Source organism: Diabrotica virgifera, chromosome 3 (genome assembly GCF_917563875.1).
Source record: "Diabrotica virgifera virgifera chromosome 3, PGI_DIABVI_V3a".
Classification (NCBI taxonomy): Eukaryota; Metazoa; Arthropoda; class Insecta; order Coleoptera; family Chrysomelidae; genus Diabrotica; species Diabrotica virgifera.
The window spans coordinates 258357841-258429929 of record NC_065445.1 but is presented as its reverse complement, the minus strand read 5'-3'; the positions used below and the strand labels follow the sequence as shown (position 1 = coordinate 258429929).

The following is a 72089-nucleotide window of genomic DNA, read 5'->3' as shown; positions in this document are numbered from 1 at the left end:
ATAATTTCTAACTCCTTATTTAAACGTCGTAGCACTTCAACATTGGTAATCCTTTGAACCCACTGAATTTTCAATATTCTTCTGTAACACCACATTTCAAACGCTTCTATTCTTCTTATGTGTTGTCTCTTCAATGTCAAAGCTTCCATTCCGTATAGCAATATAGAAAATATGTAGCATCTTAGAGCCCTCAATCTGAGAGGCAACTGAAGGTCTTTGTTTGTAAGCAGTGTCTTCATTTTTATAAATGCTTGCCTTGCAGTTTCAACTCTGACTTTAATTTCTTTGCTTTGGTCATTTTTGTCATCAACCCAGGTTTCCAGATATTTGTATGTCTTAACTTTTTCTATTTGGGTTTGCTCTATTATTAACCTTTCATTTCCATGTTCTGTTTTTGAGACAATCATAAATTTAGTTTTTTTCTTGTTTATTTTCAGTCCGTATCGAATGCAATAATCGTTAATTCTATTTAGCAATTCTTGTAGTGATTCCAGGGTGTCTGCCATTATAACGGTGTCATCAGCGAATCTTATGTTATTTACTATTCTTCCGTTTATAGAGATTCCATCACTTAGCTCCGCTATCGCTTCCTGAAATATGGCTTCACTGTACAGGTTAAACAGTAGCGGCGACAGAACACAACCCTGTCTTACTCCTCTCTTTATATCAATATTCTCGGACTCCTGTTCTTCTATCTTTATATTGGCCTTTTGATTCCAATACAGATTGATGATAATTCGTAAATCTCGTCTGTCTATATCTCTGTTTTTCAATAATTCTATTAGTTTTTCATGTCGGACCCTGTCGAACGCTTTTTCGAAGTCGATGAAACAGGAATAAATATCCAGGTTCATATCTAAGCATCTTTGAGAGAGGACATTAAACGCAAACAATGCCTCTCTTGTTCCAAGTCCTTTGCGGAACCCAAATTGGGTATCATCCATATCACATTCTAGCTTTCTGTATAATTTTCCATGAATCACCTTTAGAAATATTTTGAGGGTATGGCTTATTAGTGATACTGTCCTATAGTCCGAACAATCTTTGGCGTATATTGTTTTTGGTATTGTTACAAAGGTGGACACCAACCATTTCTGAGGGATTTTTCCGGTTTTATATACGTCATTAAACAGATCCAGTAGTACCGGTAGAGTTTCATCGTCTAGACATTTCAGTAATTCCGCAGGTATTTCGTCTGGACCTACAGTTTTTCCGTTTTTTGCGTTTCGTATTGCTTGTTCGATTTCCTCCATTATGATCTCTGGTCCCGTTTCGCTGTCGATTTCTTCCGGTTCTTGTCTATTATCCTCAAACAGATCTGTTATGTATGTCTTCCACTTTTTTAATTTCTCTTTGACTTCTATAATCATTTTTCCATTTATGTCTTTAAGAAGGCCATCTCTCTTTTTTCGCTGTGTATTTGTGATTTCCTTTATTTTCTTGTGCATGTTAAAGCTATCATACTTTTTAGAATATTCTTCTATTTCACTACATTGATTTGCCAGCCAGGTGGATTTGGCCTCTTTTATTTTCTTTCCTATTAATCTCTGGATTTCCTTGTATTTTGCCTTACTCCTGCCTTTATGTTTCCTTCTTTCCTCCATTAGCTCTAGGATTTCTGAAGTCATCCATCTCTGTTTTTTTTTATTATTTTTGTGGGTAATATCTTCTTTCCTGCCTCTACTAACGTTTCTTGTATCACGTTCCATTTGTCATTTACATCTGTTGTTTTTATCACGTCTTGGTATACAGCCAGCTACAGGAAATTTTTCCATGTAGATTATGCTTGAATATCTTTTTCTTGGAGTACTTGAAGACTAACAATGTACCTAAAAAATAAACTTAGTTTGGAACGTTTTACTTGGGCGGTGACCTCCAATACGAAAACAGACGACTCAGGAAATTCTGATGGAAGTTCGACGGAAATCTAAAAATACAAATAACAAATACCATGAAATAAACACACTCGTAAAAAAAGAATGTGTGTGTACTTTGTACGCACGTAAGAAGTTATATTTCTATTATATGATTTCTTAAAAATAAATATACTTTAAACAGTTTGTTTTAATTTTTTTTAAACAATAAACTCATTTTTTGCTTACCGCTTTCAAAAAAAAAAAGTATAGGATTGCACTGGATTCGAACTCAAGACCTTTCGATCTCTGGCCGAATGCTATAACAAATAGGCTACGACGACTGTGTCTGTATCGGTTCGAACGTACCTAATGAGAATTCACGGTAACAAACAGACAAGGTGATGTATAATAAATTATACAATAAAATGTTTTAATAATAAGACACAAAAATTATAATAAATATATTTACTAAAAACACTAATATATTCTTTTCACACCTTTTCTTGCACTGATATATTTATACAAACTAGAAAAATTTAGCAACTAAACGCCATACTGTCTCTGTGCGCATGCGCGCAATATTATGAAATTTTACTCTCAATCGGGCCTAAAGAAGTAAAGCTTCAAAAATCAAATTAAGGAAGCCAAAGAATCCTGGCTCCAGAATTGATGTAAAGAAACAGAAGACCTCCCGAAGAACACGGCAGTTTCAACCTCCACAAGAAACTTAAATATACCTCCGAAAGTAGAAAACTGAAAATGCTCATATACTTAAAAACGCAGATGAAAAAATTAGTGATCACGAACAATAGTGCAAATAATAGGAGAGATTCGACGATGCTTCATGCTTCTGGAGAAAATGCTACACATACTATATGTGACAACCAGTTAGACAGGGGCGCATATGAAATGCCTCCCGAAGAAGGGTTTCTTACCTGTCGCTAAAATGGTCACATACGAATTGCCTCCCAAGCTCTAAATAAATTACATACTTCTAATCTTTATGTGAAGGTGAAACGTTGCCACATCTTCGTCTCTTTGTAAATGTTCGGCAAAATTGGTATTTTGTTATTTATTTTATTTTCAACCTTTATGTATTAAACATTATTGACACTAGGTAGTATTTATAAATTTCAACTAACTTATACATAATATATAATTAGTTTTATAACCATTATTTTTTGTTATTAATAATTTGACAAAAAATACAAAAACATAATAAGTATTTTATAGATTTATTAAAAATGACATCACAAAAACTTACTTGGAAAATGTTACAAAATGTAATTAACTAGTTTTGATGGGAAATAAGCCACAATTTTACTAAAAAAAAAATGATTTTATTAACGTTTTGACGTCGAAACGTTAATAAAATCATTTTTTAGTAAAATTGTGGCTTATTTCCCAGCAAAACTAGTTAATTGCAAAAATGCCACAAGAAAATAGCTTCAGAACAACATTACAAAATGTGTAGAGAAATATAAAATTACAAAATATTTGTCCTAAATGTATAATATGATACTACTTTGACAAATTCTAATCTATTTATTTACATTCTCTTAATTCTAAAGTTTTTTCAATTAGAAAGTTTATTTTTGCTGCACTTTCCGCAACCATTCTTTTTTTGGTGTCTAAACAGAATTCATTTTAATGTATGTAGGTACCTATTTATTTGAAATTGTATGCAATCACCGACGTGAGTTTTTTCTGTCACATGCAATTTAATGCGTTAGAAAGAAATCGAAAAACTGTGACGCACTGAAAGATCCTCATGAGAAAAAGCATAGTCTTACTGAAAAACTACCCATCAAACGTGGAGTACGACAGGGTTATGTTTTGTCACCCAGTTTTAATTCTCTGAATAAATCTTTAAGGGGACTTTGGATGACAGACAAGAGGGTGTAAGACTAGGTGGAGAAAAAAAACATTCAACAATATCAGATACACAGACGATACAACCTTTCTTACCGAAAATGTAAAAGATTTTCAGACATTAGTAAATGCAGTCAGTAAAGAAAGTTATGGCCTTAAAATCAACATTTCAAAGAGAAAATGGATGGCAGTTGGAAAGATTGATATAGATCAAGGACTGATCTCTTAATGGAGAGGAGATAGTACTTGTAAACTGGTATAAACTAGTTAAATGTAAATTGTGACTCCGGTGAAGAAATAATAGCCAGGGTTGAAATATCACTTAGGCTTTTATGACCTGACAACAAATTTTATGTAACAGAAACCTGTCGATGCATATTCGCAAGAAGGTCCTGAAATGTTATGTGTGGTCTATCTTATTTAATAAGATATGGTTGTGAGACCATATGGTTTGTGAGACATATAATATATGATTGTGAGACATGGATATTACAAACAACAATGCTAAACAAATTGGAAGCATTCGAATTGTGGTGTTATGCACGAATCCTAAAGATATCGTGGGTTTCGCATACTCTCAATGAAGATTTTCTTTCAATGATGAATCCAGAACGTCTGCTTATAAACATCGAAAAAAGGAGATAACAATTAGAGGACCTAAATACCATGTAGAGGCCATTAAATTAGAAGACCTAAATACCATGTACTTACTCCATCTTATAATACAAGGAAAATTGAAAGGAAAGAGATGGATTGGTCGAAAGAAACTTTCATGGCTTCATAATACTAGACAATGGTGTGGTTCCACAGTCGAAAAATTATTTTGCACAGCAGCCGATAGAGAAAGGATTCAGAAAATTTTAAACACGGTGACGGCTAACGTCGAAATGAGGACACGGCACCTAAAAAAAAGAAGGACTCCAGTAAACGCCATACACCGCGTATAGCGTTCTAGTATACGTCGGGTATGAGTATTAAGACCCTCTTAAAAATGCAATCCAAGAAGTGATATGACCCCCTCTATGGATCAGTGGTAAGAGCGCCTACCTTTGGATCGAAAGGTCCGAATGGTCGTGAGTTCGAATCTCACCAGGGTCAGGAATTTTTCGTTTATTATAAATTAATAAATAAAGATAGTTTCTGTCCCTGTGGGATCGGTACTCACCGGAGGGACCGCAGACGTGCGGATACAATTAGCGTCTCTTTACAAAGACAATGACGTCGACTTTGTAAAGTAACAAGACACTTACTGAACACACACACTACACATGACACTAAGTACCTCATGTTGTGACTGGCTGAATGACATAAAGTCCATGCCATTAAAAAAAGAATGTGTATGTGTACTTTGTACGGACGTAAGAAGTTATACTTCTATTATATGATTTCAACGAAATAAATATACGAGGAAAACAACGAAAAGCCCCAGATACAAAGTTTACTACTTTTTAAACAATTAGAATAATTGAAATAAAAATATAATAAACAATATTTTAAATCTAAGACTTTTCGCTAATAAACTGCTTTCTGGCTGCATCCCATATCTCCGGATTTTACAATATATAATCACGTAGAGACGACGAAAATAGGAGAAAGCAAATAGAGGACACTTAGGCCACGCATTTACCTTCTCTTCGTCTAGGAAAAGGACCGAAAGACAGTTTCTAAATACTCAAAAACTGAGTAAAATGAAAAAGATTAAAAAGGGTTCAAGGCAGGTTTTGTTTATATTCGATTCAGAGTTGGACTACCATCTCCATATAGCAACTATTTCAGCATCCTTATGCATCATCAGTGAAGTTTATGCAGTCACAACTCTGAAGGGAATACAAACATTCTGCCTCTTTTAAGGCAAACCATCGCGATGCAACGATGCGCCAAAAAATATGGAGAGATATGTTGGAGAACGCTATATATACATGAGGTTGCTTAATCCCAGAGTACAGTTAGATGGTGGAGATATAGGTATGTAAATCAAAACGGGAACTGGTGTATGTTTTTAAAGACTGATAGTGTGTAAATAAATTTATTAAAATCAGCTAAGTACTTTCAGCATTTTTAATGCCATCATCAGAGCTATCCTATAAAAAGACTAAGTTGAAGAATCTTATTCATAAAAAATTATAAAGTGAAACTTACGTCTTATAGTTGTAAATACCTCAAATGAAGAGAGAACTTGAACAAACACATCCTACTATTAAAAATTAACCCAGGGATCTAACCACTGGTCAGGGTAAAAACCCTTGAATGTATAAAATATCACATATAATGTGTTTAAAGTAAAGTTAAATGTGAAAATAATCAAATTATCAAAGTATTATTAAATTATTAAAAAACAAAACAAACAGTCAGTTCTGACCAAATATAGAAGTGAGATAGATGAAAACCAAGGAGATGCATCTATCTCAATTCTATATTTGATCAGAACTGAATGTTTGTTTTGTTTTTTAATAATTTAATAATACTTTGATAATTTGATTATTTTCACATTTAACTTTACTTTAAACTTAACAATTGTTATTTAAATTAAACTTTAGATTTTCATATTAACTTCTAACTTCAAACCAATTAGTAACCTAAATATTACAACTTAGTCATTTTCAAATTTTTAAGTAATTTTAATAACACAGATGCCGCTAGTGTTCATATAATGCCGCTTGAATAAAACTTCAAGTTTTCTCTTCATTTGAGGTATTTACAACTATAAGACGTAAGTTTCACTTTATAATTTTTTATGAATAAGATTCTTCAACTTAGTGTTTTTATAGGATAGCTCTGATGATGGCATTAAAAATGCTGAAAGTACTTAGCTGATTTTAATAAATTTATTTACACCCTATCAGTCTTTGAAAACATACACCAGTTCCCGTTTTGATTTCTATAGAAGTGTGTACAAGTCAAACAGTCTTTTTCTATTCATAATGGTATGGGAGCGTTCAAGTATTACGTAACGCATGTTGGGGGGTGGGTCAAAAATCTTCAAAAATTGCGTTACGCTATAGTTAAACGCCCATTACAGTGCGTTACGTAGGGGGAAGGGGGGTCAAAAATCTTCAAAAATCGCGTTACGTAATACTTGAACGCTCCCTATGTGGCAGCATTTCTTTGGAAGCAAAACAGTGAATGTCGAACATGCGTTAACTTACATGCATTTTATTGGTGAAAATTGTTTCCTAATTCAGGATAATCTCGGCCGCGCATAGCCAGAATAACAATGTAATACTCTACATGTGTTGGTATCCAGTTACTAGCATGGCCTCCTAGAAGTCCAGACATTAACCCGGTAGAGCATTTGTGTGATAACTTGGGAAGAGCAATTAAACAAAATTTTAAACTCTTTTAGTTAGTTTGAAACTCTTTTAGTGTTAGAACAGATGCTAGTAAACGAGTGGCAACAAATACCGTTTAACGAAATTGTTGCTGATCCAGTCTATGCCAGAAAGGATAAGAGCTGTTATTCTAGCTCGAAGAGAAAACATTCGATTTTAGTATCCATATTTTAGAAATTTTATGATTTTAATTTTAAAATTATCTTACTTTACTATATTTTACTAATTTATATAAGTGGTATTTTAAAATTTTGAAATAATAAAAAAACTTATTATGCATTCTCAAATACCAAGAACATTATTAAAATTATTCTTAAACCAATACTGAAAATCCAAACTCCTAAACTAACTTGACCAGAAGAATTTTCCGGGATTTAATAGCAACTTCAAGAAAATTTTAACCAAAAAGTATACAACTTATATTACTTCTTGATTTAGTTTCGTTAAAAACTAATAGAACAAAACTTTACACAAAAAGGAACAAATTGGAGGGATAAGAATGAGCTATTGTTGGAGGTGTTTTAAGCATTTATAGTGAACATTTTTTAGGTACGTTTTAATTTATAATTGACAAAAAAATGTACTATATTTATGTTTTTCAACTTTTTCAACTTATTATACCGGGTGGTGAATTGGAAAACGGGCCATAGGAAACTCAATGTAAAATTCTAAATTGTTGAATTCCTGCTTCCCTAATTATTTTACATCAAAAGTCATGAGAAACTATTTGTAGAGGATTAAGATCTGTATTAAAAACAAAAGTTAAAATTGTTCTACGATTTGAACACATTCCCAAATTTTGAAAAATATATACATTTGCCATAGTGAGTAAAAGCATGTAAAAGTAAGGCCACACGTTACTATTTCTGACAGTACGCAAACTATTGACTGAATAAAACATCTTTATTATTACTACTTTCTCCTCAACTGAGGACATCTTTTCAACTTTGTTGTTTTTTAAACAATAAATGATAAAATAAAAATACTGACAGTTCAAAATATTGTTAATATAATAATTTCATTGTGACCGAACGCAACCTTATACACATTCTTGCACTGTGTGTGGCCTAAATCTGGCAAATACATTCATAAAATTTACTGCATTTTACAAAATTTTGGAATGTGTTTAATTCGTAGAACAATTTTAACAATTATTGTTTTCAATAAAGATTTCAATCCACTACAAATAGTTTCTCATGTCTTTTGATGTAGAATAATTAGGGAAGCAGGAATTCAACAGTTTAGAATTTTACATTGAGTTTCCTATGGCCTGTTTTCCAATTCACCACCCGGTATACAACGTAGTTAGAAAAATTGGAAAAAAAAACACATAACGTCGAAGACTACAGGAATCACATCAAAACAATTAAGCAAAAAGCAACCAAAAATATAAAACTATTAACAAACGAAAAAACAATGGATGACTGATGAAATATGAACACTAATGGAAAACAGACAAAACCATAAAAATGAAAACACTGAAGAATACAACAAAATCAATAAAGAAATCAGAAAGAACGTCCGGTTTGCAAAAGAAAAATGGTAAATAAAACGGCAAATGTCTTGAAATAGAAGAACTGCAGAAAAAGAATGACACATTTACTGTGTACAAAAAGATGCAAAAAATAACTGGATCTTAGACCTATATAGGTTAACTGCAAGTAGTTTACTTGATAAACAAGAAAATATTATAGTTAGTGAACAATATATTGAGAATATATTGAGGAGCTGTTTGACGACGGACGAACAGAAATTAAAATCGAAAATATGTTGACTGATAACTTTCGATGAAACGGAAAGAGCTATAAAAGCATCAAAGAATGGGAGAGCAAAAAGTTCAGATGAAATTTCTAGCGAAATAATCAAACTACTCGACGATTAAGGTAAACTTTCACTTCTAAACATCTTTAATCCCAGAGAACGGGAGTTTACGCCAGTGGCGCACAACCCCCGTACATGCGACACTATATATACACGAAATTTTTGATTTTCTAAAGCTGACTGAATTAAAAATTGGGCCAAATCCCATCATAAAGCATAGGAAAAGAAACGCTCATCCATATGTCAACCATCCATTTTGGTCCAAGGGTGTGGATTTTACGACACTTCCCATTTAGGGTCTGTTTTTCGTTCTCGTCCCCAAAACTCCCAAAAATTTCAAAAATATAAGTCCAACCTTTGCGGCCTCTGATAGTACTGATCTTTACCTTTCCAACGCATGTTTAATTTTGAAAACCGGTTATACCATTCAAAAGTTACCGAGCTCAGAAATTTTATTCAATTTCTATGTATTTAAAAAGGGGATGTTTGTATGTATGTGTGTATGTTTGTATCTATGTGTGTCGAAAAGTTACACCGATCTGAATTTTTTTTTCTGTTTCAAGAGGGGGTCACGGCCGATTCAGAACCGGCATAGTTTGTGAATTTTGACCACCCATAAGCCAGCTATAGGTCTTAGTAGGTACAAAACGGCATATTTTTTGGGGGTATATATCTTAGGTTCAAGGAGAGATAGGAAACCCGGAAATACACTAAATCAATAGCGTTGAGTTAAGCTTTCAAATGGTGCCTAAGCGGTTAGGATCAGACATACACACGGCTCAGTATAGCCGAAAAAGTAGAAAACTAAACTTTGAAAATTTTGGTTTTTCGATAATTATTTAAAATTTCAACCTACGAATTGCGCAATAACTGAACGTTTGAAGGAGGACTCTGGACGCGTCTAACGGTGTATACCTCATTTCTGGAACAATTCGAATTTTTAAGTTATAGGCTTCATAACTATGATCAAATCTATTTCTTATGGGAAAAACGGTTTTTCAAGCTCAATAATTCCTGTAATACCTTCAGTTATCATACTTGACCTTGGATGAATCAGACACTGCTTGTCAATACGTTTCAAACTCATGCTTAATGATCAAAATCGGTTAAGCCGTTCAGAAGTTATCGAGCTCCAAAAGTATAATCCATTTAACCATTATCGCCGAAATGGTTTATGTAGTTGTAGTGGTTACGACGCTAGCTAAGTTTGATCGGGCAATCCGAGTTCATTTACCGGCCATAATTATTATGATGGCTGGGATACGAACTCGGATTGTCTTATCACAAGTCTGGTGTCGTATTTACTAGATCATTTGGGAGAGAATGCGACAAAGGCGACCATTTATAACGCTTAACGTGTAATCGAGAAACATTACATTCAACTTCATACATTAAATTTATAAAAAACTTTGAAAAACTCCTGATACAAGAATAAAAAACCGCTAAATGCCGTAAAAATAAGTGGCGCTGTGGCGCATAAATATTCCAGCTACAAACGAGCTGATATAATTACGTGACGCGAAATTGTATTATCATTTTGATGGAAAATAAAATTCTAGTTTTATTTTGAAAGATTTTTTATACAGTCGAACCCGCTTATTGGAATAGCCTTTGTGCAAGGCAAAAATATTCTTATAACCGGGATATTCTAATAACCGATTATTGGTGGCTAGTCGAAATAAGTGTTACCGAAAATACGTAATAATATTATTTACATAGATACTATGCCAATGTGTAGTTTTACATACTATGCCAATATGTAGTTTTATTACATACTATGCCAATATGTATATCATATATGTACCTACATAATCAGTGTATGTAAATGGTTTTAGGTATTTTTACGTCAATAATACAGTAGTGTAACTACTACTTATCTATGCATGTGTTAAATACCAAGTTACATTACATGTATGTGAATGAATACAGTAGGTAATTAATATTAAGGACCGGTTGTTCGAACGCTAATCAACAATGATCACTATCAAATATTTAATTACTGTCAAAACTGTCAATGTCAACTTTGGTTGGGTTGCTAAAAACATAATTGATTACAATTCTGAGACTATAATCAATTAATATAACAATAATTATTAACATAATTGATAATAAATCTCATAATTTTAATTAATTATGTTTTCAGCAACCCAAACAAAGTTGACATTGACAGTTTGGTGACAGTAATTAAATATTTAATAATGATAATTGTTGATTAGCGTTCGAACAACCGGCCCTAAATGTATGCAATATGTAGATATGTAAATATTTTCTTATTAAAATGCATATATAACAAAATTACTTATTTTTTTCTTGAGAAATTATTGGTAATTATAGCTTTTTCGTTGTTAATCCGTGTGGTCATCCTTAATCCATTGGTTGAATAGAAGTTTTATTGGCGTAAAGGAATGGATTGTTAAATTCTTGTTCTTTTCTGTTCTTTTCGAATTTAACAAAGCCATAATTCACATCTTGCAAACAAGTAGGTACTCTCTGAGTGAATTCTAAATAAACTGCTTCTAACAATTTTATAACAGGCAACAGTGCCTTTGTGTAGACAAATAAAAATTATTTTATGACCCATGCATTTGTCGGCTAAAGATCGAATTGGTACTCGTAACAAAGTAATAAATATTTATTACCCTATTAATATCTAATCCAGCACTACAGGCCGTTGACGACAAACCATAATACCAAACATAATTTAAATTTTTAGTAAATTGTAAAAAAAAATATTCGTTGACCTGCAAAATATGCTAATAAGTGGTATTATCTAGTTAGATCCTATTCCAATAAACGGATAAATTTATTAAGGAGTAAATGGTAACGTTTCGGGAACTTGAATTTATATTCCATAAGCCGGGATATTCCTATAACAGGGATTCTAATAAGCGGGTTCGACTGTATTTGCTAAATTTGAAGTAAAACGCGCCACAAAGGTGCCTCAAAATGCAAACTATCAAAGTTACTATTTTGTGGCGCGTTTTATTTCAAATTTAGCAAATATTATGGAAAAGTCTTTCAAAATAAGACTAGAATTTTATTTTCCATCAAAATGAAAATACATTTTCGCGCCACGTAATATGTTTATCAGCTCTTTTATAGCTGGAATATTGTATGCGCCACTCATTTTTACGACGTTTAGCAGTTTTTGAAGTTATACTTCTTTAGGCGCGATTTCATGGAAGGTGAAATTTTATTAATCTGCGCGCATGCGCACATCGACCGTATGGTATTAGTCGTTATACGGGCTCTGATTGGGTGTTGAAATGATCTGTCAATAATTGTTCAATATGGAGGTTATCGGTAAACAAAAATATTGTATATATTAGTTTTTATTGTTGTGAGGACAGAAATAAAATCAAATTTATAATTATAGTGACTTTTTAAATAGTTTTGAAAAGCCGCAGGTACGTAATTCTAAATGTTTCCGTTGTATTCCAATAAAAAATTATCTTCATACCTATCTATTTGGAAAATGTAAAAAAATAATGTAGTTACTTACCTATTAGTAGGCAATGCTTTAATTTACATAATCTGATTACGAACAAACTTTCTACAAATCTTCATCTAATATATCGTTTTCTTACTCTATATTTTGTTGTATTTTAATTCGACAAAAATCAAACTAATAATTTGATTAAATTCATATAAATAAACAAAATGTCAAAGAGTTTATGGTGTAAACGTTTAGTTTGTGTATATTCCCACATGACGTATACGCGAAGGTGGTGCCGTGGGAAATCGCTTCGACATTCGTACGGCGCGATAGACGTGAAGTGGGTTCAAGCCCCAAGCAAGTTGTTATTTTTTTATTTTTTTTATAGATTTTATGATTGTAAGTATATTATTATATAATTTTGTTCAGAAAATACGTATTTAATTAAAATTGTTGGCAACAATTATTGTTCAGAAATCATTTGTGGCATTTTTCAATGTGTTTGTGTGTGTTTTATTCTTTTATTTTTTTAATTTTTGGTATTGTTTTAATAAAAATTTTTGGAAAGTAGTAGAGAAACTGTTTAAAGTATATTGATTTCGTTGAAATCATATAATAGAAGTATAACTTCTTATGTGCGTACAAAGTACACACATTCTTTTTTTATTCTTGTTTGTAATATACAGAGAAAATAAACGCTAAGCAGTATACCAATCAACAGTCTGATGAGTCAATAACTGAAAATTTTCTTAAGAATACATCACGCGAGAATGTACAGTGACAGTGGTTTACACAGTTTAACAATTAAAAAGCGGCACGCAGTTTGATTTCAGAAACAACCTTGGAACTAGAGAAGCATTACTCAGTTTGCAGGTGATGGTTCAGAGATGTAGGGAAATAGAACAACTGGCATATATGTGTTTTAACTTCGAGAAGGCGTTTAACCTCGTTACCCACGACAAACTGACAGGTGTCTTGCAACAAGTGGAAATTAGTGACCAAGGCTAAGAGAAATAATTTATAAATCTTTCGGAGTCAGTTGGTTTCTTATACCAATCCAAAATGACCTTATCCTCTGACGTTCTTATCACCTTAGTATCTAAGATTATTCTCGAAACTTAACAATAAGACACCATTTCTAAATCATAATCACCTCATTTACCAACTTTCTTGTCTCGAATGTAACGGACAATAGGTACATAGGGCAAACATCGCAGTAGTTACAACAAATCACAAAAATGACTTCAAAACAGAGAAAAATTCTTGTGCTGTAGCACATCATTTCAACACAACAAGCCACACGATTCATAAGATGTCAACATCTTGGATATAGAAAACAACTATAGACAAGGATATTTCTCGAAATGTACCACATCAACAAAAACAAAAAGTCAATTAATTGTAAAGCGGGTACTTGCCTGTTAAGTGACATGTATTGCAATATTTTAACATTCTGATGAACCAAACATATCTAACATCTATGTAGTTCGATAATAAAACGGGATGGCCCTGTTGTCACATGGAAAAAAAGTAGCAAAGTCCATCAAAAACCAGCATGCCTTTGGCCGGCGATAGAATTAGTTTCACAGAATTAAATACATTTCAGAAGTGAGTACCTATATTGTTTGTTGAAGTTGAAGAAAATAAACAATCAACGAAATATCGAACTTTCGTAATAAATGTAGTTTTAATTCAAGCTGCAGACCGCATTCTCGTTATTTTAACACTATTCCGTAGTCCATTGAATTACAGTTACGAGTATACTTGCTCATATGAAAATAGCTTGACAATTTCGTTTTTTTTTTTCTAAATGAAGTTATATAAAAGGCTTAAGTGGTAGTGAGTCATCGGATCAAGAAAAACATCAAGAAAAACAAAACGCCAAAGCTAGCACTAAAGACGTGTCACGGCAAATGCACGTTGCTATTTTAAGTTCGTTTTTCGGTATAAATCAGCGGGAGATGGTTAAAATGCTGCACGTCGATTGGTGTACAGTGTACACCCTCTCCATAAGAAAAGAAAAATGAGTGCCAGTTCGCGAAGCTCCATTTTCATGAATTATTCACATAGTTATGTGTTTCAGGATCCACTATGTTCCACATATTTAAATTCTTACTTCGTAAATAAATTAAACTTTTATAAATCTTTCATACTTTTGTAATGGTAAAAATAAGAAGAGGTTTGAAAATTAAAAATTTCTGCGTGGAATAACACAACATGTTGTTTGACAAAAAAAAATTGTTAAAAACAAGGTTGTCTTGTCTTCATGATGAAGATTATAAATTAAGAAAAATTTAAACAAAAGGAAAAAGAGAAAATTCTCTTTTAGGTCGAATTGCAGGTCCGCCAAAATGGCGGACATGGGAGAATCTACAATATGCATTCGTCACCTGTCTACTTATCAAGATAAAAATCTAACGGCATTCTGCATTCTTAGTACTCAAATATGAGTAAAATAAAATAAGGAAAGACAACTTTAGATTTAATTTGATTCATGTGTCACCACCATCGGTTGACATATGTTTCTTCTATTTAGAGTCTTCAAAACCGTCTGTGGTGTACCCTGAATCGACCTTAATCTGGCTGTCTTACTGAGCAAAATAATATAGAATTATTTGCAGCTGGACGCATTAGCGACATCTATCTAAACAGAAGAGGAAAGAGAATATTCTCTTTTAGATCGTAATGCAGAATCATTGGTAACAATATATTGCCTGAACTTTTTACAATGTACAAAGCAAGCACAGTGCCGGATTAACCATTAGGCGGACTAGGCTGCCGTCTAGGGCCCGGGAACTTGATGGGGCCCGCATCCCACTCAAATGCATTAATTAATATTGAATTATTTAAGAAGTAATTAAAAAAAATTAAAATGTTAAAAAAATCAAATAGGGATAACAGACAAAAAAAAAGAGAATGGTTAATTTATGATTTCAAATCAAACTCAGTTTTTTTATTTGTCTTCTGCAAACCTACTTCAAGACAAATTAAGCAGTTATCTTCAAAGGTATTTTTATATTCCACGTTCTAATCATTCCCTCAATTTGGTAATCAATTTTGCAAGCAAATTTTACTTAGAAACTGGTAATTATTTTGGTACGGTACGTGTTTTTTTTTAATTTCTACCCAACGATGGGCCTTATAGTCCATTCACTCACGGTAAAATTTGGTAAAGGCGTAGTTTGGTATAGGCGTAGCTAACATATCAAAGAAAAAAGTGATATTGTTCCGATGTGTGTTTTTACTCTAAGGTTGAGTCCACCCCTTCGCGGGGGTGAAAAAATATACCGTCAAAATACGTCCGGAAGTGGATAAACTGAATAATTCTAAGCAACTTTTGTTCAATAGAGTTTTTTCATCAAGTCAATATATTTTGAGTTAATTGCAAGTGAATAGGTTCATTTTTCAACAAAAAATAACACGATTTTAGACGGTTTTTCGCAAATAATTCAAAAAGTATTTTATCGAAAAAAATATTTTTAGCCAAAATATAGCTTTTAAAAAATTGAAAAATGATGTGTGCAGTCTGTAGACCCAGTAGAAGCAGAGTTGTAGCTAATGAAAAGTAGGTTCTTATTCGTTAAATTCCAATTCGAATATTTCAACGTAAAATAATCAAAAAATGAAGCACTTTTCATGGAAAACTCATCATAACTTGTTTAAATGTTTAAATAAAAAAGCATTAGGTATTCTTGTTTCTTTAAAAAGTTTCTAGCATAAAAAGTAAGCAAAATACGCTCAGAATAAAGTTGATCCCATTTTTTGGGTAAAAAAACTGGTGAAAATAACCCCTTCATTAACATCGAAAATGAAATTAGTCCTTACCGCTTCACAAGCTACTTTACTTATGTATTGTTTATATGCTCTGTAAGTTTTATCGGTATAAAGTACTTATTTATTAAAGGGCTGTGGTAGAAAGGGCTTGAACAAAGTTACTAATCACGAATGTATGCAATTTTTTTTTATTTAACTTTGACAACTAATAGCCATTGGCATGGTACAGTGAATTTTTCCAGGTACCAAGTGTAATGTGTAGTGTGTGTGTTGAGTAAATGTCTTGTTACTTAGCAAACTTGTCATTGTTTTTGCAGAGACGCTAATTGTATCCGAACGTCTGCGATCTTTCCGGTGAGTACCGACCCCTCAGGGATAGAAACTATTTTCATTTATTAATTTTTAATAAATGAAAAATTCTCTACCCAGGGTATGCAAATATTTAACAGACATATCTTATCAGGTTGGGGGGGGAGGGTGTCAAAAATCTTCAAAAATTGCGTTACGCAATAGTCCATTACAGTGCGTTACGTAGGGGACGAAGGGAAGTCAAAAATCTTCAAAAATCGCGTTACGTAATACTGAAAGCTCCCAAAGGAAAACCTACATTTATTTACTTTTTAAGATTTTTGGTATCATTAATAATTTTTAAGTTATTTTGAAAATAAAAGACTTTTTTTTTCAAAATTTCAAAAAATTTGTTTTACTTTAAAACCCAATGTTTTGAAATATAAGCACTGTGAACCAGTGAAACTTACAGATCATATAAATAATATATTTTTTTATAAAAAATTTCTATATAAGAGTTTTTTTTTAATTTTTATAAATTTTCAAGATTCTTTTGCCAAAAAATGGAATCAACATTATTTTAAGCTTTACTTACTTAATTTTGATACTTGTTAAAAAAACACTAATGATGGTCAGTTTGACCGAAAACATTTTGTACTTCCACTCCCTTGTGGATAAATTTTAAGAATTTTAATAAATTTATATACCTACATACAACAGAAGTGTTTACTTCATTCCACGTTAATATATTTTTATGTTTCAACAATTTTTTCTTTGATTTTGGTAGGATATCCCCCCCCCCTTCTTCCCCGTACATCTGCGTAGATCTGCCACTGTTCCGACCTAAAAGAGAATTTTCTTTTTTTGCTTTTGTTTAGATAGATAAGATAGGATAGGATATTTCTTTGCATCATTTGTCATTTACCGATATGGGGAAATTCATGTTACTTTATATATTCACTTATGATCAAACTATTTTTAAGCTAAATTCTACTGAAAATTTTATAAAAAAATCTCTCACTTTCATTACATTCTATATTACTTCCTAATATTTTCAAATTATAGAATGGTATTAAAAACAGAATAATAACAATTCTTCATACAAACTGCAAGTTTTCCAATATTATAAATTATTTAAGAGATTTCGTATTTCACCTAATATAACTCTTTGATAAAATATCTTAATGTTACGCATCTCATTCAACCCTTGTCAGCACCCTTCATTATATATTTCCTTTTGAAAAAATCCTATTATTATTCTCGTGCAAAAAATCATTATCCCACTTATACCTGAGAAGTCAGTGTCAATTCTAATCCAAATTTAGTTGTTATCCAACCGCAAATACTCCAGATTTAAACAGACAACCGTGAAAAAATGGAATCACTTACAATGTATAACAAAAATCCCTATTACAGCCCTTACGAACACCCCATACCGCCTTTTATTCACCCTAAGGTCTAAAATCGTACAATATATCTCTCATTCAATAAAGCCAACAATAGAGGGTTAGTTATTGTTGCACTAACTACCCCCACCATACGCAAGCACTGCCCCTTTTAGAAATCACAAGAGTATATACCCATGTATAACTTAAACTAGTTTAGTCACCCTTACTAAGCGGAGGGAGTTTATATCCTTCAACAAAATGTTTATTAAAGATTACCCTTACGAAGTCAAACCTAGCAATAAAATATTTAGACCTTGGGATTCTTGTAGTGATTCTAAAGATGTTTCTCAAGATTCGACTATATCTACAACGACTTCTGAAGATAATACGAGTAGTTCAGTTAGTGAAAAAGTGCCTGATGACGATGTTAAAGGTTTTAGACCCATTCCAAACAGTCATAAACCTCATAAGACTAAAGACATTGTTCCAGAATACCCTATCGAATTATATCCCACTATTTATCCAGATTTACTACAATCACAATTGGCGCAGTCAGTAGGATTACCCGCGGATCCCTTGATTATGGAAACCTTATCACAAGGTATAGCGATAGAAGAATACATGAGGGTGTTGAACCAAGAACATCACGAAAAGCTTTTGGCGGCGAAAAAGCAACGACCAAAAAAATACAAGTGCCCGCATTGTGATGTCGGTTTTTCAAATAACGGGCAGCTTAAAGGACATATTAGGATACATACAGGTTAGTACTTTTAGGTTTACTTACATATTCAATATTTTCGCTTGTTTTGTTGACCATTGGGATAGTGGATCATCCTCAGTGTGTATATTTATTATCAGTTATTCCATTTATCTTTAGTATTTTCCAGGTTTTTTTAAGGATAAACGTTGTAGCTTTGTATTTTGTTTCTTCTTGTTTAGCTTTTTGTACTATCTTAGCGTATCTTTACTTTCTCAAACTTTCAGATTCAAGTTGCTAATTGTAGTTTTCCTTTTCGCTCAGTTTTTCAGTTTTAGATACATTTTTTAATTGTTGGTTTTGGTTAAATGTTATTTCTGTTTAAATAGGATTCATGTTCTTCTTTTTGTTTATTCTTTGTTCTTTCTTGACCGCTTTAATGCAATAGGTACATACTATTTTACTATTCTTTTACAAAGTTTGTGGTGGTGATTAACAAGATCATTTTAACAGTTCCTTTATTTTATTTTCGTCTGCGGCTTTACCATTTCTTGCTCCATTTATTTCTTTTTGTATTTATAGTTCGTTTAAACATCATAATGGTTCTTCAGACTCCTCCTGTTCTTCAAAGTGTTTCTCCTCTTCATTCTTATCAGTTATTTTATTTTTTAAATTATTTTCGCTAAAATATTCCTACTGAATTGTTTTTATCTGCATAGTTATACTCAATGATCTCTTCCTTATTGTTCATAAGTATTTCAAACTCTAGATGTCCCTTTATGATGGAATGATTTTACATTTTTATAAATCTGCTTCAATTTGTACTGTTTGTATTACTTCTAATTTTTAATTCAACCATTGTGCTTTTTTCTTTTGTGTATAGACTTTGCACTATTTCTGACTATTTCATATTCTTTTCTGTCCCTCTCGGTTCTTGTTCTTAACCACTACGTTATGGTAGAATTTTTATTGATTCTGGAATGGTTACACTTCTGGAAAAGCTTCTTTTGATGTGTCAATTTCACCATGATTGAATTCGTTGGTGTTATTCGCTGTTCTTAATACTTCCTCATTTCATTTATCATATCCATGATATTCTAAGCATATACGTGTTGTGAAAGAGCTTTCAGAGTACTTGGGCCATTCAGAAGTATTGTTCATATCGTCAAATGCTTTTGTTGTTTTTTTTTTGTTCATAATAGTTCTACTAATACTGTTATTTTTTTTGGGATTTTACGTTGTGACCTGAGATTCCTTCTGTTCCATTTCAGTCTCTTAGTCCTTTTTGTTGGCATGGTGGTTAGTTATATTCTTATATCTTACTTCTTATATTTTTGCCATTTTTGCAAATTTCTATTTTGCATTTTTGTTTATTCTTTCATTTTATTATTATTGAGAAGTATTCCCTCTTTGGAATATCTCTTAATTTGTGTTTCCTTTCTGTTTTTTTTTATTTTCTGCTTTTGCTCTTCATTGGTTAATTCTAGCAGACAATGTCTATGTCTTATTTCGTGTATATTTTCAGACGTAGCTTAGTTGAAAAAAATACACCCTTTTTTGTCCTTTTTACCTTTATATAGCCCGTTGTATACATTTTTAGCCCACTTAATATTATTTTGCGGTAGTCCCACTCCGTAGTTTACCAATGTTTGTTAAATTTGTGATAATAGTCTATTCATATGTTATTAATAACTTCCAAAATTTTGCTAAAACATAATTAAAATATGCAATATTGTTATATTTTGCAATGTGTATATGTTTGTATATGTTTGCAATATTTTGTAACTATTTATTAGTAGTGAATAATTATTAAAATAAATTTGTTTTATATACAATTCAATTTACATTATAATAAATATTATGTTGACAGTTCTATTATATTTTGTGCAATATTCATCTGAAGCTATAATTAAATTATTATTTTAAAAATTATTAATTAATTCTTATTGGAAGTAGATTTGGATGCCGGGACGTACTCGGATTATTTACTCAACATTTTGCTCAACTTACAACATTTTTCACAAAATATTTAGATTGATAGGAAGAACCAGTACCGATTTACATTTTCTAGACAAAGACAAAAGATCGGGATCGCTAGGTAGAAAATATGCCTATGACATTTTTCTATAATTAATTTCGTGAGACATTTTTATGCAGGTTAGAAATAGACGGCAAAATTGTAGAACAAGTAATGAAATGCAATTACCTAGGAGTAGAGATCACTAGTGACAGGAATATAAGAACAGAGACCACAACAAAAGCAGTAAGGGTAAGTGGTTTGCTCCGAGAAATCATACGGAGAAACAAATATCTGACCACGGAAAGCAAAATAAAAGTATACAAGACAACAGTAAGACCTATCCTCACATATGCAGCGGATACAAGGGCCGATACAAAAAAAAACGAAACAACAAATCAACAACATCAAATTGAAAGTACAGTAAAACCTCGATATAACGGACCTCTATTCAACCGACTTCGGATATAACGGACAAAAATCATGTCAAACGCAAAAAAATTAAAAACTTCCTGTTAATACTATTCATACTTAACCCTGCCCATACCAAGATATGTTGCATAACAACGAACGGGATTCCCGTGGACCTGAAGCTGTAGCTTACAAAGAATTTTAATAAACTTTTTATTATAGCATAATGAGGACACATTTCTAAATAGTCTGATTTATTTTAAACCTATTTTTATACAACTGACTTTCGGCTTTAACGAACACCTCGTCCCCCCAATTAGTCCGTTATATCGAGGTTTTACTGTATTAAGATCACTAGCGGGCATATCATTAAGAGACAGACATAGCCCAGTAAATGAACGGGAAATACGGCAATACCCTGTAATTTTCAGGGGCAACTCCGAATTGCATGAAAATTTGGATTTAGGTTCTACTTACCCTCCACTTCAAAGCTGAAATTGTGCCGTTGGTTGCTTTTACTTGGGGGGTGACAGTCACCCCTTCTCGGGGGTGAAAAAACATAGGTTCAAGATAAGACCGGAAATGGATAAATTGACTGATTTTAAGCATTTTTGTTCTATAGAGTTTTTTATGTTAGTCAATACTTTTCGAGTTATTTGCGATTGAAAATGTGTATTTTTCGACAAAAAACTACGTTTTCAGACGGTTTTTCGCAAATAACGCAAAAAGTAAATATCTTATCGAAAAAAATATTCTTAGCAAAAGTATAGCTTATACAAAATCGAAAAAAATGGTGTATCAGTAAAATCTATCAATCGAGTAAAAACAAAGTTGTAGCTCATGAAATATACGTTCTTATTCGTTTAATTCAAAATCGAAGATTTCAAGGTGAAATCACCGAAAAATTAAGCACTTTTCGGGAAAACCCCATTTAAACTTTTTTAAAGTGTTTATAAAATGCTTTATTTTAATTATTCATGACAGTTTCTAGCATTAAAAATAAGCGAGTTACGCTCAAAATAAAGTTGGCCCACTTTCTTTGGTAAAAAAATCATGAAAATCTCCCCGTGGTTAGCTCCACAAATGAAATTAATCGCTACCGCTTTACAAACAGTTTACTTACTTATCTATCTTTTATATATGATCTGTTAGTCTCGCCGGTCTAAAGTGCTTATTTTTGAAATTTTTATAGTTGAAAAAGCTTGAACGGGTCACTATCCACGAGTGTATGCAAATTTTGAACAGCTATATCTTAACCAATTTTTGTCTCACGGAAAAACAAAATGAAACTAGCATATTTATAATAGCAAAACCTACATTTTTTTACTCTTTAAGATTTTTCTTATCACTAATACTTTTTAAGTTATTTTAAAAAAAGGAAATTTTTCAAAAATTTTAAGAAATTTTTTTTTACTATAAAACCAAATTATTTCAAAAATAAGCACTTTAAACCAATCGAACTTACAGATCATATAAACAATACACATACAGTTAAAACAAATGGTAAAGCGGTAACGATTAATTTTATTTAGGGTACTAAATGGAAGGAGGTTTTCACGATTTTTTTTACCAAAAAAAGGGGCAACTTTTTTTTTTTAAGTGTAACTCGTTTATTTTTGAAGCTAGAAATTTTTGTAAAAAACAAATATAAAGCTTTTTTTAGATACTTTAAAAATATAAATAAGCTTTTCCCGAGAAATTCTTAATTTTTCGGTCATTTCGCGTTGAATTATTCGATTTGGAATTAGACGAATAAGAACGTATTTTTCATGAGCTGCAACTTTGCTTTTACTTAATTTATAGACTTTATTGATACACCGTTTTTTTCGTTTTTTATAAACTAAACTTTTGCTAAGAGTATTTTTTTCGATAAAATATTTATTTTTGGAGTTATTGGCGAAAAACAGTCTGAAAACGTAGTTTTTTTTGTCGAAAAATCAATATTTTCAATCGCGAATAACTCAAAAAGTATTAACTTACGTAAAAAACCTTATAAAACGAAAGTTGCTTATAATCTGTCAATTTATCTATTTTCAGGCTTATTTTAAACGGGCGTTTTTCACCCCCCGAGAAGGGGTGACTCTCACCCCCTAAGTAAAAGCAACCAACGGCACAAATTCAACTTTAAAGTGGAGTGTAAGTAGAACCTAAATCCAAATTTTCATGCAATTCGGAGTTGCCCCTGAGAATTACACTCCAAAACGGTCATTTATTGGGCTAACAAAGCAACAGAAGTATACGAGAACGATGCAAAATTCAAAATATTAACAGGTGGATATAAACAAGAAAGAAAAACTGGAAAGAATATGTAAACCGAATGTTGTTCTGAAGCTATTTCCTTGTGGCATTTTTATAATGAACTATTTTAAATGGGAAATAAGCCACAATTTTACCAAAAAAATGAATTTATTAACGTTTCGACGCCAAGTCGGGTGTCGTTGTCAAAATACAAAATAATACTAAATAAACAAAAATGTTGTTGCTTAGTAAAAAATTCTTCTAATAATCTATTTAATCTGACTTATTTATATCGGCAATTCAGGCATGTATTATACATTTTAAAGTAGAAGACTTTAAAATGATATTGCCAATATTGATGAGTTGCGTGGCTTATTTCCCATTTAAAATAGTTCATTGTAAACCGAATGGAACCAGATAGATTAGCGTAAAACCTATCTGTAAAAACAACAAGCTGTATAGCAGAAGACCCGTTGGAAGGCCGCCGAAAAGATGGAAAGACAATGTACAGTCAACAACAACTGAAACAGAATAAGAGGCAGACAAACAGGAGTAATCCTAGTAGCACGAAGAAGAAGAAGAAGAAGTGAGACATCCGAGTTCAAGAAATCACCTATTCGAAAAGTGGTCCTATTTATTTAAACAATATTTTTTAAACAAAATTTAAAAAGCGTCTTGTTCGGCTACGACAAAGTTCTTTATACAGTGTGTCCACGGTTGGGGTGCCCAAGAGGAAAAACTTTTTTATTTTCAATTTTAGCGAAAAATGTCATTCTTGATAAAAAGTTTTGCTGGTTCTAAAACCCATTAAAACGAAATAAAATTCAAGTTTTTCAAATCATGCTTAATTTTGTAGCCAATTTTATGTAAATCCCTATAAATTTTTGCACTAAGTTCGAAATTGTAACAATAATAACTTGGGAAAACAACCATTTCGCTTCTTTGGATTATAAAAACAAACTTTGTCTTTCTCCTTGAAACAGCCAATTATTTAATAATTCAATAATTATTAATCCAATAATTTTAACAATAAAATTGACCACAAGAGGTTTGTTCCAACTCGATACAAAACCGTTCTTGAATGGTTAGTGAACCGCGCTGTAACCAAAAATGTGTTACTGCGCATAATTATTTGTTATTGCGCATGCGCGTAACGATTCAAGAACGGTTTTTTATCGAGTTGGAACAAACCTCATATAAATTATTTTTTGAAAGCTTAACATTGTCAAAAAAAGAATGACAATTCGCAAATTATTTATCGGAGTTGACAGGCTACATTGTAGCTTGGCAACCATAGAGTTATATATTAGCATAGAGAGAGTGTCATTCAGAGCGAATTGACGACACCATCTTTTTTATTTGGATTAGTGCTGTTTCACTCTTACGCATAGTAAAGCTGCTACAGTTGTCCTCCTCTTCCGTGCCTATATTCACACTGAATGTCATCATAGATTTTCGATACAATGTGTTAGAAAGAGATGCAGCAAACCAGTCCATGAGATCTTGTCGTCAGGAAGCGCGGAAGGTAGGGTCCCTCTATGTTAATATATACCTCTATGTTGGCAACACTAGATTATTGTTATGATTTCGAACTTGGTGCAAAAATGTATAGGGATTTACATAAAATTGACTACAAAATTAAGCAGGATTTGTAAAACTTAAATTTTATTTCGTTTTATGGGGTTTTAGAACAAGCAAAACTTTTTATCAAGAATGACATTTTTCGCTAAAATTGAAAATAAAAAAGTTTTTCCTCTTGGGCACCCCAATCGTGGCACACTGTATTTATTAGATAATTCTGAACAAAAACGGTATGTCGCAATGTTTTTCTAAAGTTGATTGTTTTCATGTTTTTCTAAAGTTGATTGTTTATATATAAATAATTTAAAACTGTAACTGTAGTTTCCTGTATTTTTAAAATATAACTAATATTTTTAAAATTTAGTAAACTAATTATTTATTTATTATTTATATTTTTATACAAATTTTATTAGATTAAAATAATTCAATAAATTATTATGTTGACTCCTAATGCCACCTGCTAACGTATCGATCGACAATCGGGCGACCATTCTATGATTCGTCTTATCCACCGTCCATCTTGTGTTCTAGCTAAGTGCCCTGTCCATTCCCACTTAAGCGTCGTGATTCTTTCAATAACGTCTTTAACTCCTGATATTTGTCTGATTTACTGGTTTGTTATGTGGTCTCGAAGGCTCAAGTCCAGCATTTCACGTTCCATGGCTCGCTGTGTAATGTGTAACTCTGAGTTTATTTGCGGATTTTTACGTCAGTGTTACAAGTTTCTGCTCCATAAGTTTGTATTGTCAAAACACATTTGTTATAAATAGGGGCAGGGAGGGCAAGACGGAAGGCTTAACTTTATAATGTGTAAAAAAATAAAACAACGTAATACAAAACTTTCATTTTAATCATTCTTGAAAGAGACCTTATACAGTTACAAAAGTCAGCCATTAAATATTATTAATAATAAGTAGAATTTTTTTATGAGTAATTAAAAAATAATGTCAAAAATTTCATCTTGCCCTTAATACCCTGAGAGCAGGATTGAAAGATTGTTCGGGCAAGATGGAATGTAGAGGAAAGCACTACATTTTACAGTTTACACACATAAAACTGCCATCTTCTGTGTCAGTACACAATTCATGTGCCCAACCATTACATAGAGGACATTGTACCCAGTCCTCTGTGGGCGGTTCCACATAACGTTCACCACATACACAGAGCACATCATTTTGTGAAGGCTGTTCTAAATGTTGTACAATATTTTTAACTTTTTCTGTTTTTGTCCCTTTTCCTTTGCCTTTTCTTTTATTCTCGCAAGTTCCTATTTCCTTGCTTTTATTTTTGCCCAACTATTATCTTCCAACTTGCCCTAAGTTGCAATTTTCCATCTTGCCCATATGCCCCTTACCAATAATAATATCAATATTTTAAAAATGCGTTATTATTTCTATTTAAATATCAATTCAGATAACCTGTACCTAATAGATACTTTGTATAAATGCATAATAATATTATACACCTTGTTTAAATAATCGTATCACAAAAATTCAATAATTGCGTAATATTTAACTGCGAAAATAAGAAGGAAGCGTGTACACTCATTAGCTGACCTGAACTGACTGAGCCGTCGTTTATTAAGGGGAGAGGTTCGCCTGCATCTGTGTGAGTGTGGATCCGGGCGCTTCATTGCGCAGTTCGGGTTTTATAGGTAATTTCCATCTTGCCCTATCCTTCCATCTTGCCCTCCTCACCCCTAAACCTGTCGCTTAAGGCCATCGGTACATAATTCGCAAAAATTTTACGGCTATCCCTACTTTTTCTGTCTTTACACGGCAAATTACGTGTAGTAAAATTCTCACTGGTATGGATATGTAAACTTTACTTGACAATGTCATCATTAGCTTTAAAGATGGCTTTTGAATGTTCTTGGATAACTGTTACTTGTATAATTAATTGCCTTAATTATTAATTCATTTAATTCATATGATTATTTCATTCATAGGAGAGTCTGACCAATAGAAAGCTACAGAAATGCAAATTAAGGTGATAATTTTTGATAATATCCCGTCGTTAAGTATATTACGTCAGATGCCCTTCGTTGCTACGAAAAAATACATTCAGTGACATTAATGACAATTAATGTTTTAGGAATTATAAAAGTGATGACTTTCAATCGTCAAATATTTATAAAAACTGTGTGTTTAATGGTACTAATTTGTAATTACATAAAAAAATTACAATAAAATTTTGGTTTTGAACAGTTTTATTCATGAAATAATCGCAATAAATTGCACACGATCTCTGAAATTAATATAGAATTTTTGCTCTCGTGACACTTTGACATAATTTCACTCGCCTTCGGCTAATGAAATTAAAACTGTCAAAGTGTCACTCGAGAAAAATTCAATAATTTCAGAGCTCTTGTGCAATTACTACTGATTATTTCATTCATAGGAGATTCTGACCAATAAAAGCTACAGAAATGCAAATTAAGGTGATAATTTTTGATAATATCCCGTCGTTAAGTATATTACGTCAGATGCCCTTCGTTGCTACGAAAAATTACATTCAGTGACATTAATGACAATTAATGTTTTAAAAGCTATAAAAGTGATGACTTTCAACCGTAAAATATTTTATAACAACTGTGTGTTTAACAGTACTAATTTGTACTTACATAAATAGATTACAATAAAATTTTGGTTTTGAACAGTTTTATTCATGAAATAATCGCAACAAATTGCACTCGAACTCTAAAATTAATATAGAATTTTAGAGCTCTCGTGCAATTACTACTGATAATTTTTTCACTAACCATGTATTCAGTGATTGTAATAATTTATCTACTGTACAACAAAAAATAATAATCAATTGAGAACAGAGGAAAAGTGATAAAGGGATTTTTTACTAATATATTGTTACTATGAAACGCTTACAATTTTAAACATATTTAACAACAAAATACTTGGATCACAGAATATATCCTGGTGTATTCTCTGCTTGGATCTTCCATAAATAATAAACAATAAATAACTTTTTATTAAGTTCACGTCTTAAATCAATTATGTATAAAATACACTATCAATATTATTTAATCAACAACTCAAAATATTCCCGATGCCATGTCAAATATTTAAAATTGTCACTGTCTGACTGACAATATGCTGACAATATTCTACTCGACTGAGTGCGTTGTATGACAAAGATAGATTTGGAAAATATTACCACCGACATTGTGTTCATTTTTTTCCAATCCTTGAAAAACCAAAAAATAGTTTTGAAAAAATTAAACGCAGAATGAAAGACTAAATTATTACCGGGGGCCGAAAGTCCGAATAAATAAAAAGTTTATTTTGAATGAGATATTTGAAATTAAAAATCACACTAAATTTTCTCTTAGTTTTTCACCCCTGTAACTTATTAAAATAAACATTATAGAAGTTCTCAGGGACTTTTGGCCTCGCTAATAACGTAATTTTTCATTCTGCGTTTAAATTTTTCAAAAATACTTATTAGTTTTCTCAGGATTCGAAAAAAATTAATCCCCTTATGAATAGCATTGGAGCAGAAACTACGTACCCATTCCCTTAAGACACATGAAAATTGAACTTTTTAGAATATGGCTAAGTTTGCTAATGCCTGGTTGCACCAACAAATCTTAAGGTCCAGCTTAACCCAGCTCAGTTTATAGCTAGGGCCGCTTTAAGTCTAACTTACGTTTCGCCATCGTTTTCGATTCCTATCATCTCAATCCATGTGGCCATTGGTTGTGGCAAGCTGAAAATTGATCTAAGACTCAATGGTGCAACGCGTATGTTTCGTAAGCTGAGCTTAAGCCACATCTTAAGCTTAAGATACGTTGTTGCAACCAGGCATAAATGCTGCACATGTCAGGCATATTCGCATTTGTATTTCATGTATTTAATTGTCTCTGCTCATTTTGACCTCGTCTTCCAGATATTTTGTAAGTGTCTGGTTGTTGTATGTAGGTACTCTGGGCTAATTTGCAAAATAGAAGGAAACGTTATTTATCAGCAATTTTCTTGCTGGAATCGAACCTTATGACTGTGTATATTAATAATATAGGTATGCAAAGTCCGTAGATAGTGTGCTACTTTTTTTATAAACATAATTGCGCCCGAAAATCGTCTTTTTTCAATTTTTGCTCTATGACTCCAAAGATTTTAACTTACACCACAAACACCCAAATAAAATGTCACCGTAATTAAATTCTGCAGCCGTGTTTTTCCCGATTTACTTTGACGAAAATTTTCCCCGGAAAATGCGGGTTTTTCCAACAATAGTACATTGTTTACCGGGTAGGAAAAGCTTAACATTCCTGGACGACTGTGAAGATTGCTAAGTCGAGGCGCAAGCCGAGACTTAGCAACACAGAGTCCAGGAATGTGGCTTTTCCTACGAGGTAAACATACTATTTTTCCGCAAATCGTTTAAAATTCGACAGATATTGATTGATTTAAAAAAAAACGCGATAATTTTATTCCCAAATAAATGGTGCTTTGAAATTCCTAATAAAATTACTTGGGTTACTATGGAAACGTATTGAGGTTGAATTGTCAAACTTGACGCTTATAAATTTAATTGCTGGTGTTCTCGAAAGTAAAATGATAAGTGATGATGAAATTTCCATTCCTGGGACTCCTCCAGAGCTGGTTGAGGCAGTGAATACTGCTTCATTAGAATTATTGCCAAAGAAATCAAGAGAAAAGTACGAAAATGCATACAGACGTTTTATGGATTATCGCATGAGTAAAAATACGAGTTCTTTCTCAGAAAATGTTGTAATGGTATACTTCCTAGACCTTTGTTTAAAGATGAAATCTTCAACATTATGGGCCAATTATTCAATGCTGAAGTCAACCCTTGCACTTAAACACAATGTAGATATATCTACATACTCAAAACTTCGTTCTTTATTGAAACGGCAAGCTCAAGGTTATAGGGCAAAGAAATCTAAGATTTTAACGAAGGAAGAAATTGAAAAATTTATCCAGGAAGCTCCAGATAAAGAAAATTTAATGATTAAGGTAATTTACAAGGTTTTAATAGCAATGTGTTTTCTATCATTTATGTAGAACACTAACAACTGTACGGAAATATCATTTCCTTACAGTAAGGAAATGACATTTCCTTACAGTAAGGAAGTCCTGACTTTTTCTTCAAGAAATTTTGACAGGAATGTCAAAATTTCCTGGCGATTTGCGGAAAAATCTTTAATTTTCAACTAAAATTTTAGATAGGTAAGTAATCGTTTATTACTAATTAAATGACTTGGTAATATAAAAGCTCTTTTCGTATAGTATATAATTCCAAAAGCCGATGGAAATTGAATAAACAGTTTAGCAACAATTGAATTGGTAATTAAAAAATTACGGTCGCTATAATAACCACAATAATTATGATACATAAGAATAACTATTATTTTTGTATAAAAAGGCACTGTACCTAAGTAATATACTTTACAGCATTGAAATTGGACTATTTAAGCGGCCTCAGGAATATTTTAAAATTATAAACAATTTTTTGGCTTATAAATAAATAGAATATATCAGGAAATGTTAAATTAAATTAAATAATGAAAACGGTATTGGAAAAAAAGCGGCAGAACGCTTCTTTTAAAAGAAAAAACGTTTAATTGTGATAAGTGGTTCCTGAGATACAACCGGTCAAAGTAGACCGGCATTTATAGCAAATATATAAACAATAGGATTATAATTTTTGAACCATCACCTTTTTATTTTTGTCCTCTTTCTCCACACCAATTTTCATATCTTTAGATTACTCATAACATATATTATTATAATAAAAACTATCGATATTACGAGTGAAAATTTCCAAAAATAGCAAAATTCCAATCAAAAATTAGGTTGGAGAAAATGTAATCTCAAAGGTCAATATCGGTATACGTTAAAAAAATGCATTTTCTCGGCTTCCCATTGAGCAATTTTCTTCATTCTTTCTTTGTTCCCCAGTAACTCGAGTAGAGCCATCTAACTAACGCATTATTAGATGTCAAACTTGCTTTTGTTTTGTTATAATAGATTAATTTATTTATAAGAAAAGAAAACTACATATTTTTTCCAGGTGTAGTCTTTTTTTTATATAAACTTACTCCAAGTGTACCTTTTAACGTTAAAAACACAAATATTCTCATTTGAAAGCTGTATAATTATTTAAAAAATCTTTATTTAATCAAATTAAAAAATTTTGTTATAATAAATATATTAATTTATTGTAACAAAATAAAAGCAACTTTGACATTTAATAATGCGTTAGTTAGACGGCTCCATTCGTGTTACTTGGGAACAAAAAAAGAATGAAGAAAATTGCTCTATGGGAAGTCGAGAAAATGTATTTTTTTAACGCGTACCTATTTTGAACTTTGAGATTACATTTTCTCCAACCTAATTTTTGATTGGAATTTTGCTATTTTTGGCAATTTTCACTCGTAATATCGAGAGTTTTTATTATAATAATATATGTTATGAGTATTTTAAAGTTAATATGAACATTAGTGTGGAGAAAGAAGACCGAAATAAAAAGGTGATGGTTCGAAAATTATGATCCTATTGTTTATATCTTTGCCGTAAATACCGGTCAACTTTGACCGGTTGTGTCTCAGGAACCACTCATCACAATAAAACGTTTTTTCTTTTAAAAGAAGCGCCCTGCCGCTTGTTTCCCAGTACCGTTTTCACGATTTAATTTAATTAAATATTTCCCGAGATATTATATTTGTTTATAAACCAAAAAATTGTTTATAACTTTAAAATATTCCTGAGGCCGCTTAAATAGTCCAATTTCAATTATGTAAAGTACATTAGATAGGTACAGTATCTTTTTATACATAAATCATAGTTATTCTTATGTATCATAATTATTGTGGTTATTATAGCGACCGTAAATTTTTAATTAACAATTCAGTCGTTGCTAAACTGTTCATCCAATTTCCATCGGCTTCTGGAATTATAATCTATACGGAAATAGCTTTTTTTATATCACCAAGTTATTTAATTATTGATAAACCTATCTAAAATTTTAGTCGAAAATTAAAGATTATGTTGAAAAAACCCGCATTTTCCGGGAAAAATTTTTGTCGAAGTAAATCGGGAGAAACACGTCTCTATGCAGAATATATTTAAGGTGAATTTTTATTTAAGTGTTTTTGGTGTAAAGGTAAAATCTTTGGAGTTATAGAGCAAAAATTGAAAAAAACACGATTTTCAGCACTTTTGCCTACCTATAATACCTATAATACCTCTGCTATTGCTTATTGGTAAATAACTTTTCCCAAAAATGGCCTATTCTCCGATAATCTGCCCAGACTAATGGTATTATTGATTTGGCATAGATTTGGTTTTCTCAAAGTTTATTTTTAATCCTGCCCGCATCCTGCTAATTTTTCGAAATATCCAAGTCTAATTTTTGTCAGCTTAATAAATGCAAATTATTAAAGTATCGTCTAAATTTTTACAGTGTGCGGACCGCACTTAATACGAATAATTCCATTGTTTCAGGAGAACGCCCATTCAAATGCGACGAAAAAGATTGCGGAAAGACGTTCACCAGAAACGAGGAACTGACCCGCCACAAACGAATCCATTCCGGCCTGAGACCCTTCCCGTGCACGCACTGCGGGAAGAGATTCGGAAGAAAGGACCATCTCAAGAAACATTCCCGCACGCATTTCCAACCCAGAGGCATGTACGCCGTTCCTGTGATGTTGCCTTACGAAACGTGGGCATCTTCCCCCGGTAGTTACCCCTTCGTTCCTATGTTCGGATACTAAGGTGAATGAGAATTAGAGAATGGGAAATTAGAGTCAGGAGATCAAAAGATAAAGTATGCGATGAATATTTTACTGCATTTGGATGCAAAAACTGATATAATATCCTAAAAATGGCAGATTTCTGTTAAGTATAAATATGTAGTGGTGGGCATAAGTCATAAGCTGGCTGCAAAAAATAATTACGTATTTACATTAAGTGTTCAAATTGTTCACCCCTCATTGCGATATACATCAAATAACGTTTTTCTGTCCAATTACTAATCCGAGCAAGCATCGTGAAATCTTCACTGTAGGGGAGTACAATTAGAACGAAAATATGCATTGTTTCGGAAAAATTCAAACAAGCTTATATTTTTCTAAAACTTTTTTTGTTAGTTTATATACATGTTAAAGTAAAAAGTTCTACTCACGGATTTGGCCGCTAATTGTTTATTAATTGTTTACACAATAACAATTGTTTTGTATTATTAATTTTAAAAATATCGTTAAATTCATCATTTTACTTTGATCAAATATGTTTCTGTTTTGTTTTTGATTATGCTGAATCCGAATATGGCATTGCAATTTGAAAATTCTTAAACAGAAGCTCTTATACAGTATGTCTGCATAGCTAGGAGAACCACATGGAAAACTTTTTTATTATCAATATTACGAAAAAAAGGTATTCTTCATAAAATGCTCTGGATAGTCAAAAATCTAAAACTCCACCATCAGATATCAAATTTTATCAATTGTATACGAGTTATATCAAAAATATGAATTTCGTTAAAGAGTAAAGTACCTGTATATTACAGAATATCAAAAAATAATATTATGAAAAGTTGTTTGAAATTTATGCTATGTTTAAATATACAATTACGTCATTCTAATCGAAAAAAAAATTTAAATTTTTTCTCAAATTACGGATACTCATCATCATTTTATTACAATTATCATAACTATTTTATTATCACTTTTACGAAAAAAAGTTATTCTACATAAAATGCTTTCCCTGGTCTAAAATCTAAGTTACAACCATCAGATATCAAACTTTTTTAATTTTATACGGGGTATGTAAAAAATATGAATTTTTCTTTCGAGTTTATTGTCTTTATTAGTCACAATATTTTAATTAGAAGGATGTAATTGAATACTAAAATAGTTTTTTTTAATTCCAAACAACTTTTTTTAATAACAATTTTCGATATTGTGAAATGTAACGGTACTTTACTCTTGAGTGAAATTCATATTTTTTGACATACCTCGTATAAAATTAATTAAATTTGATACCTGATGATTGCATCTTAGATTGTATACGATGTAGAGTATTTTATAAAGAATAACTTTTTTTCGTAAAACTGGTAATAAAAAAGTTATCAATAGGTTCCAAGTTACGCAGACATACTGTATGAGCCAAAAAAAAATTTTTACTGAACATTTATTGTTGTTGAAGGTTATTATTAAATGTATTTTAGGTAAGTTTTACAGAAAAAAGTTTTGATCACTTTGTATAAACATTTTTTAGACGGTAATTTTCGGTTTTTGTATTACATTTTTGTTGTCTTTCTTAATTTTCTCAAAAGGGAATAGTCTATTTAATTTCTAAAGTAAAATAATTTAGTGCGTTTTAAAGATTACATTTTAAGCTTTAAAGAAGCACTTATAAAACTGTAATATATCTATTCAAACTTGAGTAATACCGTCTTAAAGTGGTGGTAATTCTATAAAACTACGAAGATTTCAAAAATTACATTTTTTGATACGTCATATCATTTTAATTAAATTTTTGAGATTTTTTTTAATGAAACATCATTTGGTAAGATGCTTCAAGGGTAAGTTGTGCAAAATTGAGGGTTTTATAAGAAAAATTGTATTAGTTACACATGTTTATATCATTTTTAAACAAAATTCATGTAAGGCTCACTTTCCGCCCCCACCGTACTTATGCCCATACATTTTATTTCTTTTTATTATAACCGTAAGATAGCTTAATTATTCTTCTTTCATGTTCAATCTGTAAAATTTCATTTGATCCATTAGTTAAAGAATTACATTAAAATAACTCAACCGTGCTCGCCGTACGCTAGTTTACACTGCGCCAATGTTTGTGAGAAGGGTGACTTTAGCGTTATAAATAAAAAATTATAGAAGATACAGATTTAATTTTAGAAAATTCTTTATATAAGTTTTTTTTGTAAAATTTTCTGAATTTTTCAATGGTCAAGTCAGTTTTTTTTTCTAAAATTTATATTTTCGGAGTTATTTAAAAAAACATCTAATTTCGTAGTTCATGTGTTTAATAAAAAATGAAGCACCCACTTCTCGAGTAGAACTTTTTGATATGTTGTTTATTAAACATTTCTTAATGAAATTACAAAAAGTTCTATCTTGTTTGATTTTTTTCGAAGTGAAAATCTATATGCACTCCCCTATGATGATATCTAACTCGATTTGAGAGAGAGATTTGGGAGCATGTTTAAGAACTTTGTTCTTAAACATGCTCCAGATTGAGAAATCCACAAGACCAATGTCTGGCAAACTTGAAGGCCACAGTTCGTGCCCACGTCTACCGATCCATCCAGGAAAATGCTGGTTTAGCATCATCTAGCTTCGTAATTGCGATGCTGACAGTAAAACTGTACTGTGTAAACTTAACGGGAAGGTTCTCTGTCATTTTACTCGAAACACAACGACTAATCGGACGAAAAAGACAGTATTCGTTCGTTTCGAGGTCGACTGACTTATGTCCAGCCAACCGTGTTGATAGGTAATAATAAACTAAAAATAATTTAAAAAACAATTTTTGTTAAATAATTTATTTACAAAAAGAGTAGTAGAGTAGACTAGAACGATTTCAATTTCCAGAAAATATTTTTATAACCATCCTCATTGCAACAATCTCAGCTACGTAGTCAATATCAAAATCCAACATGAAATAATAATCATCTTCATTAATTATAAGTTTGTAATATCTTGAATGGTTTTTAAAATCTACTTCATATACTACATATATACTTTCATCTCATGTTGAAATTGTTTTCAGTCTCTGCGGCTGATTTTATAAAAAATTATTTTTTTTTACTTTTCTATTCTATTCCGTAACTTTTTTATGTCAAATGAGTTACTTTATCGATTCCCACTGTATAGATTTTATTAGATCGTCAATATGTTTGTGTTGAGTTTATTTAACAGTTTTAAATTTTACTTTTGTCTTAATTCCCTATAGGACGAAATTTTCTAATATTTTTACCAGAGTTACAAAGATTTATTTAAGAAAAGTATATCTGGATCATGTATTTATCTTTATCTGTTACAATATGTTGATATTCTGTATGTATTCTTTAAAAAGGCTTTAAAATCTTGTGAGCTTTAGACTAATACTATTTTTTATTATTTAACATTTTCTTTATGTTTTGTTGACTCTTTTGTTTTTTAGTGTTCCTTGTTTATGTTTATACTACAAATTCTTAACAACCTTCCTTCCTTTTTCGAAGGTTCCTTCTACCTTTCAATCTTAAAATTTCAGTGTTCGTGGCAGGTTACCTCTTTGAAAGCCTCTTTAAAATCGATAATAACAAATTACTTCCTTGTTTTGTTTACTCTCCTCGCCACTAAACTTAATCCCTGAGATTTGTAACTATGTAGTGTTCGGTTAATTGATATGTCTTCCTTAATTTCTTCTAGTGCATCTTTAAACATCTCTCCTGAGCACATATTGAAACGGAGAAGTGATAGTAGACATCCTTATCGTACTCTTCTTCTTAAAGGTACCTCTTTAGGTTGTTTTTGTTAGTCTACTCACATTATGGCTTTCTGAAGGCCTTCTGAGCATATATACGACTAAAAATTTATTGAAAATGAGAATGAACTTTTTGCTGCCTTATGCATTTTCAATGGTTCCTTACAATTTGGACTATTTCTATTCAATCTTAGTACAATTATTATGATTTATCTCTTACTGTATGTTGAAAAACAAATATTTCTAATAATATGCTTGTCTCTTGTACTCTAAATTGAAAGCAATACACATGTCCACCCATTGTACTTTTTGTCACTCTATTTTATTTTTATTTGCTCAATTAATATTAATACTGTTTTTGAAAATGTATGTGTAATATTTTGTATATATTGTAAATAAAATAAATTTTATAATGATGTGATAATATATTGAATCAGATGTTAATATTTTGTACAATTTTGAAAATATATAATTTTGATAACGTAACTATTTGATTTTATTCTTATATAGTAAAAGTCATATTTATAATATTTCTTTACAAAGTTAAAGGCAGATATCGAGCACTGAATTTATTTAATCTTGCCCAAGTATAATTTCGCTATCTAGAGCATCTTCAGGGGCATTTCGTCAATAAAATGAAGGTATCCTCGAATGTCATTTATTTTCAAAAATAGTTTTGTGGCAACTTAAATTAATGTCATTCTACTTCCATCTTTTAACAATGTAGAACCTTAGAGATACCCGGCACTCAAATTTTATCTGTTTGTCCTTTGTTAAGTGTATTCGTAGTTATATGTTAATTTAAGTTGCCACAAAACTATTTTTCAAAATAAATGACATTCGAGGATACCTTCATTTTATTGACGAAATACCCCTGAAGATGCTCTAGATAGTGAAAGTATACTTGGGCAAGATTAAATAAATGCAGTGCTCGATATCTGCTATTAACTTTGTAAAATTCATATGTTCGAGCATTCAACCATTTCCTATTATATTGATAATAGTTTTTTAATGAGAAATAGATTTAAGTATAAAAATGGTATGGATCCTCGCGATATGTCCCTTCATTATACCAATCATATCGTCAAGTTTCTCTCTTGGATCATACCAACATAAATTCCTTCTTCCGATATGTTTTGTCTAAGCGTCTGCCCCAGGTCGTCTTTGATCTTCCCCTTCTACTCCTCCAGTACCTTACAAATCAGCAATTCTTCGTATTGAGTGATTAAGGTGTCATATTTGAACATACTTGAGCCATCTTTACCTCTATTAACTCATTTTGAGATCTATTGGTGCCATTCCTAGTTTCCCTAATATACTCTTTCTTAATTTTATCATTTTGTATCACTCCACTCATTCATCTAGCATTCTTATTAATTTAGGCCACATATCATTTATTGTTCCTCTTTCTTTTTAACTCTACAACATTCAGTTCTGTACTTTACAGCTGGTCTTATGTTAGTTTTATAAAATATTGTATGAGTTCATAACCTAAAAAACTTCTTCTTCTTCTTTTTGTATAGACATGACTCTGTCTGTTTTTTCAATATGCCTCCAGTAAGTTGTCGTTCCATCGTTTTCGTGGTCTTCCCACTGATCGTCTTCCTATTGGGGAACCGTCTTTCGCCGTCCTTACTACTCTATTTGTTGTCATCCGGTTTATGTTGTCGTTCCATTTTACTCTTCTGCTTTTTACCCAGTTATTAATGTTGTCCTCCTTACATCTCCGTCGTATTTCTCCACTTCTAGCTTTATCCCATAGTGTCTTACCATCGATTTTTGTCCAATATTGTGTTACCTATATTTTTGTCCTCTCTGTGTCAGGTCGTGTTACTGCCGCATATGTCATTATTGATCTGATGACTGTTTTGTGAGTTCTGCCTTTAATTTTTTTTCGATAGTTTTTTTTTTCATATTGTGTCATTCAGTCAACCTGCGGCTCTATTTGCTTTATTCGCTTGATCTTCCTCTTCTGTTTCGAGCTTTTGTTAGCTATACAGGGTGTTTGGTAAAGAATGTGCCATAGCTTAGATGCCTGAGCTTAAAATAGGTCGATTTAAGCTAACTTACCTTAGTACGAGAGTTGATGATAACCGAAATACCGTCAAAGTTAAACTTTTAGTTTATTTATTCTTGAATATTTCCTAACAGGCATAGGATAACAACACGAAATTTGGTAAGCGGAGGTTTTTTGGGATGAGAAATCTAAATTCGCTACCAAAAATGATGTATTACCCAGAAGGCACCAGATACGTCTTTCAGCGCTCATTTAATACGTTCATTTTTTTTATTCCCCACTCTATATACTTTTTGAATCAAAACTTTTATTCTCTTAAGGTGATACAGTAGCGATCAACAGGTAGCCAAAACGCGTTCCAAGATTGCGGCTGTAATTTTGAATATTTTTTCGAGATATTTGGCACACGTATCCGTAATATAATAAAGAATGGCGGTACAGAGCCCAATTTGAAAAATATATTAATATGTGGAAATTACTCTGTAATTAAATACAATATTAAAAAAACGAGCCTGTACCGCCATTAAGAAGAACAAAAAAATACACTTTCTTCAAATAAACTTTTATATCCGATGCCTAGATTTTGTGTCATTTTGGAACTACTAATGAAATAAAAAATTTTAGTAGTTCCAAAATGACACAAAATCTAGGCATCGGATAAAAAAGTTTATTTGAAGAAAGTGTATTTTTTTGTTCTTTTTAATTGCGGTACAGGCTAGTTTTTTAATATTGTATTTAATTACAGAGTAATTTCCACATATTAATATATATTTCAAATTGGGCTCTGTACCGCCATTCTTTATTATATTACGAATACGTGTGCCAAATATCTCGACAAAATATTCAAACTTAGAGCCGCAATCTTGGAACGCGTTTTTGCTACCTGTTGTTCGCTACTGTATCACCTTAATGGAACACCTACGATATGGAAATGAAATATGAAACTCATTTAGATTATTCCGACAATGATTTCAAAAAGGTGACGTGTACACATGCCATGTCAAATCACTCAGGCAAAAACTTTTGGATCTCCAATTTTTCTGAAACTTGGTGTATAGCTTCAGCGGGACGTAAAAATAAGACATTTAAGGTCAAAAAGTCTTCCTTTTTTTCTCAAAATGATATTTTATGCGATTTTACAGTGATTTGGTGTTTATTTAAACAAATGTGCATTTTCTATCGTAAAGTATCAATGGAAAAAAGAATATTTTAATAGAAGGGACTCAAAAATGTCATTATATGGCATTATAACAAGTTATTTTGATTCAAAACAAGTTTTTGATTAAATTTTATAGTGTAGAAAACGTTAAATTACATTTTCCTCCATTCCCAAAATACTTCATAATCGATTTGGCTGAAAATTTGTCCACAGATAGCCAAAACATAGGACTTAAGGTGGTTAGAAGGATTTGAATTATATTACAATACCAAAAAAGTTACATGTAATAATATCAGACTCAAAATTATATCAGTCCAGTCGGGATAGCATTTAACCTTGCATGCCGAGCTGCCCAAAATTTTATTTTTCTAATATTTAGGGGAATCAATAGTAGGCTAAATTTAAAATCACGAATGAATTCCTCCGTTACGTTAGCCGCCATCTTGATTTTAAAGGAGAACCGTTTTTGCTCAGTATCTCCGCCATTTTTGACTTTTCGACAAAAATGGTAAGAACTGAAATTGTTCCAAATAAATCGTATTTACAATTATTACAATTCTTATTTAACAATTGTTTTCGTGAAGTCGATATTTTCCGAGTTAATTGTACTTACAGTAGACGCCTATATTTTTGACTATGATATTGCATGTAACTTTTTTGATATTGTAATATAAGTCAAATCCTTCTAACCACTTAAATTTCTATGTTTTGGCTATTTGTGGGCAAATTTTTAGCCAAATCGATTATTATGTATTTTGGGAATGGAGGAAAATGTTAAAAACAGTATTTTAACATTTTCTACACTATACAATTTGATCAAAAACTTGTTTTGAATCAAAATAACCTGTTATAATGCCATAAAATGACATTTTTGAGTCCCTTCTATTAAAATATTATGTTTTCCATTGATACTTTACGATAGAAAATGCAAATTTGTTTAAATGAATACCAAATCACTGTAGGTAAAATCGCTTAAAATAACATTTTGAGAAAAAAAAAAGAAGACAATTCGACCTTAAATGTTTTATTTCTACATCCCGCAGATGCTATATACCAATTTTCAGACAAATCGGAGATCCAATAGTTTTTTTGATCCAAAATTGAGTGATTTGAAATGGAATCACCCGTACACTATTTTGACCAATATTGAATGTCGAGTGACAATGAATCACTATCTTAAAAGATTTGAAATGTTGAGGGAACATAATTATAATTTTTCTTTCATGGAAAGTATATTGAGTTGGAGAAACTCCGAAGGAAACTTAAAAAACAACACAATGTTTAAATTTACAAAAAAAAAACTAGCGCTTGGAAATAGATCACGGGCCTGTTTCATAAAAGTGACAATTCCTGTCGGACAAGTGCCAAACAAGACTTTTGACAAGTTTTTGTTTCATAAAGTGATAAGAGTAGATTATCAGTGACAAGTAATAAGTCTTATTTTTACAAGTTTGTTTTACAATTGTAGGTAGGTTTTTGTTTCATAAAAAATAAATCGATGAAAAGTTGTCATTTTTTCCTAGCATTTATTAGTGTAAAGTGACAGGAACTTAATATCCTGTCACCGTCCTATTTTCTCATAAATAATGTGGTCCAGCGACAGTGAGGATGAAGTCAACGTGGTAGTACGGCATCGACGACGAAAACGAGTATTTCGTCAAAGAGTAAATTTTACTTTTAATGTATTGATGGAGTTCAATGAAAGATTTCGAATGAATTCTATAAAAATGGAGGAAATAATAACAGCAACTGTGCCTTGGCGGGTTGAAGCTCCATTATTAAAAATTATGTGTAGATTTTCGTTTTGCTCCGGGCTATTGGTGGACACATTATCGAAATATTTTGCAGTTGGTTCCATTTCTGCCGTTGTTTCTTGAATTACATTGAAAACTCGGGAATATTTTCCCAAAATCTCGTACACTAACAGATCTATCTCCGTTTCTTTGACAATCGCGCCTCTTCGTGTGCCTGTTTTTCTGGCATTTTCTAGCTTCTCCACTGCACGCTTCCGTAAAATTTTCCAAAGTTCATCATGGCAATAGGAATATTGCTTGGTTTCATTGATGAGCAGAGGCGGCTCTAGCCCATGTAGCGCACGTGTGCAGTCGATGCCCTGGCGCCCTTTGGTAGATGCACAGTCAAAATGGAATAGTCGAATAGGTACCTACCTTTTTTCCTCACCTTTAAAGATGGAGGGTCTGGAATCTTCATCTCAGACATGGGAAGACATCTCAGTCCATCATTTCAGTATAAGTTTTGTTTTATATAATTGGAGAAGGTCTTTTCATTATTATGGCCTGAAAAGATTTTGTTTGGATATTTGATGCCTGAATGCCTTTTCTATCAGCACCATACCCTGCCCTGCACGTTTAGCGAATACACCACCAATGCAGCCAAAGTGCGGTGTTACCCCACACCCGCCTGCATTTTTCTGTATAGGCCAGGATCCCTACTGTAAGGACTGCCCTATAAGCCAATGTATTGTTGCCCGTATCCCGCCACTAGGAGGCACGTACTTTATTCGGGATACCGAAACGTCAAATATTAGTTAATCAAAAATGTAATTTTCATTATACCACTAATTGTGGCTTAATCCCATCTAAAGACTTAAATTAGCCATGCCACAAGAAAACAGTTTCAGAACCTTTTCAAAAACAGCATTTTATTAACTCTCATTTATTTTTGATGCCCATTAATTTTCAACTTGTTTGCGGCATGGACTTCTTTTGTAATCCACAAAACTCATTCAATAATTTTATTACTCCATCTACTAATAGCCCGATCAAAGAACAATTTGACCCCAAAAAAAAATAAAGGAAGGATGAAAATTTGGGAATAGGTAGTGAAATTGTCTATTACTATATAAGAAAAAGTTTATGATTCTACATCCCCTCCATTTTTCAAAAATAGAGGGGAATACCCCCCTCTCGAAGGTGAAAAATATGCATTTAAAATAAGTCCGGAATTGGATAAAATGACTATTGTTAAAAGCAACTTCTGTTCTATAGAGTTTTTTCCCTAAGTCAATACTTTTCGAGTCATTTGCAAGTGAATATGTTCATTTTTAAAAGAAAAAAAACATGTTTTTGGATGGTTTTTCGGGGATAACTCAAAAAGTAAGTATTTCAGCAAAAAAATATTCTTAGCAAAAATACAGCTTATAAAAAACTGAAAAAATGGTGTATGCTTGGTGTAATAAAAGTAGGTTCTTCTTCATAAAATTCCAAATCGAATATTTCAATGTGAAATGACCCAAAATCGGAGCACTTTTCGGGGAAATTCATTTCAACTTTTTTAAAGTGCATAAAAAAGGATTATTTCTGTTTTTTAAAAAAACTTGTAACATTTGTTGTTTGTTTGGGTTTATATGACTGCGGACACTAAATCAATTCGCCAATTTTACTATTTTTTATTTTATTAGTAATTTTTTCGTATCTTATCCTAAAACTAATACTAATATAATAAACAATTCTACTAATAAATAATTATTTTTATATTTTTTTTAATAATTTTTGATATATTTTTTTTATTTATTTTTTTCTAAATGATGTTCTCAGAGTTCCACAGCAAAAACTGCAACATTCTTCTTTAGCCCTCTACTTAATTCGAAAGCTATTTTACTGTGGACTGTCCAAATTCGTCATTCATTTTTATCTACATATTTTTTTATATTTTTTTAATTATTATATATATTTTTTTTCGATTTTTTTATTTATCTTTTTTATATTTTTCTTTCTTTTCTTTTGTTTTTTTTTTATTTTTATTTTTTTTTATTTTTTTATATTTATTTCTTTTCTTTTTCTTTTTTTCTTTTCTTTTCTTTTTCTTTTAACATAAAACAATTTACAAGAAATACTTACTCTATATTTTACAATTACAATTTAAGCTTAATATCTAAAATATGTTTATACAATAGTCGGTATACCAACTCATTATTTTCTAATGTTAATAAATAATTTAAATTAATGGGATGGTGGATATCAGTCAAAGAATACAGTGTATTTAAAAACATATTAACTTTATTAGAGATAAGAGAGCAGGTCAAAATTTTGTGTTGTAGATTGCCCAACTGTCCACAAATACATTGTGGACTATCAGCGATATTAATTTTAAATAAATATGATGGAGTAAGACAGTGGTCAAATCTCATTCTCCATATGGTTCTTGTCATATCTTTTGTCGACTCCATTTTAGAAAACCAAGGTTTATCCGTTATATATTTGCTGATTGATCTGTAGTGGTTTCCTGTATTTACGTTTTCATCAATATACCTTTCTTTCCATTCTTTCTTAATCTCTTTGAATAAATTTGATTCAATATCTTTTGGCGTACAAAGATAATGGGTTAATACTCCTTGTGTCACAGCGTTTTTAGCCAATTCATCTACCATTTCATTTCCAGTTATTCCACAGTGGATTTTAACCCATGCCAACTTAATAGACTTTCCTTGTTGCTGAAGTTCTTTAATTTAACTTGTAACATTAAAAGTAAGTGAGTTACGCTTAAAACATTGTTGGTCCCTTTTATTTTTTGGTAAAAATATCGCGAAAATCACCCCCTAATTAGCATCACAAATAAATTTTATCATTACCACTTCACAAGTTACTTTGCTTATGTATTATTTATATGATCTGTAAGTTTCATCGGTTCAAAGAGCTTATTTTTGAAAAATCTGTAGTTAAAATGGCTTGAACGAGTAACTAATCACGAGTTAAGGCAAATTTTGAACAGCCATAGCATAATCAATGTTAGTATAACAAGAAAACAAAAAAGGAAAAATATTCAGAAAAGCAAAACGTACATTTTATTACTCTTTGGGATTGTTGGTATTACTAATAATTTTTAAGTTAATTTCATGAACAATTCCATTTTTTTTCAAATAAAAAAAATGTTTTATTTTAAACCCAATTTTTTTCAAAACTGAGCACTTTGCACTAATGAAACTTATAGATAATATAAACAATATATAAGTAAAGTGACTTGTGAAGCGGTTACGATTAATTTTATTTAAGAAGCTAATTAGGGGGTGATTTTCGCGATTTTTGTACCGAAAAATGAAAGGGAGCAACAATATTTTGAGCGTAACTCACTTATTTTTAATGTTATAATTTTTTTTTAAAAACAAAAATAAACCTTTTTTTAAACGCTTTAAAAAAGTTGTAATGAATTTTCCCAGAAAATTGCTCTGTTTTTTGGTTATTTCACATTGAAATATTCGATTTGGAATTTGACGAAGAAGAAGCTACTTTTCATTAGCTACAACTCTGCTTATACGGGGTCTGCAGACCTCACGCGTACACCATTTTTTTTTAAGTTTTTATAAGCTAAATTTTTACTAAGAATATTTTTTTCGCTAGAGTACTTACTTTTTGAGTTATCTGCGAAAAACCGTCCAGAAACATGCTTTTTTTGTTAAAAATGAACATATTCACTCGCAAATAACTCGAAAAGTATTGACTTAGTGAAAAAACTCTATAGAACAAAAGTTGCTTAGAATTAGTGATTTTATCCAATTCCGGGCCTATTTTGAACGTATATTTTTTTACTCACGAGAAAATATTTTTCACCCCGTATTTCCCAATTTTTGTAAAATGGAGGGGATGTAGAATTGTAAACTATTTCTTATATAATAATAGACAATTTCAACTACCTATTTCGAAATTTTCATCCTTCCTTTATTTTTTTGGAGGTTTTCGTAAAATTTTGTGTTCCCTGATCGGGCTATAACCCCTCTAAATCTTTACTAAAACGTAGAATATCCCAATTCCAGACCAGTTATAACGAAAACGTTATACTTCTAATTATATTTACAAAGCTAATATAAAGGTTAATTATACCCTTAAATGAAAATTAAAGGGACGGAGAAAATTGTATGAGGTTTTTCCAGCTGATTTCCCAAACAAACGGGATGTAAACAAACGGATGAATTAGACGTTCTCGTTTTACAATAGAAATAAAGATGTGGTATTGTGATACGACGTATAAAAGCTTTTAATTGTGTATTATGTCGTATGATGTTAATTTAGAAAAGCAAAATAACAAACAAAACAAGTATGTAACTATACATATAGGTACTAAATAGGAGGAGGAAATTAAACAATAGACGACTATATTCAATTTTACAGTGGAGTAAATAAAATCACAAAAGCCAAGATAGGAATATCTATCCATTGTCACAAAACGATATAAAACGAAGAGATGGAATGAAGTTGACGAAATAATATTATTGCCAGAACTGAACAAAAAAGGATAATTTTGGATAGTGAAATTTTCTTCTTCTTCTTATACCTACTTGTTGTAGATCTGTCATTCTGTTAATTCCGACGTTGAAGTATCTCTCCATCTTTTTGGTGGTCTCCCCAGTGGACGCTTGCCAGCTGATTTTCCTTCTAGCGCAATTCTTGGTAGTCTGTTTGCCTCCATTCTTTTTACATGGCTGAAGCATTCTCTTCGTCTTTGTATACCCCATCTTACTTCTTGCACGCCACATTGTTCCCTGATGATGTTGTTTCGTATTCTATCCCTTCTTGTCTTCCCTTGCTTGCTTTTTGGATAGTGAAATTATTGTGAAAAATAACAAATAGTCTTAAGTATCTAGGATCGGTATTACTGCATAATGGTGAAATATATATGGAGATGCATGCTGTATAGTTATGGTTGGATGGCTGAAGTGAAAGGAAACGAGTACTGTGTTGTATGATAAATGATTCTAATGAAACTAAAAGTAACACTCTATAAAACTGACATAAAACCAGTTATAATGTACGGAACTGAATTTTGGGCAGCTAAAAGCAAAGAGGAACAACGAATGCATATGGCTGAGAAATGAATAAAAAAGAATATCCTGACTTCCAAACTTGAGAAAGTGGTTTAATACGTCTACAGCTGGACCATTCTGAATAAGTACTAGCCACGTTACGATAGGTGAAAATTAGGAGATCGTATATAGATGCAATATTTGTCATAAAGCAAATTACCGATAAATCACTAGAGTACTAGAGTATAATAGACCAGCAATTCTATCTCTGATTGACTTGAAGAAAGCATTTGACAGAGTAAGACTCAAGGATGTAATCCATCTTCTGTATAATAGAGAAGTCCTCCTCGATATCTTAAAAATCATTGAAAACATTTACCAAAACAACAAAATGGAAGTCAGAAGAGATGACCAACTTAACAGAACCTATAGACATAGGCAGCGGAATAAGCCAGGGAGACGTATTGAGTCCTATGCTCTTCAATTTAATCATGGATGAAATCATCAAAAACGTCAACAAAAGAAGAGGATACAGAATGGGAAACACAGAAGTAAAAATACTCTGCTACGCAGACGACGCAATTGATAGTCCAAGATGAAGACAGTCTGCAAATATCAGTCCACAGATTTAACATAAAATCAAAATAATTCAGTATGAGAATTTCATCTCAGAAAAAATGGAATAACCACATAGGCAGAATGGGTGAGACACGTGTGATTAAAATATCAAGAGATAAATCACCAATGGGTACAAGAAGTATCGGCCGACCTCGCAAAAGATGGAGTGACAATCTTACATAGAGGTACCAATTCATCAATGCGGAATTACTTATAAAGAGGAAGAAGAAGAAGAAAGAAGTTAGGATAGCCACGTGAATCCTCAACATCCTGAACATATAGACATCATAAAAAAGGTTATTGATAGCGAGATACTATAACTCTCATTTTTTTTAATTTGTGTTTTACTTGATAATAGTATTACTCTGGGCTAATTAGCAAAATTCATGGAAAAGTTATTTACCAGCAATTTTATTCCTGGAATCGAATTATAAGATCCTATATATTAATAATATAGGTATGCAAAGTCCGCAGATAGTGTGCTACTTTTTTTATAAACAAAATGGCGCCGACAAATCGTATTTTTTTCAATTATTGCTTTATAACTCCGAAGATTTTAACTTCACAACAAAAACACCTTAATAAAAATTCACCGCAATTAAATTCTGCCTAGAGATATGTTTTTCACGATTTGCTCCGACGAAAATTTTTCTCGGAAAATGTGGGTTTTCCTAACAAAAACTCTAATTTTCAAATAAAGTTTTAGGTAAGTAATTATGAATTAATAATTAAATAACTTAGTGACATCAAAGCTTTCTTGGTATAGATTGTAATTCCAGAAGCCAGTGAAAATTAAACGAATATTTTAGCAACAATTCAATTGTTAATTAACAAATTACGATCGCAATAATAACCAAAATAATCATGATACATTGATCAAACTTATAAAGATTATAAAGATGAGATGCTTATTTAATATTTTATCGACAAAATATAAATTTTTCTTCTTTTTTGCATAATCTTTAAATTTTGAAAAAAAAATAGTTATAATAAGCTGGTCTAATTAGTAAAGTACAAAGAAAGGTTATTTACCAGCAATTTTATTGCTGGAATCGAATTATAAGATCCTATATATTATTAATATAGGTATGCAAAGTCCGCATATAGTGTGCTACCTTTTTTATAAACAAAATGGCGCCGACAAATCGTATTTTTTTCAATTATTGCTCGATAACTCCGAAGATTTTAACTTTACACAAAAAACACTCAAATAAAAATTCACCCCAATTTAATTCTGCATAGAGACATGTTTTTCCCGATTTGCTCCGACGAAAATTTTCCTCGGAAAATGTGGGTTTTCCCAACAAAATATCGAATTTTCAAATAAATTTTTTGGGCCAGTAATTATTTATCAATAATTATATAGCTTGGTGAAATAAAAGCTTTCTTGTTATAGATTATAAATTCAGAAGCCGGTGAAAATGAAACGAATATTTTAGCAACAATTCAATTGTAAATTAACAATTTACAGTCGCAATAACAACCAAAATAGTCATGAGACATTGATCAAGCTTAGAAAGAATATAAAGGTGTGATGCCTATTTAATATTTTGTCGACAAAATATAAATTTTTCATTTTTTTGCATAATCTTTAAATGTTTAAAAAAAAATTGTTATAAACAAATTAACATTTCTCAGAAATTGTTTATTATATTCTAATTTTAAAAAATACTTAAAATGCGTATTTCATAGATGTTGAAAATGAATGCTTTAAAAAAAATTTCCAACTATTTGCAAAAAAGTTATGAAACAGCAAAGTAAATATACGAATTCTCCGTTGTTTATAATTTGTTTTAATTGTTTTAAAGCTTAAAAGTGAGTCTATGGTACAATCTAATTACTCACAAAGAATGTCAAAAATTAGTGCAATGGTTATATTTTAATCAAAGATTAAAAATACTTTTTTTTTGTAATTTTTAGCGCGAAAGTAGGCTTGATACAGAGCCGGAGATAAAATGTTCACTCGAAGCGACTGACACGCTTAAACTCGCGCGAGTTGTGTATGTGGGCGGTTAGCTACGGTACTGTATTATTCTACTTTCGCGCGTGTAAATTACAAAAAAAATATTTATAATCTTTAATTAAAATATAACCATTAAAATTATAATCGATATTTTCTTATAAATAATTAGCTTGTACTTTAAACTCACTTCTACGCTTTGAAAGAATTTAAAAAAATTATAAATACCGTAGTAATCGTATGTTTAATTTGCTGTTTCATAACTTTTTTGCAAATGGTTGCAAAAAAGTTTTAAGGCATTCATTTTCAAGATATTTGAAATGCGCATTTTAGCTATTTCTTAAAATTATAATATAATAAAAACTTTCTGAGAAACGTTAATTTGTTTATAACTATTTTTTTAAACATTTAAAGATTATGCAAAAAAATAAAAAAATTTATATTTTGTCGACAAAATGTTAAATAGGCATCTCATCTTTATAAGATTTCAAAGTTTGATCAGTGTATCATAGTTATTTTGGTTATTATTGCGACTGTAAATTATTAATTAACAATTGAATTGTTGCTAAAATATTCGTTTAATTTTCACCAGCTTCTGGAACTATAATCTAAACCAAGAAGGCTTTTAAGTCACCAAATTATTAAATTATTGGTAAATAATTACTTATCTAAAACTTTATTAGAAAGTTAAAGATTTTGTTGGGAAAACCCGCATTTTCCGAGGAAAATTTTCGTCGGAGGAAATCAGGAAAAACACGTCTCTATGCAGAATTTAATCACGGTGAATTTTTATTCGGGTGTTTTTGTTGTAAAGTTAAAATCTTCGGAGTTATAGAGCAATAATTGAAAAAAACACGATTTTCGGGCGCCATTTTGTTTATAAAAAAAGTAGCACACTATATGAGGACTTTGCATACCTATATTATTAATAAATAGGATCTTATAATTCGATTCCAGCAATAAAATTGCTGGTAAATAACTTTTCCCAAAAATGGCCTATTCTCCGATAATCAGCCCAGACTATATATGTAAGCGAATTGGAAGACTTTTATCAGGTTCTACAAACCTACTTCTTATCTTTTTTTTTCAGTTTAGATCCATCAGTATAATAATATACGTCAAATTAGTTCTGTATTAGGCTATAAAATATTACACACAACTTTTAAAAAAGTCATTAATCTTTGCAGAGAAAAATAAGCATGCCGAAAAAGTTTCGGATTTCTCAATTTATTTCCAAATCGCTTTGTATATCAAAATACCGAGGAAATAAAAGAGTCCGTAGCCTAAAGAAACTTCAAATGTTGTACAAACTTTTGGAAAAAGGTATACATATTCGGTATTTACAAATCGTTTTATGTAATCTTTACAAAATTTTATTGAAAAATCATGGGCGCTCCAAATTATTTTTTTAAGGAAATTGTAAATATATTTTTTTTATTTATTAAATGCTCGTTAACCCGAAGCTTATTAGCGAGAAGCAAAATTACAATATTAAAAATTAGGTATTTACAAAATTAATAAACACTTTACCAATTTTTAACTTACTTTAAAGTAAGCACTTTAACATATTGGTGAAAGAACACTTTGCACCAAGTGCTTTCTCTAGGTTTGTTGGGATACCGTAAATACTTCTTGCTGCGGAGAAAACTGGACAGTCTGTAATATGGTTCACCTAGTGCTTGACTTCACACTGCATACATTTTGGTTCGGGTTCTTTTGCGATTAAAAACTTGTATGTTGCATTGGTATGACCTAATCTAAGACGAATTATTGTCACTTAATCTCTTCTTTGGTGGGGAAACATCTCCAAGGTTTAATGTTTGGTTTAATATTCCGAAGATTGGACACTGAAAATTGCCACCGGTTTTGCCACTCACTTGGGATCCGAGATTTGATTATATCTGGAACATCACTAGTTACCACACCACATATTTCTCGATCATAAAGTAGGCTGAGTTTCAATGCCAATATATGATGGGATTCAAATGAGGATTACCTCCTTATTAAAATTTTGTATATATCAGATTTTGTTTGATTTTTCCTAAAATGTGATTCTCTGGGTATATTTTTCCTGTGGGTTGTAATGCGTTTAGTAAATCAGTCAAACTTGTGAAAGCACAGCCAGAATTAACAAATGGCTTCGCTGCACAGAGAACGAAGGTACCCAAATTGGTGCAATCAGATTACTCGGGGGTTTTTGGAGTATCTAAACATGAATATTCTATTAAAGTGGAACCCCGGAACACCAGGTACCCAAGGTCACCACTAAGGCATATCAGCTTCTAGAGTTTCGAGGGGTTTCGACACTAAATTGATGGAAACAGATTACTCGGGGGGTTTTTGGGGTTACTGAACACCAATACATCAGCAAAACCGACCCCCGATGCACGTGGTAACCAGAGTCACTGTTAAGTCTCTTCATCCTCTGGAGTTTCAGCAACCCCGAAAACCCCCGATCCCTAACAACACAAAACATTCCAGGAATGTACTATCAAAGTTCTATTAATGTTTGAATGTCCTGGACATTTAAGGAACATTCGGTGAAAATCTTATTAAATTATTGGTGGAAAGTTAGATTAGATAAGAGACGCTATGGGGTAAGCCCTTCATTTTAAGGAACAGTAGTAATTTAGGTTAAATTAAAATTGCTCATTGGTCAGTTATGACCAGATTGTAATTGTAATGTACAATTCAATACAATGAATCATCATCGTAGTGATGATTATGGAAAAAATATATGACAAGAATTTGTGCAATAAAAATATTTATATTTATGAAGAATGTATTAATTGGTATAGCCACATATATACTTCTGGTATATCGTCGGTGATGTGACAATACCTCCTATCTGCTTTTTTTATTAATGTTGTAGGAGACGAAAAACCATTTTTAGGGTCATCTCCTGTTTTCACATGTAAATTTTGACATGTTTTGTAGTAAATAGATAGTTAAATTTACTACAAAACTTGTCAAAAAATATCATATGAAAACAGGAGGTGACTGTAAAAAAAGTTTTTAGTCTCTCTTACAAAACTCATGAAAAAACAAATCGGAGGTATTATGTCACATCAGCGACTATATCCAGGGAATGTCTAAAAAATATACTGTGAATGTCCAAGAACATTCGTAGACATTCATGGAATGTTCCAACAAGACATTCAAGGAATGTTTAAAATGCTGACACAGGAATTTCCGGGGACATTTAGGGGACGTTCTTGTGCTTTTGATGACATTCCAGGAATGTTTTGAATGGCCTGTGTGCACATTCTAGGAACATACATGGAATGTTTGTTGTTATTAGGGATGTTTGTAATGACTAATTGATGCAAACTGTGTTGAGCCGAAAACCCTCGATGTCCAGATAACGTGCCTTAGCAGTAACCCTGGGCACCGAGTGCTCCAGGGGTCGATTTTGATTGCGTATTCGTGTTCAGTGACCCCAAAAACTCCCCGTGGAACAAAATTCGCCCTTTAATATACTGATTTTGACATGTTTATGCAATTTTTGATACATTTTATGTGATAGGTGTTGTATTTAAAAATCGATTTATTTTTTCCTAAACGCCCTGGTCAACTTTGCCTGGCGCTGTAATAAATTTTATTTGTATTGTTTTCCCATTTTCTCAAAACAGGTATGTAGTGGTAGGGGAGCCCAAGCGGGGATTTTTGCAGTTACTCGAGAGCGTCAGATTATCATATGGGGAGAAACCAGGTACCCTGCAGATGTACCTCTACCATATATTGGCTCTTAACACAGGGGCGTTCGTTAAGGGGGGCAGGCACGAAAAAAAACCTTTCCTTAAAAATACTCGAAATTGTCAGATTAAGATAAGTTAAGTACATGCAAAAGAGTGTATATTTTAAAAATCTGACGAATTGAGCGGGGCGTAAGGAAATGGCAGGATCAAAAAGTTTCACAAAAAAAGCGAATATTTCGCGAAATGAACGTTATATCGAAAAGCTAAAAAATACGTGTTCAATATTTTTCAAAAATCTATCGCATTATACCAAACATCACCCCCACGGAGAGGGGTGGGGGGTAAATTTAAAATTTTAAATACAAATCCCGCGATATTTCGCAAAATAAACATCAGATCGAAAAACTGCAAAATACATTTATTCAATATTTTTGAAAAATATATCGAATGGTACTAAACACGGCCCTCCGCGGAGTTGGGGTGGGGGGTTACTTTAAAATCTTAAATAGGAGCCCCAAATTTTTATTGCAGATTTGGATTCTTTACGTAAAAATAAGCAACTTTTATTCGAAATATTTTTTCGAATTATAGATAGATGGCGCTATAGGGACCGTTCAAGAATTACGTAACGCAGGTTGGGGTGGGGGGTCAAAAATCTTCAAAGATTGCGTTACGCAATAGTTAAACGCCCATTAGAGTGCGTTACGTAGGGGAGAGGGGGTCAAAAATCTCGTTGCGTAATACTTGCACGCTCCCATAATCGGAAAAAACGAAACGAAAAGTCCCCAATAAAATGGAAAATTTTACTTAACTTTTTTTGGTTTTAGGACCTAATAATCACAACCCAATAGGTCACCAAAGCGCTCGAGTGACTGCAAATTTAGCATACTTTCCTCCCCTACTATATAGTAGATAAAACGAAATATCGTTAACAGACTTGAAGTAAGTATATTTATACAATTTAAATTAAATTTATCGTTAGTGACAAACAAGAATATAAAAGGATAACTAACGAATCCAATAAAACGATAATTGGATTTTGTAGTTCCGCCTCTGTCGTGAACTCCCTTTTAGGAATCACTCACTCAAAGTATCGATATCGTGCAACAAAGGCGTTTAGAGGAACAATTCAAAAGGTAAAGACCTCCCGGGGTCGAGATCATAAGGATGTTTTGACAATTCAACGTTGGTACCTTCCGGAAGTTAGCAGCACAATAATTATTGTCAACACTCGTACGTCCAGCTGTGACGTAATGATCGTTTTTCCTAGTGGACATTCAACTGACCGTTGAAGTTACGGTTTCAATGATTTGTGTTAACGTTTATTGCCCTACTTTTAAGGATTGAGTGAGAATTATTGTGGGAGATAAGAGGAAATAGGTGCGATATTTTACAGCGTTGATAGAATTACAGAAAGTTTATGTTCGACACGTAATACAATGGAAAACAAAGTTTTGAGAAGAAAAAACTGGCACTTCCGAAACTTTTAGTATAATATTCCGTTCATAAACAAAATCAAATGTAGCAGATAAGTAAAAACTGGCCAAGTCGTCAAGTGCCAAAATATTAGTCTTGTGAAAACTAAAAACACAAATATTAGGCCTGGATTAGTATAGTATATGGCTTAACACCCCATGTGAGGTTTCGCCGCTTTCGCTTTCTAGATCCATTTTACGAGGTTGATCAGTCCCCATGATTATTGTATTTGTTCACTAATATGTCTCCATTTCTTCCGGTCTATTGCCCTCTTTTTCCATTTTGTAATTCCTGCTCCTCTTAGGTCCTCTTCTACTTCAGTTAACCATTTCGATCTGGGTCGACCACGTCTCCTTTTTCCTCCTGGTTGCCACAATATCATAGCTTTTGATACTGATTCTGGTCCTTGTCTCCATATGTGACCTAGCCATTGGGTTCTTTGTACTTTTATTTTCTTTACTATATCTTCACCGTTTAATTCTTTTAAAATGTCTTTAATAGTTCTCCTTCTATAGTCTTGTTCTTCGATTCTCACTGGACCCAGTATTGTCCTTATTATCTTTCGTTCATTTTTCCTTAATTTCTCTTCTTCTTTTTTTTTCATAGTCATGGTTTCTGCTACATAGGTACATCGTTATTGGTCTTATTATTGTTTTATATATATTCATTTTTGTTTGTTTGGTCAATATTTTACTCTTTAGTAGTTTTCTATTTGCTTGGTATACCCGGTTTGTCGCAGTTATTCTTTTTCGATCTCCGTTTTTCTTTCCCCTTTGTTATTTATCATAATGCCCAGGTATTTAAATTTCTGTACTTCCTCGAATTTTTTATTTCCTATCCTTAGCTCTCTGTTTTGTTCTGCTTTTCCGAGTCTCATTAATTTTGTTTTCTTTTCATTAATTCTTAGTCCCATCTTCTTTCCCCCTTCTTCTATCTCCATTAATATTTTTTTCATGATTTTTCGTGTTTTTGTTACTATCGCTATATCATCTGCATAGGCGATTAGTTGATAACCTGATGCTCTTAGGTTTCCCTTGTGGATCTTTGTTAACACAAAATCTACTGTCAGGTTAAATAGTGTTGCTGACAGTGAGTCACCTTGTCTCACTCTTTTATTTATTTCGAATTCTTCTGTTTCCCCTTTTTGTGTTAGGATACTTATTTTTGATTTATTCATAGACATTTTTATTAGGTTTCTTAGTTTTTTACTTACTCCTTGATATTTTAGGGCTTTCATTATTTCCTTTCTCTTTATTGAGTCAAACAAAGGCTTGTTCAAAGTCTATAAATAATATTTCTATTTCATGTTGGTGTTCGTGTGCTTTTTCCATGATTTGTTTAATGGTATGTATTGCATCTGTTGTTGATCTGCCTTTTACGAAACCGCATTGGTATTGTCCTATGATATTTTTTGTTTCATCTGTTAACCTTTTTTGTATTATTGACGATAATATTTTAGGCAACGTTTAATAGTGTAATACCTCTGTAGTTCTTACACTCATGCTGGTCGCCTTTTTTATGGATCGTTATAATCTGTCCAATTTCCCACTCGTTCGGCATTGTCTCCTCTTTCCATATTTTCTTAATCAATTCATGTATTTTTTCATGCAATATGTCCCCTCCGTATTTTATTAGTTCTAGATTTATTCTGTCCTTCCCAGGTGCCTTTCCATTATTCCCTTTCATTATAATGTTTTTTACTTCTTCTAATGTTGGTTCCTGTGTGTTCGTTTCTTCTTCGTCCTCGTCTTCTATTTCATCATTTATAACTGGTTCAATTAGTAATTCTTTAAAGTGACTTGTCCATATTTCTTTATACTCTTTCTCTTCCTCTACAATTTTACCTTGTTTGTTTTTTATTCCTTTTAATTTACCTTTGAATGTTCTATTGTTTTCTTTTATTTTATTATAGAATTTTTTTGAATTTTTTGTTATATTTTTCGTTCTCTATTTCCTGAATCTTTAGATCTATCCATTGTCGTTTTTGATTTCTGTTAATTTTTTTGCCCTCATTTCTCAGTAAATCGTAGTTTTCTCTGTCTTCTGCCGTGTTCGTTCTTATCCATTTTAATCTCGCTTCCACTTTTTTTCCATAATTTTTTGACATTCGATGTTGTACCATTCTTTTTTCTTCTCCTTCTTCTTTTTGCCAATTGTTTTTTCTACTGCTTCCTGTATGGCGTCTTTTATGCAGCTCCACTCCCATTTCACATCAACACATTCTTGATTGTCATCCATTATTAGATATTTTTCCAGTTCTTCCTGATATCTCCTTCTTACTCGCTCTTCTTTTAGTTCTTCAGTGTCCCATTTCGTTTGTTTGCTTTTATTTTTACTCCTGCATGTTTTTTTTTTTATTTTTGCTGTTACCATGAAATGATCTGAGTCAGCACAGGCTCCTCTGTAGGATCTTACGTCCTTAATTGAAGATTGTCTCCGCCTGTTTATCAAAATATGGTCTATCTGAGATTTAGTTTGCTGATTTGGTGATACCAATGTTATTTTGTGTTTGTCAGGATGCGGGAAGTTGCATAATCGTTGTCCATTGTCATTTGTCCTTTCATGTATTGTGTATCTTCCTGCTACAATTTCTGTGTATTGTTCTTTTCCTATTTGGGCATTGAAGTCTCCCAGTACCATGATCGTGTCTTCTGCCTGGATTACGCATACCAAAAAGAATTTGACTAATAGCAAGCTGAAAATTTGATAACAGCTTAACGGTGTCTAGCCGGACAAACTTTGATGTACGAGAACACTGGAACAGGGAAAGTTTTAATTGTGGAACAGGTTAAAAATTTGGAAGATCAGACTACGAAACGTCCCATGTATTTTGTCGGACAGAACTTCCAATTGATTTGTTGCCCTTTCATTAAACTCTCATGTCAAAATCAGACTGCTATTTATCACCAACATAATTCCTGTCATTTAATAAAATATGTTCTACGTGTCGGACTTATCAAAATGCCTAGTTGGTGATAAATACCAGTCTGATTTTTGTATGAGAGTTTAATGAAAGTAGTCCAGGGCGGATCTGTTTTGAGATAGACGTTGAGAGGTGACTCTAATTTTTTTGCAGAAATTGCTTGGAATTATCCCATATACTTAATAATAATTAAGTTATCCTCTCACTCAAAAAGGTCCGGAACATTGTTTAAATAATCAAAATGTCAAAACATGAAGATAAAATTCGATTTTTTTCTTCGTTTTTTGATTATAACTTTAAAAGTATTCACTTCCGAGGAAAGTTGCACTAAAATAAAAGTTGCGTAATTAAATTTCCTACAATATAAGATTGGTTAAAAATTTTTAAAATTGTTACCCTTGTTGAAAAATAGCAATAATTGAGAAAGAAAACATAAAAAAAACAAGTATTCGCATTTGACGTTTTTCAACCATTTCTGCTATACTTAGGACCTTTATATTTCACCCAGAAAAACTTTACGATATGATGAAACAGTACTGTAAATTTAGTTAAGATCAGTTTAATAGATTTTGCAAAATACATTTTTCAATCCAGCTTTCGCAAAAAAAATTTATTTTTTCAAAATGTTGCAGAACTGAAAATAAAGCAGATATTTTTATTTATTTATTTATTTATTTATTATTTATACATATGACCTGGCCTCTAGTGACTAATCCAGGTCGTTTTTTCCTGATGGGATTACAGATATTTTTTTTTATATTTTTACATTTTTTACTCAACTATTAAATCTATTTTTACAATTAACAATTTGCCATAATCTATTAATTACGTTTAACAAACAAATTTAAATAAACAATTTAAAATATTTTTGGTACTATCAACTCCCTTCTAAGTTATAAAGACAGTCCCTCTATTTTCAGAAGAGAGTTGGTAGTTTTTTTTTTAATTTCATGAATTATGTATTGAATTATTATTTTTATTTATTTATTTTATATTGAATTATTATTATTATAATTGTAAATATCTATTTTTGAATTTATATTTTATTTTATTTATTTTAACTTTATCTTACTCAACTTCATCAGGGTTGGATTATTGATTGTCTTCTTCTATTATTATAGATTTCTTGTTGTTTTTTAGATATTATTTGTGTGAGATTGTTTAATATTTCAAAATATTCTTCATTTTGTAATATATCTCTTATTTCAATTCTTTCTAATCTTCTTCTCATTTCTCTATGTTCTTCATTTTCTATAGTAGTTTCACAATGTAACACTATATGTTCTGGTGTAGGTACCTAGTTCTCCACATTCACAATATGCATCATCTTTTAAGTTAAATCTTCCCAAATATGTTGGATACGGTCCATGTCCTGTTAAAAAGTGTATTAAACCTTGTTTTGGATTAAAATAATTTGGAATGTTTTCTAATATTGGTATAAAATTGAATAAACGTCTAGATTTTGTTGAATTTTCCCATTCATTTTGTCTTTTTATATTTATTATTTCTTTTAATTCTCTTTTATTTCTTATATCTAATCCTATTATTTGTATTATTTTTTCATATTTTTCTTTAATAATAAAGCAGATAGCAAGTTAATATTTTTTTGTAAATATAAGAATACTGTACCTTTCATTTGCAATTTGCAAAATTAAAATCGGTTACCTATCACGGCGCCGGCGCCGGCGTGAGGAATTTTTTTAAATAAACATTAATTTTTGGTGCTACGCGCAGGACAGCGGTGTTCGATTCACACAAGTTGATATCCACCAAAATTTCTTCCAATCTTTATCTCATATATTATTTTCTTACTCTATATTTTGTTGTATGTTCATATTTTAATTCCACAAAAATCAAATTAATTTGATTACTGTTTGTGATGTTTATAACAATTGCATATGTTTAAAAATAATACACTATATATAATAAATAAATAAATTAAAATATATGAACAAAGACAGTTTTTGTTAAAAAAGGATTATTTCAAAGGACAGAGTATGTGAAACAAATTTATTTATTTTGAAATGTACTAAAAATTAAAATTTATCACTCATTATCAAAGGTCATTGGAATGCAGAATCAGAGCGAACGTATCCGTTATCCTGCGCGTAGCACCAAAAATTAATGTTTATTTAAAAAAATCCTGACGCCGCGCCGTGGTAGTTAACCGATTTTAATTTTGCAAATTTCAAATGGAAGGTACATTATTCTTTTATATGTAAAAAAAATTTAACTTGCTGTCTGCTTTATTTTCAGTGCTGCAACATTTTAAAAAAATGAAATATTTTGCGAAAGCTGGATTGCAAAATTTATTTTGCAAAATCTATTAAACTGATCTTAATAAAATTTACAGTGTTGTTTTATCATATCATAAGGTTTATATGGGTGAAATATGAAGGTCCTAAGTGTAGCATAAATGGTTGAAAAATGTAAAATGCGGATACTTGTTTTTTTATGGTTTTTTTAGAAATTATTGCTATTTTGCAACAAGGATGACATTTTTTATAATTTTCAGTTAATCCTATATTGTAGGAAATTTAATTACGCAACATTTATGTCGGTTCAACTTTACTCGAAAATAAATACTTTTAAAGTTATAATAAAAAAACCAAGAAAATAATCGAATTGTTTTCATTTTTTGACATTTTGATTATTTAAACAATGTTCCGGACCTTTTTGAGTGGGAGGATAACTCAAATATTATTATATGAGTTATTTTCAAGCAATTTCTGCAAAAAAATATGAGTCACCTCTCAACATCCAAATGTACTAATATTGTTACCGATGCGCACTGGTCTAAAGGGTAACAAATCAATTGGAAGTTCTGCCCGACAAAATATATGTGACGTTTTCGTAGTCTGACGTTTCAAATTTTTAACCTGTTCCACAATTAAAACAGTGAAATTGTTCCACACAATAAAGTTCCACACAGTAAAATTTGGGTGTATATTGGTATTATAATTAACAAAGTATTCAGCAGCTAGAGAGGTTTACAGTCCGTCTTGTTCTGTTGCATTATCTCTTCGATAGTTAGGTATGTTACTTCTTAGTTCCAACCTTAATACTACTTTTATGTACAATTGATACAGTTTCGACTGACATAGTACAGTGCAAAACAGGCAACTTGCCTATATAGGCATGGTGCTGAGTCAGTCGACACTAATAATATAGGATCTAAATGTAAAATGTTGTACCCACATATTTTTGAATAAATTTGAATTTGAATTAAAACTTCCCCTCTTCCAGTGTTCCCATACATCAAAGTTTGTCCAACTAGACACCGTTAAACTATTAAGAAATTTTCAGCTTGCTATTAATCAACTTTTTTGGGTACGCGGGATCCAGGACTATATTGTAACTCATTTTTTATGCATTTAAAGCACATGTTTTATGCATATTCGTCTTCTTTCAGTACCGCATCTACATGGGTAGCTTCCATGACAATTTGCGATATTGTTCTCGATCTTGCGCGGCATGTTAACAGCTCATCTGCTGATAAGCCAGTCCATTGACGAATGTTTCGTTCGAAGCCATGATTATTTCTTCTTAACAATTTCTCTTTTTCCCGATCTTTCCGTTGAGTATTAACAGCGGTATCCTGTATCTGCTAACTCTCATTATTTGCCTCATATAATCACGTTTTCTCTTTTTTATCATCTTCGTCAAGCCACCTTCGCCTTGACCTATTCTGTATAAGACGTTAAGACTATGTTTGAAATGCGACACATTTATTTTGTCCGACAGAACAGACTTAAATGCTCCGAACAGAGATTAAACTCTCATGCAAAAATCAGACTGCTATTTATCACCTGTCATAATTCCTGTCATTTGACATATTCTACATGTTCCACTCATTAAAACGCCCGTTTGGTAATAAATATCAGTCTGATTTTTGCATGAGAGTTTATTTAATCTCTGTTCGGAGAGTTTAAGTCTGTTCTGTCGGACAAAATAAATGTGCCGTTTTCGTGGTCTGACCGTTCCAAATTTTTAACCTGTTCCACAATTAAAACTGCCCCTGTTCCAGTGTTCCCATATATCAAAGTTTGTCCAACTAGACACCCTTAAGCTATTAACAAATTTTCAGCTTGCTATTATTCAACTTTTTTTTCATACGCGGGATCCAGACCTATATATAAAAGAATGTAAAGCGTATGTGGAATATAATTATAAGCACTGACACAAACAAAAACGTTATTTACAATTAGAAAGTATTAATAAACACAATTTATTAATGCTTTGTATTTTGAGAACGATCTCCAAAGTGGTAATCGAAACGTCAAAATTAACTTATTTTAAAGTCAAATTGTGGCTTATTCCCAATAAAAATAGTAAATTTTATTAAGAGACACCAGTAGCGATCAACAGCAACACACGCGTTCCAAGATTGCGGCTCTAATTTTGAATATTTTGTCGAGATATTTGGCACACATATTCGTAATATATTAGAGAATGGCGGTACAGAGCCCAATTTCAGAAATATGTTAGTACGTGGAAATTACTCTATAACTAAATAAAATATTGAAAAAGGAGCCTGTACCGCCATTAAGAAGAAAAAAAATAAACTTTCTTCAAATAAACTTTTTTATCCCATGCCTAGATTTTGTGTAACCTTGGAACTACTAAAATTTTTTATTTCTAACAAGAAATCGAACATATAACTAAATAACTAATTAGGCAACATAGAGAAATTATCACTGTTATTTTGACAAACCTGCGTCAGATTTTCTCTAATCTGTCATCTTTATCGATATCTGTTCAGTGCAGTAGTGTGTTAATTTAAGAATTCGTTTTTGTTGTTTCATAGGAAAGTTAGTGTTTATTGATAGTTAATTTATTATACAGGGTGTCCCGAAAAGAATGGTCATAAATTATACCACAAATTCTGGGGTCAAAAATATGTTGATTGAACCTCACTTACCTATATACAATAGTGCACACAAAAAAAGTTACAGCCCTTTGAAGTTACAAAATGAAAATTGATTTTTTTTCATATATCGAAAACCCTTCGAGATTTTTCATTGAAAATGGACATGTGGCATTCTTATGGCAGCAACATCTTAAAAAAAAATTAAAGTGAAATTTGTGCACCCCTTAAAATTTTTAAGGGGGTTTTGTTCCTTTAAACCCCCCCAAACTTTTGTGTACGTTCCAATTAAATTATTATTGTGACACCATTAGTTAAACAAAATATTTTTAAAACCTCTTTGCCTCTTAATACTTTTTTGATAATCCACTGTTTATCGAGCTATTTTGAATATTTGTCGAATCCACCATATATTTGTACATGGTTAAGTACGATTATAGAGACCTGTTAATAATCTGAAAATGTATTTATAATTTACATTTTTAGGTATATTTTGAAAAAGAAGCCATATCTCGATAAAACGTGATTTGTCAAAAAAAGACTAAGAGGCAAAAAAGTTTTAAAAACACTGTGTTTAACTAATGGTATCACAATAATAGTGTAATTGGAACGTACACAAACATTTGGGGGGTTTAAAGGAACAAAACCCCCATAAAATTTTTATGTAAATATATTAAAAAAGAAGCCGCATCTCGACAAAAACTTGCTTATTGAAAAAATACTAAGAGGCAAAAAAGTTTTAAAAACGTTGTGTTTAACTAATGATACCACAAAAATGAATTAACTGGAACGTATACAAAAGTACGGGGGGTTTAAGGGAGCAAAACCCCCGTAAAATTTTTATGGGGTGGACAAACTTCACTATAATTTTGTTTTAAGATGCTACTGCCATAATAATGATATATGTCAATTTTCAATAAAAGATCTCTAATAGTTTTCGATATATTGAAAAAAATCGATTTTCATTTTGTAACTTCAAAGGACTGTAACTTTTTTTATGAGCACATTTGTACTAAGGTAAGTTAGGTTCAATCGAACTATGTTTGACCGTAGAATTTGTGGTATAATTTATGACCAATATTTTCGGGACACCCTGTATATTTGTTGTTGTTGTATAAGTTGTTGGCCTCTTTGAAAGAATATATTGTTGTTAATAGTGAGTTTTAGTTATATGTAGGTAGGTAAGTATATTTTACGTAAAAATATTTCGAATTCTAATGCGAGTATATAAAGTTTTAGGAGGATTTTTTATTCTAAAAATATTATCAATAGTTTAACAAAATGGAAAAAGTAAATCAAACGAAAAATAAAGTGAAACCTTCCAAGAAAAAGTCCATTAAAAACCGTGCCAAAATTATTCGAGAATCGAAATTTGTTTCGCTTCACAACAAAAAATGATTATTTATTATTGTTTTATTATTAGATCTTTCATGCAAATACCTTTCTAAATACCTCTCTTAACATAAAATTTTCACCCATTTTGGTTTATTTTTATAAATATCTATTTATTAATAATAAAATCGTTTTCTATTACTTCCATTTAGCGCGACTATGATATTGCCAAAATATTAATCTTAGATAATGTCAAAGATTACCACTGTTGCCAAAGTTTATGATACTATCTCCCGAAGTTATATTTTGTTGCTACCTGTTGATCGCTACTGTTTATCTACTCTTAAGATGCCACAAGAACAAAGCTACAGAAAACATTAAATGGCATCGTTGCATCAAGCTTGCCCTCCTATAATACCACCATTATAGGGGGGCTTCTGGTCCTATAGTTATGCTACTAATAGTGAATTTTATTAATTCATGATCATCATACACGATCATTCATAGGTCTGGATCCCGCGTATGAAAAAAAGTTGATTAATAGCAAGCTAAAAATTTGTTTATAGCTTAAGGGTGTCCAGTCGGACAAACTTTGATATATGGGAACACTGGAACAGGGGAAGTTTTAATTGTGGAACAGGTTAAAAATTTGGAACGGTCAGACCACGAAAACGGCACATGTAATTTGTCCGACAGAACAGACTTGAACTCTCCGAACAGAGATTAAACTCTCATGCAAAAATTAGACTGCTATTTATCACCAAATGGGCGTTTTAATGAGTGGAACATGTAGAATATGTCAAATGGCAGGAATTATGACAGGTGATAAATAGCAGTCTGATTTTTGCATGAGAGTTTAATCTCTGTTCGGAGAGTTTAAGTCTGTTCTGTCGGACAAAATAAATGTGCCGTTTTCGTGGTCTGACCGTTCCAAATTTTTAACCTGTTCCACTATTAAAACTGCCCCTGTTACAGTGTTCCCATATATCAAAGTTTATCCACTAGACACCCTTAAGCTATTAACAAATTTTCAGCTTGCTATTAATCAACTTTTTTTTCATACGCAGGATCCAGACCTATCACGGGGCTATATAATGATTTAAGATGAAAATAAGAGAAAATAAGGTATTTTAATTAAAAATAAAGTATTATTTGATATTTTCCAAATAATATCTTGGAAACCATATTTTTGTTTAGATTTTTGGAAGTAGTAGGTGTGAAAATACAATTAGTTCTATAAAAATGAAGTAAAACTAAAAATAGATAGAGAGAAATTACTTTCAAGAGTATAATTCGTTCAGAATCAATTGACTTTATCGTTCGGTGTAACGCTCTGATGTGTAGGGTAGGGGAGACTAGGGGGAAATATGATTGTGATCTTTGTCTATTAAATGAAAGCATAATGTTACTATCTTTGTTAGATATCTCGCTAATTTTGTAATACCAACAACTTTTTCAGAATCTGTATATCGCATCTCGACTTCAATAGTGCCATAACCATAAAAAATCGGTTTTTTGGCCTAACACGTTTCTCTAAGCGTTGCCTTCATTGTGGAATAATGTCATATAATTGAGTTAATTTAGAATCTGCGTAGTGTACCTGTGTCGTTATTACTGTTTGCGGTTTTGACTCAGTTTGCGTTACGCTGTGATCGAGAATGGATATGTGTTGAATACCGTTCATTTTTAAATTTTGTCCTAATATCAATATTGATAACATGTGATAATGAATTTTGTCAGCGAAGAAAAATTACTCAAGTAAAACTTCTAATTCCATAACCTGTAATATATCAGGTTCATAAAATCTCCAATTTTGAATATGGGTGCCTTAACAATAGTGCCTTATCGTAATTTAAGGGTGATTAAGGGTGAATTTCAGGGTAAAGCAATCAAAATAACCAAAAATAAATACTAGCATTACATAGATAGCTATACAGGGTGAGGCAAATAAAGAGCCTATTACAAATATCTCGAGAACTAAAAGCAACAGAATCATGAAAATTGGAATAACGGGGTTTTGAAGGATGATCTATTAAATGAAAATATTTTCATCTCTTTGCAACTTCCGGTTATACCGGTTATAAGTTGCTTATAACTTTTTTAATGGGACACCCTGTATATTTTTACATTTTTGGATTCTCTTCGATGTCTTCTTTCTTAAAATATGAGGTTTTGTAATATTATACAGGGTATTTTAAAAGATAATTACGTTTTTTTATTAATTTCGTAGCAAAATTAACACCCTGTAGAATTGTAGTAGTTTGACATCTAAAACTCTACTTACGTTCAATTGATTTTTAATATGCTCTACTATTGTTAAGAATCATTAGTATAGCTAAATTTTTAATTTTAGTATACAGGGTTGGTCGAAACTCGGAATGAGTATTTTCTGAGTTTTCTTAAATGGAACACCCTATATTTTAGTATTGTAATGAAATGATATTTTATGGTTCTTTTTTATTTCTTAAGCATTCCCTATACCTAACTGCTTTAACTTGTGCTTAATTGTTAATCGCACCAACAATCTTAACTACGTAGGTATTTTGATAGCTAAACCATTATTGGTAATTTTAAGGACCAGTCTGGATTAATATGTATTTATTTCTAAAAAATTATTTGGGATTGAGTATTTTCACGGCCAACCTAATAAAATTTTAGGTATTTTTTGTTGCAAATAATGTTTAGCTTGAATCACCAATAACTCACAAATTAAAGAAGTTAGGTATAGGGAGTGCTTAGGAAATAAAAAAGTACTATAAAATATCATTTCACTACAATACAAAAATACAGGGTGTTCCATTTAAGAAAACTCAGAAAATACTCATTCCGAGTTTCGACCAACCCTGGGTAGGTTAAAACCAACATTATACAAGGTAGGTTAAAAGATAATTACGTTTTCTTATTAATTTCGTAGCAACATTCACACCCTGTAGAATTGTAGTAGTTTGACATCTAAAACTCTACTTACGTTCAAATGATTTTTAATATACTCTACTATTGTTAAGAATCATTAGTATAGCTAAATTTTTAATTTTAGTATACAGGGTGGGTCTAAACTCGAAATGAGTGTTTTCTGAGTTTTCTTAAATGGAACACCCTATGTTTTAGTATTGTAAGGAAATGATATTTCATGGTACTTTTTTATTTCTTAAGCATTCCCTATACCTAAGTGCTTTAATTTGTGCTTAATTGTTAATCGCACCAACAATCTTAACTTCGATGGTATTTTGACAGTTCAACCATTATTGGCAATTTTAAGTAATTTAAGTAATTTAAGTATCAGTCTAGATTAATATGTATTTATTTCCAAAAAATTATTTGTGATTGAATATTTTCACGGCCAACCTAATACAATTTCACATATTTTGTGTTGCAATTAATGTTTTGCTTGAATCACCAATAACTCACAAATTAAAGCAGTTAGGTATAGGGAGTGCTTAAGTAATTAAAATGTACCATAAAACAACATTTCATTACAATACTAAAATACAGGGTGTTCCATTTAAGAAAACTCAGAAAATACTGATTCCGAGTTTCGACCAACCCTGTATACTAAAACGAAAAGTTTAACCATACCAATAATTCCTAACAATAGTAGACTATACTAAAAATCATTTGAACATAAATTGAGTTTATTATGTCAAACTACTACAAGCCTACAGGGTGTGAATATTGCTACGAAATTAATAAGAAAACGTAACTATCTTTTAACCTACCCTGTATAATATTGCAAAACCTTATATTTAAAGAACGAAGAAATCGAGGAGAATCCAAAAATGTAAAAATATACAGCGTGTCCCATTTAAAAAAACGAAGTTACAATCAACTTCCGGTATAACCGGAAGTAGCAAAGAGACCAAAATATTTTCATTAAAAAGTTCACACCTCAAAACCCCTGTATAACAATTTTCATGATTTTCTTACTTTTAATTCTCGAAATATTTCTAATAGGCCCTTTATCTGCCTCACCCTGTATAGTCGATAAAACAAATATATACATCACAGTTTCCACATCAACATCCCTGCACCTGCATCTCTTAATAGGACGTTAAGTGTATTTAAGACTTTTGAGAGACACCTGACACAGTCTCATTAATAGAATGGGTACGTATTTTCGGCTGCAATGCTATTTAAATGAGGATTCATTTTTTTCGAATCCTGAGAAAACTATGGTTCATTCCACCAACATACGACTGTTTTGGATTAGCGAGACAACGAATATTTCAGTGTGCAACATAAGAAGTACGAAAGTAAATGGCTCTAATAATTATTCCAATAAACAGCAATGTAATGTGCAAATTATTTTAGTTCTTCATATTTTGCACAATAAAATATTCGTTGTCGAAATAATCCAACACAGTCGTATATTAGTGGAATAGGGTATAATAAGTATTTTTGAAAAATTTAAACGCAGAATGAAAGATTACGTTATTGCCGAGGGCCAAAAGTCCCTAAAAACTTCTATAATGTTTATTTCAATAAGTTACAGGGGTGAAAAACTAAGAGAAAATGTAGTGTGATTTTTAATTTCAAGTATCTCATTCAAAAAAAACTTTTTATTTATTCTAAGGGACTCTCGGCCCTCGATAATAATGTAGTATTTCATTCTGCGTTTAAATTTTTTAAAAACATTTATTAGTTTCTTCAGGATTCGAAAAAAATGGGCACCATGTCCGTGGTGATATTTTCAAAATCGAACATTCGCTATCTTTGTCATACAACGTACTGCGTCAAATAGAATATGATGTCAGTGACAGTTTTAAATATTTTAAATGTTTGACATGGCACTGGGAATATTTTGAGCTGTTGATTAAATAATATTGATAATGTATTTTATAAATAATTGATTTAAGAACTTAACAAAAAGTAATTTATTGTGTGTTATTTATGGAAGATCTAAGCAGAGAATACATCAGGATTATATTCTGTGATCCAAGTATTTTGTTGTTAAAGATGTTCAAAATAATTGTAAGCGTTCCATAGTAACAATATATTATTAAAAAATCACTTTAACACTTTTCCTTCTTTTCTCGATTGAGTATTAGTTTTTGTTGTACATATAAATTATTACAATCACTGGATACATAGTTAGTGAAAAAATTATCACATTTATTAACTGAATTAATCCTTTGCAATTATACAAATAACAGTTATCCAAGAACATTCAAAAGTCATCTCTTTAAAGTTAATGATGACATTGTCAAGTAGAATGACATTCTAGTAATGTTTACATATTCATACCAGTCTGAATTTTACTACACATAATTTACCGTGTAAAGAGAGGAAAAGTAGGGATAGCCGTAAAATATTTGCGAATTATGTACCCATGGCCTTAGAAAATTTAAACTGTTGTTTCAGATAATTTTTATGAATTTTAATCATAATAATTATATGTAAGTATTCTGTTCTATCTATCAGTTATTATTCACCTAGTATAAGAGAATTTCCCAGCCTTCCACGATAATTGAAAATCCTTTTGTTTAAGCAAAACATTAATTTCGGCAGCGAATTAAAAAACCATTCAGCATTGTTTGTATATCCGAAATCAATAACCTATTATAACCTCTGGAGCGCACCTCTCGACCCGTCTCTTAAAATAAAAACATTTTAAGGTTAGAAACGGGATTAAGGATAACTAATAGCTGCGAGTCAAGACGTTGCTCTATCCTTGATCCAATTTCAGACACTAATTTGTTACTTAGACGGCGTTTCTCGTTTCTGTGAGCTCTTTCTGCAGAATCCGCACACAATTATCAATCAAACTTCCATCTTAGTTACTGAACGATCGGGAAAATTATTTTCAATCCAAGTTTTCAATACGGCACATTCTTGGGAGTGGCTATTTTGGCGAAAGAGGAAAGCCCAATGTTCAGTTTTTCCCACGCAAAAAATATATTTATATTTTTCGCTGTATTATTTCGATTATTTCATTCATAGGAGATTCTGACCAATAGAAAGCTACATAAATCTAAATTAAATCGATAATTTTTGATAATTTCCCGTCGTCAAGTGTATTACGTCAGATGCCCTTCGTTGCTACGAAAAAATACATTCAGTGACATTAATGACAATTGAATGGTGAGCTACAACAACGTTGTAAGCGACAGATTGGGTCAAAGTGAGGTTTTAATGCAATATTATTGTATATCCAATGACCAATGCGAGCATCTTTCAATCAGGCTAAAAACATTTTACCTTCCCCGAGTTTTTCGTACCGCAATATTGGTATCCGTATTGTCATAAATGACTTGTCAATAAGTTTTTTCCATCTCCTGCATAATCTTAATTCTGTCGCTTACAACATTGTTGTAGCCCACCATTCAATTAATGTTTTAAAAATTATAAAAGTGATGACTTTCAACCGTCAAATTAATATTTATAACAACTGTGTGTTTAATCGTACTAATTTGTACTTACATAAACAAATTACAATAAAATTTTGGTGTTGAACAGTTTTATTCATGAAATAATCGCAACAAATTGCACTTGATCTCTGAAATTAATATAGAATTTTAGAGCTCTTGTGCAATTACTACTGATAATTCTCATCCTCAGTTTTAAATTATACAGGAACAATTCCAGAAGACTGGAGAACCACTCAAATGATAGCGTTATTTAAAAAAGGTGATAGGGCAGACCCCAGTAACTATAGAGGGATAGATTTACTGAGCACTATACTGAAACTCACAACAAAAATACTGGAGAAAATAATGGCGTGCATAAATATATCGGATGAACAACAAGGATTTAGAAGTGGAAGATCATGTAACGATGCAGTTTTTGTGATAAGGCAAATAGCGGAGAAATCATTAGAATATAACAAACCAGCCTTTTTCTGTTTCATAGACCTAGAGAAAGCGTTTGATAGAATCCAATTAAAAGATGTGATACACCTACTATAAATATGAGAAAATTTTACCACTGGATATCATAAAACTGATAGAAAACGTATATGTAAGACATCAAATAGAAATGAAAGTCAATGGAATAATAACAGAACCCATAGAAACAAACACAGGAATCAGGCAAGGAGATTCGCTAAGCCCTCTACTGTTTAACATAATATTGGATGCAATAATAAAACAAGTGAGGAAAAAAGAGGGTACAAAATGGGCAATAGAAGAGAGATAAAAATACTCTGTTACGCTGATGACACCGTATTAGTAGCAGAGTGCGAAGACGACCTACAAAGATTATTACACGAGTTCAACGTTAACGCAAAAGAAATGAATATGAAAATATCAGCCCAAAAAACAAAAAGCTTAGTAATTGCCAAAGAACCAATAAGATGCAAATTGGAGTTAGACAATCAAATTATACAACAAGTAATGACTTTCAAATATCTGGGAATTAATCTATCAGCCGACAACAATATCGAAGAAAAGGTAAAAGACCAAATAATTAAAGCCAGTAGAACGGCCGGATGCCTAAACGACACAATTTGGAAAAACAAACACCTAAGATTGGAAACAAAGGCCCGAATATATAAATCAGTTATTAGGCCAGTTATGACTTACACGGCGAAACAAGACCAGATACAAGCAAAACACGAAGACATCTGGAAACCAACGAAATGAAGATCTTAAGAAGGATTGCTGGAAAAGGACTACAGGACAGGGAAAGAAGTGAGGAAATCAGACGCACATGTGGGGTAGACAATATAAATACCTGGGTAAAGAACAGAAAAGAAGAGTGGAATGAGCACATAAGCAGGATGTCTGAATCAAGGATAGTAAGAATAGCCAGGGACAAGTCACCGTTAGGCAGGAGAAGTATAGGACGCCCAAGGAAAAGATGGAATGACAACTTAGGGGCAGAATGAAAGACACCGTTGAAGAAAAACAGGCAGTACTGCCTATATAAAAGAAGAAGAAGAAGAAGAAGTTTTAAATTATTATTTAAACCAAACCCGATTTCCTAAGTTCCTAGTACCTAGTTTTATTCCTATCTAGTTTTATCCCTAGCCAAATACAAAAATGTTTGGATTGCAAATGGAAGATCCTCTCTCTTCTCTGTTGACCGCCACCGGCAATAGAAGTTTAAAGATAGCCGCCTCTGTATTCAACTATCGAATAGAACACACTGTTCTCCACTCTCTTAGTAATAACCACTAGTTACCACGTAGTTCAGTAGTAAAAAATACCGCGATTCTCTCTCTGGGCTGTTGACGTTCGCAAGCGATAGTTCTCTCTGCTTTTCTCCGCTTGAAAACAATAGACCTAGTAAACCGTACCACGAGTCTCTTCCTGGGTTGAACTATTGTTTAATAATCGCTTTTTCGCTTCACGAACTAATTGAAAACGGAAACAATGACGTGTACACATGTACCCGCGAAAGACAGACAGACAAGACATCCATATTTTTTTTCACGATAAAAATTCGTGACCAGAATCTACTTATCTGAATACCTCGAGTGTATGTGACAGTATAAACTTTAGTTAGATATGTATGTACACCCCTTAACAATATTCTACTACGGACGTGACCCCACTCCTTACCTATGTACAGACAATTTATTATTCTTGGACATCGCGAATAAGAGGGCACTTCCTCTTCTATTTCTGTTTGTCTAAGGAAGAACTCCTTTTTCGATTATTACTCACCGCGCGCTGAGAACACATCAATCTCTTTGATGCTACCATATCTGCCGTATATATCATTGGACCTTTATGTTGGGTACCATTACAGTTGAACAAAGACTCGTATTCTCTATGCAATAGTGTTCTTCTTCTTCTTCTTTTTGTGTAGACATGACTCTGTCTGTTTTTCAATGTGCCTCCAGTAGGTTGTCATCCACCTTTTTCGTGGTCTTCCCACTGATCGTCTTCCTATTGGAGAACCGTCTCTCGCTGTCCTTACTACTCTATTTGTTGTCATTCGGCTTATGTGGATATTCCATTCTACTCTTCTGGTTTTCACCCAGTTATTAATGTTGTACACCTTGCATCTCCGTCGTATATCTGCACTTCGAGCTCTATCCCACAGTGTCTTATCATCGATTTTTCGAAGTATTTTCAAATCTGCTGTTTTAGCATTCTTTTTGTCCTGTCTGTATCAGGTCGTATTTCTGCCGCGTATGTCATTATTGGTCTGATGACTG

The 72089-nt window shown here is 31.7% G+C and overlaps 1 protein-coding gene across 1 annotated transcript; it reads left to right on the top strand.

The window, feature by feature from the left end:
- Positions 1-18022: 18022 nt before the first annotated feature.
- LOC126882729 (zinc finger protein 347-like) lies at positions 18023-32585 on the top strand. The gene is made up of 2 exons (XM_050647717.1): positions 18023-18524; positions 32193-32585. Exons 1-2 carry the CDS (start codon positions 18023-18025, stop codon positions 32462-32464), a joined length of 774 nt encoding a protein of 257 aa, XP_050503674.1. The 3' UTR covers positions 32465-32585.
- The last annotated feature ends 39504 nt before the right edge of the window (positions 32586-72089 follow it).

Bases quoted from the DNA above. Each gene is read 5' to 3' on its own strand.
- LOC126882729 (XM_050647717.1), top strand. From the start codon at position 18,023: ATGTTTATTAAAGATTACCCTTACGAAGTCAAACCTAGCAATAAAATA. The intron at 18,525-32,192 runs GTTAGTACTTTT...CCATTGTTTCAG, and splicing joins ACATATTAGGATACATACAG to GAGAACGCCCATTCAAATGC.